The sequence below is a fragment of the Aegilops tauschii genome, chromosome 3 (assembly GCF_002575655.3).
Source record: "Aegilops tauschii subsp. strangulata cultivar AL8/78 chromosome 3, Aet v6.0, whole genome shotgun sequence".
NCBI classification, from domain to species: domain Eukaryota; kingdom Viridiplantae; phylum Streptophyta; class Magnoliopsida; order Poales; family Poaceae; genus Aegilops; species Aegilops tauschii.
In genome coordinates, this window is record NC_053037.3 from 569,997,999 (window position 1) to 570,069,822 (window position 71,824).

Below are 71,824 nucleotides of genomic sequence, written 5' to 3' on the forward strand. Positions count from 1 at the left end.
CCACTTTACGCCTTTTCCACCACAAATACCAGGTGGAAATGTCAATTATTTCATGCAATTCTGAATACCCATAATACACAAATCATGTTCTGTCAGAAGAAGTAAATATTCCAGAATTGCCTCACCAACACAATCTACTGTACATGATTTATTAACAATGTCATCCATTCCCAGCCTTCTCCAAACCTCCCTGGCTTTATTGTAGAGGAACAAAAAATGTTTTGTATCTTCTGGGCCAGAAGAGCAAGTAGGACAATGGGGTGAGACTTTCATATGACTATTGGCAATATGAAACTACTAATCATGCTAGGATAGATGTAAAGGAAATATAAGGCGACAAGAATAGGCAATGCAAAGTAAAAGGTAAAACTAGCTAAGAGGAGAACCACAACTTAATCGATACTCTAGTGCAAGAATAAGGGAGAACACAGGCAATAGGATGTATAAGAATGTTCAATGAGGTTTTGCTTGATTGATGGACCAGTAGCCAGGTACTAATCAGTCCTTGCTAGTTGCCCACATCTTCGGATCCTAACCGAGATGAAACAGAAACACTAGAAAAGGCAAACAATCCATTTTACTACTACGACAAAGATATGAGCATGATCATGGTATGCAATGCATTTCATGGAAAAGGTGATGTTTCAAATGGCTCAGTGCATATTAGCAATAAGTTAAGTGAAGTTTGAACTGCAACTAAAATGCAATTCTATAACGATCCACATTTAAATAATACGCATTTTAAATGGAGGTAAATAATTTATATAAAGCAATTCTATAAAAATCCAGACTTAAAAGAAAGCTTTAATTCTTGTTCGAACCTAAATAGAATTTTAATGGTTGTTATCATTCATCAGAATGGCATATTTGGAATCTACACATTTTCCTGGTAAATTGTAATGTATTATATGTACTTTTTTTGCTTATTTATGAATTAGTTATGAATTTTTGAAGTTCAATTATTTTATGAAATTTAATGAAATCATTTTAATTATATATAAAACAGAGCACCTTTTATTACTCAGGATCGTGCTAACCACAAAGGCTAACTGGTAGGGTCATGCCCAGTCAATACTTGACTGGATAGGGTGTGTGGGTTTGCCATACCTGTCATTGGATAACCTAATTAATTAACCTAACTAATTAAATGGGGCCCAACAGTCAGTGACCCACTTAGCCCAAACTAAGCATCGACCAGACACCTAACCCTACAAACCCGTCGGTGTTTAAAAGATGGCGGCCATGCCATGTGGCGGTGGCACACGAAGACAGTCCTCCGAGCATCCTTTTGGCACGGGGCTTCGGCCTACGGGCTTTTGGGGGAGTGTCGCGTCGGCTGGAGGTGGTAGGAGTGAGCGGGGATGAAGCAACGCCAGAAGCGCGATCTAGTGGCGGTTGTAGGCGGCACTCAGCGGGAGGTGGCTATGGGGTCAAAAGTGAGCAATAAGAGAGGCCAGGCGACACCTTTGGAGCTTCAGGAGCACGTCAGTGCCTCGACTTGGCTTGAGGTGCACTACCATGCGACAGATGAAGCATCGGTGATGGCATGGCCACGGTGCATGGTGTGGCTATCTTGATCCCGAGAACGAGTCGAGAAAGAGAGAGGAAATGGAGGAGAGATCACTGTGATGCTCGTGGATGGTTCGGGGTGGTTGGGGGGAGACAAGAAGTGAAGAATTTGACAACGCAGCGGACATTGGATCCGAGGAGGAAGGGGATACAGCGTCGTATTGGCACGATTCATCGCATAGGGAGGATGATCGGTGGACGGCGGAGCTACGAGGCATCCTAGCTGGATGGGGGATGTCTGGTGGCCGCGTGCACACATGACGGCGGCCGGTGTTTGGATGTCGATTCGTGGCAACGAGAGAGAGCTAGGCGAGGGAGAGGCGGCTGTCAGGGGGAGAAGAGGCGGGGGCGCAACCCTAGCACGACGGCGATTTATTTCATAGGAGCGGCATATGATGGCCATCGAGCGGAGCCATTGGCGATGTGGCACTCCGGGTGAGCTGCCGTACGGGATGTATATGCTGGTGAGCAACGAAGGGGGCAATTGGGCTGGGCTGGGCCTGCTTGTGAGTTGCGACTACTGCTATCGGGCGTCAGTTTCCTCCTAGATGCCTACTACAGTACTACTACATGGACGATCCAGATAAGAGACAGAGGTGAGAGTGTTGTTAGACATTTTTATTTTTATTATTATGATTATTATTTGTTTGCATATGTTTTTTGATTTAAAAGAAGGTTCGAAATACATCCAAATATACTCAAAATGTTCATATAACCTTACTAGTCCAAGACAAAGCCATATAAAATATTTTCAGCATTTTTAGCTTATATTTCAATGTCTAGCAATATAAAGCTCATTTGATTTTTATTTAGGGTTTGAACTATAAGTATGTCATGGGCAATCCCAAAGAGCAAGGAATATTTCTCATAGCTTCCTAATAATATTGGAAGGCTGGATATAGGGTTTCAAGAGATTCCACCAGGTGAAATTGGAATTTGAATTAGGGTTAGATGATTTAAACCATTTCAACCCATGTGATATCTTCGGGCGAGTCCATATACACTTATATGAAGTTCATGTCAAAATCTTAGGGTTGAGAAGGGCATTTTGGGGTTTATTACAAAAGTGTAAGGGTTTAGCCCGTTTAAAAGATGAGGGTTAGAATTATCCTCATTTTCAAATTAAAAATCAATTAAACATGATGCTTACTATGCACAATCAATTCCCAATTAACACTGCTGATCCGGGGCTGTTACAATGAATGGAGTAGATCCCTGTCTCTATGCTTCTTCTTCCTCCTCGAGTCTCTTTTTGTACCTACTCCCTCCTAGCCAGGCTACCATGAACCCTAGATCCCCTGCTATTATAGTTGGCCGAGCTAGGTACGATGCGTTCCCGCTTCCCTATCCTCTTGATCGTGCTAGTAAACCTCGTTGAAGGTTGCGAATTGCCCTTAGGCTTGATCAGCGTAAATCTGGAACTGGCGTGGCTGATTCAGAGAGGAGGCCGCGGCGGTGGCGCCCAAGCCTAGTGCACAATCTCGGCAATGGAGGCGTTTGAAGAGAGTGATTTCATCCCGGGTGGAACACCTGACGGGTTGTCCCCACGCCCGTATTATTCTTCTGAAAACATGTGTTTTCTTCCATGCAATTGGACAATGAGGTATGCTTTCCCTTTCATCCCAAGAGTGTACTCATGCTCTGCTCTTGTTGTGTTCAGTGCATGCCGAAAATGCCTGCTATTCGGTAAATATAATCACTTATAAGCAGCAACCCCTTATAAGAGTTTAGGATAGCAGCTTGGAAGGACGCCATGGAGGTGATCACGCTGAAGCATATCAGATCAAAACACAAACGCAGAGCAAAGCCTCAATTCTAGTTTGAACTTTGAAGTACATTCACAGCAAAGAGTTGTATTGCGCTCTTGCGTAAACCATTTTGATTCCACCACGAAGCTATTCCAGCAAAACCACTTGCAACAATTGTTTGACAAGGAAGAAAGCATTTGCAAGCCGCACCTCCTGCCCCCTCTGATCCTCTCTGCCAGCACAGCTGAGCTCATCTTTCACTATGCATAGCTAAAGTCTAACAAACAAACCGTGCGCGATAACGTCCTCCAGGGCACTCCTAACTCAGCGCGGTGCGGCGAACCTGCGCAACGACACATGCCCACAAACATCTTATCCAATTCGATCCGTTACTCCCGCCAGCAATCCAGCCACATAAGACTCACTTGACTTGGCACAAACAACGTCATCATGCCATACCACATCCAGAAAGCGTACCACAGATAGTCCTAACTCACTGCCGCATTGCGAGCCTGTGCAACGACGGCTGATGCATACCAAGGTATTCATGCCAACTACAACAACTTCACAGCAGAATTTAAAGTTGCAGTTGGACAAACCAGAAAGACCATATATACTACTCCCTCCGTTCTGAACTAAAACCACGACACTTCTTTTGCAATGGAGGGAGTATTAGAAGCCCTGCGCACATTTGACTGCAGGGTACACAAAATGACTGCAAGGTAAAATGAAAAATTATTGGTACAAACATTCTATCCAATTCAATAGGTTACTCCCACCAGCAATCCAGCCACATAATACTTGACTTGGCACTAACAACCTCATCATGTAACACCACATACAGAAAGCATGCCAATAGTAATGCTGGTTTTTTAGTTGAAGACCCCAGAAATCAACCACATTGAGAAAGCATACCACAGCTTGCCAAGAGAAATGCGGTTTTTCGGTTGCTGCCAGATCCAACAACACCAAGTCTAGCTAGGTAACAACTACTCCCTCCATTCCAAAATAGATGACTCAACTTTATACTAACTTTAGTACAAAGTTGGGTCATCTATTTTGGAACGGAGGGAGTAGGCTGTAAGCAAGGTGATGTTAACAAACTTACAGAGATCCTTTCTACTAGTGCCCGAGGAGGTCAAAAGGGTCAGCAAACCCAAAGTCGGAAGCTATCTTGTTGCTGTAAACAGGACCTCCCGGGTTAGTGCGCCCGCTCTTGAAGAGCTGTACTTGGCAAGCCTTGTTGTTCCATTTCACGCTTGCTAGAGGCTTCAGCTTGGCCCTCACATTATCATCTCCAGAGGAGAAGCATTCTTTGGCCACCAGAACCACCATATGCTCCAGCACCCGACCGGTCTCTGCGATGAACTTGAGGAAAGCAACCTCGCTTCTCAACCCATGGAACTCGTAGAAGAACACCTTCTTCATGCTCTGCACCACACAATTGATGGGACCGCCCTCCTGCCAGAACTTGAGATTGATCTTGCCAGTGGACTCTTCAGATATGGGAGGGGACTGCAGATGAAACGGTAGCATACACAGTTCAGGTTAATCTGATTAATAGTTCTGACCATGCTAGTATAAGATAGTATTAATCTGATTCATAGTTCTGACCATGCTAGTACTCCCTCCGTCCGGAAATACTTGTCGGAGGAATGGATGTATCTAGATGTATTTTAGTTTTAGATGCATCCATTTATATCCATTTCTGCGACATGTATTTCCGGACGAAGGGAGTATAAGATAGTATTGCAAAATTGCCAATGCAACAACTCTAAGTAGATAAGTTAACCAATTTTACATAAACATGGAGCGTCTCCAGGTTGGGGAAACAGCGGAGAAAGCCGGGCACTTTCTTGACAGCATTGCGGACACCGAACTGCACCTCCATGGACAAAATCTGGACACTAGGGAGAATGTTCTCCTTGCTACCAGCCTGAAATGAACAGAGAAACCAAGTCATACTATCATATATTGGCATTACAAATAGACACAGCACACAGAGATTAGGTGCACGGCCAATTAAATTAGCCCAAGGACCGATAATACTATAGAGAAACTAATTCAGATCATATATTGACATAGCAGGTATAAACAATCGAGCTGCATACCACGACGACGGTGTTGCTAATCCCCAACTCTTGCTCTCCTGGCTGAATGTATCCTAGCACACGCAGGTTTGGTGCACGCCCAATCTTGATCCTGGAACAGCCGTTCATGGTGGAGTGGTTGTCGTCGTTCCTCTTCCTGAAGGACTTGAGCTTGCCAGGGGGGGCAATTTCCCAAAAGAAGAGCCTCTCCAGGGTAGGGGCATCCACCACGTCGATGTACTCCAATAAGGCATGGCCAAGCTGAACGCAGCGCAGTCTCTGGCTGATGAGGCGGAGGCGCACTCCGGTCTGGCTTCCCATGAGGACGAGGAACTCCAGGACGGGGCATCTTTCAAGCATGAATGCCAGATCACGGTCCTCCATGACAGTCATGCATAGGCCAAGCTCCTTGAGGTTGGGGAATCTGGCGCCGCGCGGCACGGCGGCGGTGTCCGGGAGCCTCCAGAGGCCAAGATAGAGGCGGGTGAGGGAGGCGCAGCCGAAGAGCGTGGCGGGGAGGCGCAGGTCAATCGGCCAAGGGCGGTTGACAAAGACGAGTTCTTGGACCCCCTTGGCGACGAGGATGTCGAGCCAGCGCGACATCTCGCCCCGGTGCTCCTCCATGGTGCTGCGGGTGAGGTGGACGCAGCGGAAGGGCCCGGATGCGCCGCGAGGATGCGGGACACCGCGGCGGTGACGGCACGGGGAGAGGGAATGCCGATGGGGAGCTGCCCGGCCGCGCCGCCGTCCGGAAGCAGATGGCCGTCGACGAGAGAGAGGGGCGCCGAGCGCCAAAGGGGGCGCCAGCGCGAGGCGAGAGCGGAGGTGCGCGCGGCGTCCTTGGCGGGGAGGCGGGAGATGATGTCGCGGAGGATCATACGGGGGAGGCGGCTGATGCGGTCGACGCCGTCGGGGACCAACGGCAAGCCGGAGAGCGAGTGGGCAGCGGCGGGGGAGACCGGCGGGTGCGGGAGGTAGTCGTACAGGAAGTAGAGCAGATAGTTTGAGCCAAGGCTGAGCGTCGCAGGGTCCCGGCCGTCACGCTCCATGCTGGTTAGCATATCGCTCATGGGAGTGCCGATGATAAACTGCGGTTCGCCCATGGCCGCCGGTGGAGGGTGGCGGCGAGGGTTTCGGTTTGGGAAGAAACGAGGAATGGTGGCGGAGTGAGTGTGTGGTGGTGGGCAGAGCATGTCGCTAGCTGGAGCCAGGTCCATCAAACTATAGCTGGCCAAACGGGCCGGGCCAACCAGGCCAGCACGCGAGCACGACGGCACGGCACGGGCCAAGGCACGCGGGCACGGCCCGTTTAGCCCGTGCCTGGGCCTGGAGGCTGCGCATGCGGGTCGGCACGGCACGGCCTGTTTATTTTATTTTATTTTTTCAGATTTTTTTATATATATGCATACGTATAATATAGCCCAATAGGCCTAAAAATCAGCCCAACAGATTGACAATGTGCAGCCCAGCGTGCTAAACGGACCAACGTGCCGGCCCGTTTACTAAATAGGTTGTGCCTGGGCCTGGAGGCGCAGCACGTGGGTCGGCACGGCATGACCCGTTTGGCCAGCTCTGCATCAAACTGCTTCGGCTCAATAAAGAATTTCAAATACCCTTAAAAAAAGAATTTCAATCTTCTAAAGAAAATAATACAAATACTCAACACTAACTCTTTTTGCAATGGAAATACTTAATACTCCCTCCTTTCCGATTTATAGGGCTCAAATTTAAAATCTCATCAACCAAGGCATATGCTGAGTGAAGGAATGTAGCTCGTACTCCCTCTGTTCCGTATTATTTGTCGTTGGGCATTCACAGTTCAACTTCTGTCACGTTCATTCTCTTTTTGACTTTCCAACTTTACCCCTCCTTCGCCGCTGTCGCCGCAGCTCCCACTCACTCGCTCGCTGTCTCCCTCTCCCTTTCCTCGTCGCCGCCCTCTCCCTCTCTTCTCTGTCGCCGCAGCTCCGCCGCAGCTATGCCGGCCGCAGCTCCTTCGCCCCACCCCGTACGCCCTCCTGCACGACCTCGCCGCGCTCGAGCTCGCGGCCCTATCCGCCCGCGCCGCCGCCTCCCTGGGGGGCGCAGCCGGCCTGCCGCAAGTACACCTACGCCGCCGCCTCCCGGGGGCCGCAAGGTGAAGTGGACGGCCGAGGAGAAGGCTCGCGGCGAGGGCCGGGCGCTCAACTGCGAGGCAGAGCTCGCCTCCCCCAACGACGGCGGCTTCGACCTGGGAGGCCTAGTCCGAGCCGGCGCCGCCGGCAAGGCCAAGACCAAGTGAGGCGCCGAGGAAGCCAGCGACGATGACAAGAAGAAGCCGGCGAGGAAGTGCATCCAGATCGAGGAGATCCCGCCGGCTGTGACGTCCAGATCAAGGTATACTCAGCAGAAAAGATGAGATTTTTTAGGTGTTTGGCCCCGATCTGAATGAAATGTGGGATTTCCAGTACCCCAGTAGCATACTCCAGTACTGTACTCCGGTAGCTTAAATGGAACTTGACTGTTTTGGGTTTTCCAGTAGCTTAATGATCTCTGCATCACCACAAAAGTGCAGATACAAAGCCAGATGATTTGCTTAATGATCTCTAGAGTATATTGAACTTTTCGTGAGTAAGCCAGATGATTTGCTTTTGCTATCTTGTTAGGTGAGTAAACTGGCTTTAAATGAAAGTCAGTGTTCTTGAACTACTCCAGTTAGCTTGCTCCAACAACTTGACTGTGTATGTACTGGAGTAAGTCAGTGTTCAGTAAATGGCTGCTCCAACAACTTGACTGTGTATATACTGGACTATTTAAATGAAAGGGGAGTATAAATACTGTTTAGTTAAAACCAAGATTCAGTATCTTGAACTACTCCAGTTAGCTTGCTGATGCTTTCAGCAATCTTGGTGTTTAAATTTGACTTGGTGCAGTAATCTTGGAGCTTAGTGTTCCAGTTAATTTAACACTTGCAGTAGTATGGCACTTGCAGTAGTATGGCACTTGCAGTAGTGTGGGACAGCAGTAGTTTAGTGCAAGTTTCAGTTAATTAGCTGGATTAAACAAGATGCTTGGTGATCTGCAGGAGTAGGACAAGCAAATCTGCTTGAATATTTGTTTACTGAAAGTAAATGAACATTTTACTGCTAGTGTACTGATAGTGCAATCTAGCTATTGTACTGATATTTCTGTTTCTTTGAACATTTTACTGTCAATAAAAATGATGTACTGCTAGTGTACTGCTGCTTTCAGTTAATTCAAATTAGCTAAAACCTTTTACTGTCAAATAGTGCTAATGTTTACTCTATGAAATAAACTACTCCATGTCAAATAAACCTTGCTAGGTGAATCTTGTTTGCATTAGGAGTAGTTGCTGGAAATTTACTGAATTTTGTTTCCAGTAGATGCACTGTATTTCACAGAAAGAGTACTCGAGTACATGGAGTTGATGCACTGAATTTTACTGAATTTTGTTGATGCACTGAGATGGTCTCTGCATCACCACAAAAGTGCAGATACAAAGCCAGATTGCAGTAACTTAAATTGGAACTTTACTGTTTTGGAATTTCCAGTAGCTTAACATTATTGTTATGTGCTTTGCTGAATTTAACTGGAGTAAATCAGTGTAAACCAAAGATTGCTGGAGTATGTATTGGCAAAAGGCAAGAGGCTCAAGATCTTGTTCAGTTAATTAGGAGTAGTGTACTACTGCTGTGGTTTCTCCATCTGGAGTACAACTCCTCTTCTCTTCTCTTCTTCAGTTAATTAGGAGTAGTTTTAGAGGTAACTAACTGAAACTTTTTATCATGTTGACAACAGTAGCATGTGGACCTATCATGGTGATTTCATATCAAAATAGAGGAGTACTCCTGTTCATTTGGAGAACTCATACAACAATCGATATGCATCAAACTTGGGATCAACAGTAGCATGTGGCCTTATCATTCTGGTTTTTGGATGATTTAGTTAATCAAATTCCTCAATTGAGAAAAACCTGGACTTGTCGTTCCGGTCTTGGGATCAACAGTAGCATATGGACTTATCATTCTTGTTTCTGGATGATTTAGTTAATCAATTTGACATCAATTGACCTGGTTTTTGGATCAATTGCAGATTCTCTGCGCTGTCCGGGATGAGAAGAGGAGCAGCAAGAATCAAGCCCAATACAGAGAGGAGAGGAGCAGCAGAAGTGGACAGCACAACGGCTGACCTCGAGCTCTTGATTGGAGTGGGGGGAGGCGGCCGGCGAGGGATCTGTGGCCAGCAGGGAAGGATCTGAAGCTGCGGCGGAGCAGGCAGCCGGCGAGGGAGCTGCGGATCGCGGCCGGGAAGGGCGGCCGGCGAGGGAGCTGCGGACCGCGGCCGGGAAGGGCGGCCGGCGAGGGAGCTGCGGACCGCCGCGGGGAAGGGCGGCCGGCGTGGCAGCTTCGGACCGCGGCGGGGAAGGACGCCAGAGTTGCGGACGGCAGAGGAGCCCGGCGGAAGGGAGGAGTGACGGCGGAGAAGCCTGGCGGAGGGGAGGAGCGACGTAGGAAGACGCCTCCTGATCGATTTCAAATCGGGGGTACTTCCGTAATTTCACATCATTTCACCTGGTCGGAACAGAACCTCCAGCGACAAATAATATGGAACAGAGGGAGTACTTTACAAAACTACCCAAACTAAATTGATGCATTAATTGAGATTAATTGCAGTGCATGCATGCTTGACCACTAGATGAGTACATGCATTGGTGAGTTTCTCTTTAATTCTTGCATGCAAAGATTTAATGCGCCTTGAAATCTTAAAAAAAGATGTAGATGAGTCCTATAAATCGGAAAAATGAAAAAATTGAGATGAGCCTTATAAACCAGAAAGGAGGAAGTACCAACTTTGAAGCTCACCATTGAAAATATTCTGGAGAAAACAGGAGTTCTTTTGGCTTCGGCGTGGACATGCCAATTGCCCTGCGGCACGAAGAACGTAACACATATTTTTTTTCATCACTCTATGGCGAAAGCACACAAGAAGCATGGTGATATCAAGAAGTTACGTTATATACGGGGGTTTGATAGAAAGGTATGCATGATTTCAAAAACTGGATTTCAAAAACTGCATTTTGTTGAGAGACTCTTAAGGCTATGTACATGGTAATACATGTATTGAATGACTTTGTTTGCGGAGTAAATATATGATCTCATATTAAGATATTTTTGTTTTTGCTATGAACACAATACTTGAGTATAATTACAAAGATAAAAAATGCAAATTATGTGATCTACTTTTTACTAAACATAGTAATATGACTTAAGTTATCTCATGTGACTTGTATAAATATTTATGTATAAAACACACTCAGAGTAGGATTTCCAATATAAAGACCCTTTGATGGTTATGTACGGATTGCCATTTTGATCTACTTATTTTGTATTATCTGCATCTCTTGTCGTAAATCAATCGTCATACCTGCATTGTTAAGATATTTGAACAAATAATGAATGACCATTGTGTAGTAGCTTTGTTTACTTCCCCCGCAGAAAGAAAAGTAGCTTTGTTTATTTGACAGTGAGTAATAGAGCTCCAATATCAACAATGACAACAAAACAAATCATGGTTTTCTGAGCAAAAGATTACCAATTCATTTTTTTAAAGAGAGCACCAATTCATCACTGGGCTGAAAAGAGCATGAGAACTTGCACATGGATAAGCACCGAGATCCAAATTATCCACATAGTTAAAAATGACAATCATATACAAGCAAATAATTCATAATCGTCGAATGTATTCTTTTGACATACTTTCAGTTCCAATTAAGTGGAATTTCTTTCATATGAAGCTACCAAGTGCAAAAAGCAGTGCAGAATATCCATGAAAAGAATGCCTTAATTCATTGGAACTAGTAAGAATATGATATAATATTGATCACACATACCCCTCAAGTAAACTAAATGTCTCATACTTCCAAGCACATTGCCCTCTATGATCTGCATTGATTTTTTTCCGACAAAGAGTGGATTTTATTATCTCAAAATGAAGCAGCAAAGGGATACAAACACAGTGAGCACACACCCCGCCTCTGCATAGCTACGATGCCATAGCCGACAACAATGCACACAAATAAAAATCGCACCGACAACTAGCAAAGTCAAACAAGACCGAAGCTATGCCTTGGTGGAGTAAAAGGAAAAAGCTCTGAAGTGATCAAAACAATGATAAACAATCTACGACATCAACCATATCAGCACCAACCATCTTCTGACATCAGATGTGATGTCGTCACCACTTTCTGCAATCCCAGTAGCTACACATACATAGCACGGTCTTGACGTGAGGTGCCATGCAAATGAAGACCGTGCTTGCACAAGCAGACAGTCAAGCCACGACAAAGGCCGGTTACCACCAAGAACTCCGAACAATGAAGGTCGTCGTCGCACTTTGCAACCGAGATCGACGGAGGAAGCTCATTGACACCGTCAGATCCCAATTTGGGATGCTCCGACAGTCTAGCACCATCCTCATGCTTGGTCGTTCTCGTCCGTGGTGGCAGAATCAGACAGCAAAACAAAATCGTCATTACCGCTGGATGTGAAGATTCCAATCCCGGTCCCATCTCGGCAATCACAAAGCAGTGTAGAACCACGCCTTCGCCTACAAGGCCGAGCGGTGACCCGCCGTACTAGGACGTAGCAGGCTGGCGTTGTCGCCCAAGTACCTGCAAAATAGGATTTTGGCCATCGGTGTCTCGGTACAATAGACTATTAGCCAAGCCATAATCCACCGTCACCGCTGCACATCCGTACCCTCTGCCTCGAGCCGCCGTCCATAGATCTCACTTCAGAGCAACGCTGAACAAGCTACCTCTAGCACCGGCGATTGACTCAGCTCCAAGATAATGCCTCCAAGAAGGTCAATGGCGAGAAAATCGCCGCCATTGTCTGTCCCAAGAGGGGAGCAAGGGTTTCCCCGGAGCAAAGACCATGAAGGGAGGAGAGGAGCAATTTTACAACGCCTTCAACAACGATTACGGCGCCTAGAGGCATCATCGTCGCCGCTCATGGCATGAAGCAGAGACAGGGTTTCCCCAGCTCCCCTCACGTCCTTCTCGTCGCATCAACCACCATGAACAAAGGCAACATGCCCAGCACACCGACGGGGAGGCCAGGCCGCCGGAGCAAGGCCCAACAACCCATGACGCCATCTCGTTCGCCCAACGTCCGTCCCGTCGGCCCCGCCCGGCATGGTAGCGGACGACGCACAACCGAGCACCAGCAACCGCGCCCCACCACCTTCGCCAAGCTCCGCCGCCGCATGGCTAGACGCCAGGCACACGCACGCCCGGAGCACCGCCGGGTCCTGCCGAGACCTGCCGCCACAGACCCAGGGGAGCCGAGAGGAGAGGCCCCGCCGCCGCCGTCGGCCGTCGGCGTCTTCCGGGAAGGAAGAGGGCCGTAGGCGGCGCGCTAGGGTTTGTCGAACGCCCCGAGTCGCCCTGGATAGAGGCGACGCGGGGGAACGGTTACTGTCGATAGTGTCATTACTATCAATGAGAAAACAACATGGTACATATTACTATCATGATATTTTCCTTACTAGAAAGTGTCGGGGTCTAGACTGTATGAAGACTTGGTATCTAGATTTTTGCCACTTCCTTCATGTGGCTTTGCAGAATGGCGACATTCTAGATTGCATCCGTAAACCATCAAGAAGACTAGAAGAGCAAATGTCTAGAAATCACACATTCAAACAACACTTTCAGGCTCATGGCAAAGCAAGCGGGTTTTTTCATCAACTCATTGTCTATTACAGTAGCTAACTGACAGCAATCAATCATCATCTGTGCTTCCAAATACACCACAACGGAAGTCATTTTTTTGTCCCATCTGAGGAGAACAACAAGCATAAAGGAGAAGTCATTTTTTTGGTACAGGATCAAGATTTCACACCACGCCTGTCACGGCAACCGAAATTCTTGGTGACCTGTCTTGTCTTCAATCTTGTTTGTTTCCACTAAATTCAGGTTCATAAAAATCCCTTTCCAAAAAACTTCAAACATTTGTTCTTCTTGATAACCACTAGAAAAGGGTATTAAATGACAGGGGAGGCACAAAGGTACACTGCACGACAAAATGCACAGATGAATATATGAGGATAAAATGAAATTTGTTGGGAAACTTGTGCATTGCTGCAATGCAGATCAATGTTGATCCTCACACCTGAATTTACAGACCATCCATTGCAATTGCATGAAGAGACAATATGCCCATATGTTGGGGTTTTCTGATTCAGCATTCATGCAAATTACACGAGGAGACAATTAAAAGCAGAGCACACAAACTACGATATCTATAGAGGATACAAAAGAGTGTCACTTGAAGAACATGCATACCAGAGTGTCATTTCCGCTGGTTTGACGCAAGGATGGCAATGAGCTCGTACAAAACAGAGGGGTATGTCGTTGCTATATGCCCCCATCCATCAGTTGCCATTAGTGCCTGCAAACGCGAGGGAGATAGGACTTGGATAAACTTCAAGCACGCCGCCTTCAATCCATGGCAGTGGTGCTGCTCGGCTAGAGCAAGAGTGGACGCCACCGAGCTCACACCTACATGCTCACACAACTGCTTTTCACAGATGAACTTGAGCCGCTGGAGATTGTATCTGTCTGCCGCCACAAACAAATCCTGCAGCCATTGCAGAAGAATTTCATCCTCTACCGCCTCTTCTTGTGTTTGTTCCACAACCTCTGACGTTTTATTCTCCAGTACTTCCTCTACTTGTCCTTGTTCCACAACTCCTGGCATTTCATCCTCCTCCATGCTGTTCTTCTCCATCTCAGGACACGAGTCTGTGTAGATGAAGCAAAGCAAAGCCCTGAACACTTTTGCTTCCATATCTGTGATCTGTATGACGCTGGGCATAGCGGTGCCAAAGAGCTGCGCCATGAACACTTCAGACCTGGCAGCGAGCACACACCGGTGTGCAGCGAACGTCTCGCCGCCGACCTCGAATGTCACATCAGCACCCACCTTATTCTGAAGGAGGTTGCTAAAATGTTGGTGTATGTCAGGCAGAAGAACCTCGGTGCCGGTGCTGGTGCCGGAGCCGGTGGCGTCTGGGGTGTTGTCCTTGCACACCACAATATCACACCGGATGGTGAAACAATCAGACTTTAGACTGGCCGATCGCTCAAGGGCATCTCTTCTCATGAACTTGTCGCAACCCCAACAAGGATCACATCTGCGGAAGTCACGGGTTTTACGAGTCGCACGAATGTACGTCGGCATCTGCTTCTCGACGTCGTCGACGAGGCTGAAACTGAACTTGGCCTCCACACCCTCTTCGACATCTTCGTCGTAGAGGCGGGTAATATCGAGCGAAATGAAGTCGGCACAGTTGGGGTTTGCGCCATTAGGATAGTACTCGATGGAATACTCATGGCCTCCCACCCTGAACAATTCAGTGCACCAGCTCTCGCCGTTGGGCAGCTCCTTTTTGATACCAGAGTAGCCCTTGACCACGAGCAGGTGGTACACGCTGCTCGCGCCAGCACCGGCGCCGACGCCCGACGTTACGCAAGAGCACGGCTTGTCGCCGTCGAGGACGGATACACCGGCGAACGTCGACATGACAAACCTGCGACCACACCGAAAATCTGTCAACTCAGTCACCATTCACGATTCCTAGTTTCAGACTTGGGGCTCTGGATCGAGGAGCTGGGGAGGGAACCTGGGCTTGCACCGGAGGCCTCACGGAGTCGCCACCGCACCAAGACGACGCTGCCGCTGCGCCACCCCAGAAACAGAGTTTGCGGCAAGCTCCGACGCAGCTCCTCCCCGGAAACAGAGCTTTGCGGCGAGCTGCTCACCGCCCGCTGCCCCACCCAGCGACGCACGTGGCCGGCGGGAGACGCCGTCGCTCCACTCGCTGCGCCGCCGACGCCGCCGTCGGTCCTGCGCGGAAAGGTAGAGAGTTTGCGCCGTGGCTGCTCCGTGCGTGCGCTGGGCCTGCCTGGCGCTAGGGTTCAATATTGACCTACTACACGTTATTGGGCTTTACTGGGCGTTATTAGGCTCACAACACTGTTTTGGGCAACGCCTGAAATTTAAATCGAGCTGAATTTTTTGAGTTAAAAATCAACTATTTCAAAAGTAAATTTGTGTGAATGAAAATCAAAATTATGAATTTGAATTAAAAAAACAAAACCATGGTTGACATTTTGACAAGTTTTAAGAATTTTTCTGAACCTACAAATTCATATTGAGGTGTGGGGTAGAATTTTTTTAATACATGTGAAACATTTTCAGATACACGTTCAAATTTTTTTTAAACATGATGTACTGTTTTTTGAAATACATGTTGAACAAGTTGTTAAATACACGTTGAACATTTTTCAACACATGACGAACATATTTTTTCAAAATATCAATCAACAGAATTTTTTAAATGTATGAAGATTCTTAAATGTTACAAAAAAAATTGAACGGTGCAAACATTCTTTTGAACTTGGTTTTTTGACACTACATAAGTATTTTATCAAATCTACATCTCGCCGCCATCAAGAGAAAGTCATGCCTCTCTGCGTGCCGTGCGCCAAGGAAGCCATCATGAGTGGCTTTTTTTTCTAAGAAAAGATTGGGCTAGTTTTTCTTTTTAGCAAAAAAACGGGTGGCCAGTTTTTCTATTCACTAGAGGGTAACACGCGCTTTGCTGCGCCCACTATTATGTCAATTAACATTTCATGCATATCGTAGGTCGAGCAAATGCATATCCCCGTGGATGCTATTGGGTTGGCCATGTAGTCCGATCCTTCCGGTTTTGGAAAGGTTTCATTCGATATTTTTTCTTTTTTTTCTCGACTTTTCTCATATATTTTTTCATGTTCCACTTTATATTTTTTATTTAGCGAATATATTCAAAATGAATAATATTTTTTGAGATTCAGGAACAATAATTTAAATTATTGAACAATTTTTAAAATTCATAAATTTTTTCTGCAAAATTGTGAACATTTGTTTAACGATCCATGATGATTTTTCATATTCGTGAACATGTTTTAGATTTAAAAACATGTTTTAATCCCCGTATATTGTTCAAAAGTTGTGACATTTCTAAAAAATCATGAACAACTATAAAACTTGTGAACATTTTTTAGAACCAATGAAATTTTTTCTGATATTCATGAAGAAGTTTTACATTAAGAACATTATTTAAATTCGTAAATATTTTTAAAAATCAGTGTTTTTTAAGTTGACAAATAAAATAAATTTATGAGTGTTTTTAAAGTTTTTGAAAAATACTTTAGTAGAATGTCAGTTCGGATATTTTCATGTGGGACCTATGATCCAACTGGACCCTTAAAGACAGGGTCCACTTCCGAGGACAAAACTTTGGAGCTCTTATAGGCTTCTATTCATAGGGAGCTTAGTAATTGTAACTTGTAAGGATTGGGTTTCATGAAGAGATTCTTTTTTCAAGACCACTTGTGAAGAGATTCTGTTAAGGACACGGCATGGCATGGGTCATGATGGGTGTGCTTGGCTAGCTGCAACTCCAACTCCTCCACTCTGTTCCTTGCTCTCTTTGCCTCAACAAGATTTATTCAGCAAGGTTTACCTTCTGTTTCTCTTTGGACAACTGCATTTGCATATGCTTGTTTCATCGGCTCACAACGACGCGACGCGCGCGAGTGCCCTGGCTATGCGGGTAGCATAGCGAGATTTATATGTTCAATTCACATTTATGGAACGTTGGGTGCATAGGGAGGAAAATTTGGCGATGATGGAGCCAGGGGGTGCATAGGGAGGAAGGAAATCTTATGGAGAGACCAGTGGAAACACCAAAATCATGGTGGGCCCCCTTGAGGATGGTAGTAGCATCGGAGTAAGAGTGAGCCAGACCAAGCCGGAGGGAACCCCGGGAGGGACAGGATTGCAAATAGTCCATCCCAGGAGATAAAGTTGAAGGCCTTAGAAAAGTCGAGGTTGAAGATGATAGTTGTTTTTTTCGATAGTGGCAACAGGAGATGATATCCACCGCATAGATAAAAGTTTTCTGCGATGTTTCGACCAGAGATGAAGCCGGTTTGATCTGCATGAACCAGAAGAAGGATGAGGGGTTTTAGTCTGGCGTAGGGAAGCTTGTCAAGCGCTTTCGAGTGGCAATTCTGGAGGGAGATGGGTCTGAAAGCATCAACAAAGGTGGCAATTTCTTTTTTGAGACTAGGATCATGTGAGCTCTGTTGAAGCGTTCAACTGAGACTTTGAGGTCGTGGAAGAAGGCAAGGACAAAGCGTTTGACAGAGTGCTAGAACTTGCGGTAGAAGGACGGGCGAAACCATCAAGGCCTGGCTAACGTTAGGGTTCATCTGAAGAAAGTAGTTCCGAATTTCCTGGTCGGTGAAAGGGTCAGCAAGGTGGTTGAGTTGAGCGGGAGGGGCTGGGTAGAGGTTAGCAAGAGAGAACCGCCATGTCGGGGTCTTGGTCTTGTAATTCTTGCCTTCTACTATAGAATTAGGGTACGTAATTTGCATACTCTAAAAAAAAGGACAAATGGTTAAGTTGGAGGGAGTCTCCCCCTCTTCACCGGCGTCCGCCACTATAGGCACTGAACCTGAACCTGAGTTAAGAAGCATCTTACATTAAATTTTAGAAGCACCTTACACAGAGGGCCGCGGAGGGAATCACGCTCAAGCATTTCAGATCAAAACACAAACGCAGAATGAAAGCCTCAATTTAGTTTGAAGTACATTCAGAGCATAGAGTTGTATCACACGCTGTTATATAAATCATCCAGATTGTTCCCTGAAGCAATTACATCAAACCATTTGTGATAGTTTAAGCTAGGCAAAAGAACATCTGGAAGCAGCAACTTCCTGCCAGCACACCTACTAACTGAACTGTTCTTTCACCATGCATGGCTAACAGTCTAACAAACAAACAGTGTGCAGTAACATCCTCAAGGGCACTCCTAACTCACTGCGGCGCTATTCGCAACCAAAAAAAAAAAAAAAAACTCACTGCGGCGTGGCGAGCCTGTGGAACGATGCACACCGCCAACGGCTAATGCATACCAACAGCAACTTGACAGCATAAATGAAATTGTAGTTGGGACTAACCAGAAAGACCAGACTCCAACCAGACTTAAAGATGGAACACAATTGACTGCAATGTAAAAAGGAAAATAAAGTGAAGATGGAACAAACTTGAAGAAATTATTGGTACCACGTCTTGGCACAAACAACCACATCATGTAACACCACATCCAGAAAGCATGCCACAGCTTGCCAAGAGAAATGCTGCCAAGTCCAAGAACACCAAGTCTAGCTGAGTAACAAGTAGTCTTGCAGCACCAGAGGCACTGGCATAGTGCTACTAATTAACTTACAGAGATCCTTTCTGCATCTAGTGGTACTCGAGGAGGTCAAAAGGGTCAGCAAACCCAAAATCAGAAGCTATCTTGTTGCTGTAAATAGGACTTCCAGGTTCAGTGTGCGGGCTCTTGGAGAACTCTACTTTGCAAGCTTTGCTGCTCCAATTCGCGCTCGTTAGAGGCTTCAGCTTGGCCACCACAACAACCATCTGCTCCAGCACCCGACCTCTCTCCGCGATGAACTTGAGGAAAGCGACCTCGCTTCTCGACCCTTGGAACTCGTAGAAGAACACCTTCTTCATGCTCTGCACCACGCATTTCATGGGACCAGCGTCCTGCCAGAACTTTAGATTGACCTTGCCAGTGGACTCTTCAGATATGCGGCAGGACTGCAGATGAAATCAATCAGTGCATACATTAGTTCAGGTATCTTATCTATGACTATGAGCAACAACAACTAAGGCTTTAGTCTCAGACAAGTTCAGGATAGATCTATGTTATCTATGAGCAGGCCAGCAGATTTTTCATTTTTGATTAATCTGATTCACAATTCTGACCATGCTAGATAAGCAATTAGTTTTTTTTTTGAGAAAAGATACAAAGTCAGTTCTGACTATGCTAGATATATCTTAGAGATCTCTATATCTTATAACACAGAAACTAGTATTGCAAAATTGCCAATGCAGCAAGTGTATATCGTTAAGTTAACCAGTTTTACATAGACATGGAGCGTCTCCAGGTTAGGGAAGCATCTGAGAAAGCCAGGCACTTTCTTGACAGCATTGCGGAGGGAACTGCACTTCTATGGCCAAAATCTGGACACTAGGGACAATGCTCTCCTTGGCCCCAGCCTGTAAATAATGCACCCAAGGTCAGATAAACTAATTGAGATCATAGATTGGGAGTATCAGCACAGACACATAGATTGGGAGTACCACGATGACGGTGTTGCTAATCCCCAGCTCTTGATCTCCTGGCTTAAGGTATCCCACCACACGGAGCCTCCGTGACGGAGGTTAGGTGCACGGCCAATTTTGATCCTGGAAGAGCAGTTCATGGCGACCTGTCCCGGAGAGACAATTTGCCACTGAAAGAGCCCTCTCCAGGCGAGGGGCATCCACCACGTCGATGTCCTCCAACATGGTGAATCCCAGCTGAACGCACCGCAGGCTATGGCTGACAAGGCGGAGGCGCACTCCGGTCTGGCTCCCCATGAGGACGAGGAACTTCAGAACGGGGCTTTTTTCAAGCATGAAGGCCACATCATGGTCCTCCATGACATTCATGCAGAGGCCGAGCTCCTTGAGGTTGGGGAATCTGGCGCCGCGCGGTACGGCGGCGGTGTCCGGGAGCCTCCACACGCCGAGATAGAGGCGCAGCCGAAGATCGTGGCAAAGACGAGTTCTTGGACCCCCTTGGCGACGAGGATGTCGAGCCAGCGCGACATCTCGCCCCGGTGCTCCTCCATGGTGCTGCGGGTGAGGTGGACGCAGCGGAAGGGCCCCGGATGCGCCGCGAGGACGCGGGACACCGCGGCGGTGACGGAACGGGGAGAGGGAACGCCGATGGGAACTGCCCGGCCGCGCCGCCGTCCGGAAGCAGGTGGCTGCCGACAAGAGAGAGGGGCGCCAGCGCGAGGAGAGGGCGGCGGTGCGCGCGGCGTCCTTGGCGGGGAGGCGGGAGACGATTTCTCGGAGGACTGCATCGGGGAGGCGGCTGATGCAGTCGACGCCGTCGGGGAGCAACGGCAAGCCGGAGGGCAAGAGGGTGGCGGTGGGGGAGACCGGCGGGTGCGGGAGGTAGTCGTACACGAAGTAAAGCAGATAGTTTGTGCCGAGGTCCAGCTTCTGAGGGTCCTCGCCGTCTAGCTCCATGCCGGTGAGCATCTCGGAGATGGAGGTGCCGAGGATAAATTGCGGGTCGGCCATGGCCGGCGGCGGAGGGTGACGGCGAGGGTTTCGGTTTGCGGAAGAGCAAGAAATGATTTGAGGAATGAAGGAGTGGTGTCGTATGGGCCGGCCCATGCTCTCGTGGGTCAGGTATTTGTCCTTCTCTGTATGTTCCCATTAACTAGTATTCCCTCCGTAAAAAAATATAAGAGTGTTTAGATCACTAAAAGAGTTATCTAAACATTTATACAGGGAGTATTTTGCTAAAAAAATGCCGGTATTTGCAGCTCTCAAAAATAAATTAACAAGTACTCCCTCCATCTGGATTTAGTGATGATCTAAACGCACTCATATTTCTTTACAGAGAGACTATATTTTTAGCTCCCAGCAAGTATTTTCTGCTTCTTGCTCTTTATATAAACACAAGCAAAGGAGCTCGCACACTCGCGAGGATGACATTTGAATGGTTTCTTATTATTGGTTTACCTTTTGAAATATTATATAATGTATTTGGTAGAAATAATTGGAATTCATATTATTTATTCCCGCCAATAAAAAGAGGTGATATGTTTAGTTTGGCCTATCACATGCTCATTTAGAAAAATCCCTTTAACTTTTTTCGTTTCTCCCCTTTTCTTTCATAGGCCATCTTCGATTCTAAAGCCCTTCTTCTCCCACACGAAGAGTCTTTTCTTTCTTATACGCACCTCCGCTTTTAAAATCGTACGTCTCCCATATGAAGAGAAAGAAAAACATCCCACACAGTCATGTGTCTCCCACACGAACACGAGTGGAAACTGGAAAACACAAGTTATTGCCTGCTGAGCGCCTCCGCTCGGCTGCAGATCGTGGTTCGTGGAAACCAAATGTCACCTGCGTGAGCCATCACCACCAGCCACGAGCGCGTACAGAAACATGAACATGTCAATGGTAATTGCAGCCTAGCTGTGGGATCCTACCACGTGCACTCCTAGACCGCCGATCTGCTAGACTGGTTGGTGATCTCGAGTTGTCATGGGGGTGCTTGGCGAGGCCATCGGATTACACTAGTAGAAAAATGGTCAAATGTGAAGCACATTAGTGCCGGTTTGATTTTGAGCCGGCACTAATGTGTCCATTAGTGCCGGTTTTAACGGCTAGACGGGAGGAGCTCTTTAGTACTGGTTCGTGACGGACGAACCTTTAGCACCGGTTCGTGCCACGAACCGGTACTAATGAGGCTGTGGCCCCACGAGCACCTTTAGTACTGGCTCGTGGCATGAATCGGTACTAGAGTTTCTTACTAAGCTGTTTTTTAGTCCCACCTCGCGAAGAGAGAGGCACTAGGAGCGGTTTATAAGCTCTGAGTGCAGAAACGATGAAGAAGAGGCGCAATGCTCACCTTCACGTTGCTTAGCTTCAAGTCTTGAGGAATAGGGTAGACTGCATGGAGCTATGTGCAGTGCAGTCTACACTATTCCGAAAGGCTTGAAGCTAATTAACGAGCATTGCGCCTCTTTTTTATTTTTAATAACTTATTACAACTCCGGACTTCTTGTGTTACGGCAAAAACTGGTTGCACTTCGTGTACAAACTGGACAATACGGCAAAAACTGGATGCACTTCGTGTACAAACTGGACAATCTCTTTCGAAGTATCAGGGCCGATTTCGGACGAAAACTCATCTGTTACATCGGCACTTCATTTTTTTAAACTTATTACAACTCCAGACTATTTTTGCGTTCATTACGCAGCATTCAAAGCGACGTCATCCATTTTCAACACTTTCTGACATCATTTGCTGTTTTTCAGTCATTTACCGATTTGTTTTCAAAGTTAAATGACCGTGAAATTAAAAATCGCTACAAAATGAACTCTGAAAATGTTGAAACTTGGCATGGTATAATCATTTTACCCACATAGCATGTGCAAGAGAGTGGAGTGGGTTACGGCAAACACTGTATGCACTTCGTGTACAAACTGGACAATCTCTTTCGGAGTATCAGGGCTTCGGACGAGAACTCATCTGTTACACCGGCACTTCATGTTTTTTAAACTTAATTAAACTCCAGACTATTTTAGCATTCAGTACACACCATTCAAAGCGACGTCATCAATTTCCAACACGTTCTGACATCATTTGCTGTTTTTCAGTCATTTACCGATTTGTTTAGAGAGCTAAATGACCGTGAAATTGAAAATCGCTACAAAATGAACTCTGAAAATGTTGAAACTTGGCATGGTATCATCATTTCACCCACATAGCATTGTGCAAGAGAGTAGAGAGGGTTACGGCAAAAACTGGCCGTACTTCGTGTACAAACTAGACAATCTCTTTCGGAGTATCAGGGCTTCGGACGAGAACTCATCTGTTACACGGACACTTCAATGTTTTTTAAACTTATTTGAACTTCAACCTATTTTTGCGTTCAGTATGCATCATTCAAAGCGACGTCATCAATTTCCAACACGTTCTGACATCATTTGCTGTTTTTAGTCATTTACCGATTTGTTTAGAGAGCTAAATGACGATGAAATTGAAAATCACTACAAAATAAAGTCTGAAAATGTTGGAACTTGGCATGGTATCATCAGGGTTTCGAACGAGAACTCATCTGTTACACGGGCACTTCAATGTTTTTTAAACTTATTTGAACTCCAGCCTATTTTTGCGTTTAGTATGCATCATAATAAAATAGAAAATAAATAAAACAGAAAAGACAAAAACTATATTAAAAAATTACTCAAAAATAAATAGCATAAAATAAATAATGCAGAAAAGAAAAAACTATATTTTTTTTATATTCACAAAGAAACTAAATACAGCAAAAAAACTACTCAAAAATAAATATAAGAAAATTATATAAAAAATTATTGGGGCGCTGCCCAGTGGGCCTGCCAGACCTAGGGTTTGCAAATACAGGCCCAGAAGGGCCAGCAGGCTCACAGGGCAGCGCGCCGAAGTGAAGGAAATATGCCCTAGAGGCAATAATAAAGTTATTATTTATTTCCTTATATCATGATAAATGTTTATTATTCATGCTAGAATTGTATTAACCGGAAACATGATACATGTGTGAATACATAGACAAACAGAGTGTCACTAGTATGCCTCTACTTGACTAGCTCGTTGATCAAAGATGGTTATGTTTCCTAGCCATAGACATGAGTTGTCATTTGATTAACGGGATCATATCATTAGGAGAATGATGTGATTGACTTGACCCATTCCGTTAGCTTAGCACACGATCGTCTAGTATTCTGCTATTGCTTTCTTCATGATTTATACATGTTCCTATGACTATGAGATTATGCAACTCCCGTTTACCGGAGGAACACTTTGTGTGCTACCAAACGTCACAACGTAACTGGGTGATTATAAAGGTGCTCTACAGGTGCTTCCAAAGGTACTTGTTGGGTTGGCGTATTTCGAGATTAGGATTTGTCACTCCGATTGTCGGAGAGGTATCTCTGGGCCCACTCAGTAATGCACATCACTATAAGCCTTGCAAGCATTGTAACTAATGAGTTAGTTGCGGGATGATGTATTACGGAACGAGTAAAGAGACTTGCCGGTAACGAGATTGAACTAGGTATTGAGATACCGACGATCGAATCTCGGGCAAGTAACATACCGATGACAAAGGGAACAACGTATGTTGTTATGCGGTTTGACCGATAAAAATCTTCGTAGAATATGTGGGAGCCAATATGAGCATCCAGGTTCCGCTATTGGTTATTGACCGGAGACGTGTCTCGGTCATGTCTACATAGTTCTCGAACCCGTAGGGTCCGCACGCTTAAAGTTAGATGACGGTTATATTATGAGTTTATGTGTTTTGATGTACCGAAGGAGTTCGGAGTCCCGGATGAGATCAGGGACATGACGAGGAGTCTCGAAATGGCCGAGACGTAAAGATCGATATATTGGACGACTATATTCGGACTTCGGAAAGGTTCCGAGTGATTCGGGTATTTATCGGAGTACCGGAGAGTTACGGGAATTCGCCGGGGAGAAGTATTGGGCCTTATTGGGCCATACGGGAATAGAGGAGAGAGGCCAAAAGGAAGGAGGCGCGCACCCCCCCCCCCCTCTGGTCCGAATTGGACAAGGGGTGCAGCCCCCTTTTCCTTCTCCCTCTCCCCCTCTTTCCTTCTCTCCTACTCCAACAAGGAAAGGGGGAGTCCTACTCCCGGTGGGAGTAGGACTCCCCCCTTGGTGCGCCCTCCTCCTTGGCCGGCCGCCTTCCCCCTTGCTCCTTTATATACGGGGGCAGGGGGCACCCCAAAGACACACAATTGATGATTGATCTCTTAGCCGTGTGCGGTGCCCCCCTCCACCATATTACACCTCGATAATATCGTAGCGGTGCTTAGGCGAAGCCCTGCGTCGGTAGAACATCATCATCGTCACCACGCCGTCGTGCTGACGAAACTCTCCCTCAACACTCGGCTGGATCGGAGTTCGAGGGACGTCATCGAGCTGAACGTGTGCTGAACTTGGAGGTGCCGTGCGTTCGGTACTTGATCGGTCAGATCGTGAAGACGTACGACTACATCAACCGCGTTGTGTTAACGCTTCCGCTTTCGGTCTACGAGGGTACGTAGACAACACTCTCCCCTCTCGTTGCTATACATCACCATGATCTTGCGTGTGCGTAGGAATTTTTTTGAAATTAGTATGTTCCCCAACAGATGGCCATATCATATCACTTATATTGATTGCATGTGATGTTTATCTTTTATGCATCTTATCTTGCTTTGATTGACGGTAGCATTATAAGATGATCCTTCACTAAATTATCAAAGTATAAGTGTTCTCCCTGAGTATGCACCGTTGCGAAAGTTCTTCGTGCTGAGACACCACGTGATGATCGGGTGTGATAGGCTCTACGTTCAAATACAATGGGTGCAAAATAGTTGCACATGCGGAATACTCAGGTTAAACTTGACGAGCCTAGCATATAACAGATATGGCCTCGGAACACGGAGACCGAAAGGTCGAGCGTGAATCATATAGTAGATATGATCAACATAGTGATGTTCACCATTGAAACTACTCCATCTCACGTGATGATCGGACATGGTTTAGTTGATATGGATCACGTGATCACTTAGAGGATTAGAGAGATGTCTATATAAGTGGGAGTTCTTAAGTAATATGATTAATTGAACTTGAATTTATCATGAACTTAGTACCTGATAGTATCTTGCTTGTCTATGTTAATTGTAGATAGATGGCCCGTGCTGTTGTTCCGTTGAATTTTAATGCGTTCCTTGAGAAAGCAAAGTTGAAAGATGATGGTAGCAATTACACGGACTGGGTCCGTAACTTGAGGATTATCCTCATTGCTGCACAGAAGAATTACGTCCTGGAAGCACCGCTGGGTGCCAGGCCTGCTGCAGGAGCAACACCAGATGTTATGAACGTCTGGCAGAGCAAAGCTGATGACTACTCGATAGTTCAGTGTGCCATGCTTTACGGCTTAGAACCGGGTCTTCAACGACGTTTTGAACGTCATGGAGCATATGAGATGTTCCAGGAGTTGAAGTTAATATTTCAAGCAAATGCCCGGATTGAGAGATATGAAGTCTCCAATAAGTTCTATAGCTGCAAGATGGAAGAGAATAGTTCTGTCAGTGAGCATATACTCAAAATGTCTGGGTATAATAATCACTTGATTCAACTGGGAGTTAATCTTCCGGATGATTGCGTCATTGACAGAATTCTTCAATCACTGCCACCAAGCTACAAGAGCTTCGTGATGAACTATAATATGCAAGGGATGGTTAAGGCGATTCCCGAGCTCTTCGCAATGCTAAAGGCTGCGGAGGTAGAAATCAAAAAGGAGCATCAAGTGTTGATGGTCAATAAGACCACTAGTTTCAAGAAAAAGGGTAAAGGGAAGAAGAAGGGGAACTTCAAGAAGAACAGCAAACAAGTTGCTGCTCAGGAGAAGAAACCCAAGTCTGTACCTAAGCCTGAGACTGAGTGCTTCTACTGCAAGCAGACTGGTCACTGGAAGCGTAACTGCCCCAAGTATTTGGCAGATAAGAAGGATGGCAAGGTGAACAAAGGTATATGTGATATACATGTTATTGATGTGTACCTTACTAATGCTCGCAGTAGCACCTGGGTATTTGATACTGGTTCTGTTGCTAATATTTGCAACTCGAAACAGGGGCTACGGATTAAGCGAAGATTGGCTAAGGACGAGGTGACGATGCGCATGGGAAATGGTTCCAAAGTCGATGTGATCGCGGTCGGCACGCTACCTCTACATCTACCTTTGGGATTAGTTTTAGACCTAAATAATTGTTATTTGGTGCCAGCGTTAAGCATGAACATTATATCTGGATCTTGTTTGATGCGAGACGGTTATTCATTTAAATCAGAGAATAATGGTTGTTCTATTTATATGAGTAATATCTTTTATGGTCATGCACCCTTGAAGAGTGGTCTATTTTTGTTGAATCTCGATAGTAGTGATACACATATTCATAATATTGAAGCCAAAAGATGCAGAGTTGATAATGATAGTGCAACTTATTTGTGGCACTGCCGTTTAGGTCATATCGGTGTAAAGCGCATGAAGAAACTCCATACTGATGGACTTTTGGAACCACTTGATTATGAATCACTTGGTACTTGCGAACCGTGCCTCATGGGCAAGATGACTAAAACATCGTTTTCCAGAACTATGGAGAGAGCAATAGATTTGTTGGAAATCATACATACAGATGTATGTGGTCCGATGAATATTGAGGCTCGTGGCGGATATCGTTATTTTCTCACCTTCACAGATGATTTGAGCAGATATGGGTATATCTACTTAATGAAACATAAGTCTGAAACATTTGAAAAGTTCAAAGAATTTCAGAGTGAAGTTGAAAATCATCGTAACAAGAAAATAAAATTTCTACGATCTGATCGTGGAGGAGAATATTTGAGTTATGAGTTTGGTCTTCATTTGAAACAATGCGGAATAGTTTCGCAACTCACGCCACCCGGAACACCACAACGTAATGGTGTGTCCGAACGTCGTAATCATACTTTACTAGATATGGTGCGATCTATGATGTCTCTTACTGATTTATCGCTATCGTTTTGGGGTTATGCTTTAGAGACGGCTGCATTCACGTTAAATAGGGCACCATCAAAATCCGTTGAGACGACGCCTTATGAACTGTGGTTTGGCAAAAAACCAAAGTTGTCGTTTCTTAAAGTTTGGGGCTGCGATGCTTATGTGAAAAACTTCAACCTGATAAGCTCGAACCCAAATCAGAGAAATGCGTCTTCATAGGATACCCAAAGGAAACTATTGGGTACACCTTCTATCACAGATCCGAAGGCAAAACTTTTGTTGCTAAATTCGGAAATTTTCTGGAGAAGGAGTTTCTCTCGAAAGAAGTGAGTGGGAGGAAAGTAGAACTTGATGAGGTAACTGTACCTGCTCCCTTATTGGAAAGTAGTTCATCACAGAAACCAGTTTCTATGACACCTACGCCAATTAGTGAGGAAGTTAATGATGATGATCATGAAACTTCAGATCAAGTTATTACTGAACCTCGTAGATCAACCAGAGTAAGATCCGCACCAGAGTGGTACGGTAATCCTGTTCTGGAGGTTATGTTACTAGACCATGACGAATCTACGAACTATGAAGAAGCGATGGTGAGCCCAGATTCCGCAAAATGGCTTGAGGCCATGAAATCCGAGATGGGATCCATGTATGAGAACAAAGTATGGACTTTGGTTGACTTGCCCGATGATCGGCAAGCCATTGAAAATAAATGGATCTTCAAGAAGAAGACTGACGCTGACGGTAATGTTACTGTCTATAAAGCTCGACTTGTTGCGAAAGGTTTTCGACAAGTTCAAGGGATTGACTACGATGAGACCTTCTCACCCGTAGCGATGCTTAAGTCTGTCCGAATCATGTTAGCAATTGCCGCATTTTATGATTATGAAATTTGGCAAATGGATGTCAAAACTGCATTCCTGAATGGATTTCTGGAAGAAGAGTTGTATATGATGCAACCGGAAGGTTTTGTCGATCCAAAGGAAGCTAACAAAGTGTGCAAGCTCCAGCGATCCATTTATGGACTGGTGCAAGCCTCTCGGAGTTGGAATAAACGCTTTGATAGTGTGATCAAAGCATTTGGTTTTATACAGACTTTTGGAGAAGCCTGTATTTACAAGAAAGTGAGTGGGAGCTCTGTAGCATTTCTGATATTATATGTGGATGACATATTGCTGATTGGAAATGATATAGAATTTCTGGATAGCATAAAGGGATACTTGAATAAGAGTTTTTCAATGAAAGACCTCGGTGAAGCTGCGTATATATTGGGCATCAAGATTTATAGAGATAGATCAAGACGCTTAATTGGACTTTCACAAAGCACATACCTTGACAAAGTTTTGAAAAAGTTCAAAATGGATCAAGCAAAGAAAGGGTTCTTGCCTGTGTTACAAGGTGTGAAATTGAGTAAGACTCAATGCCCGACCACTGCAGAAGATAAAGAGAAGATGAAAGATGTTCCCTATGCTTCAGCCATAGGCTCTATCATGTATGCAATGCTGTGTACCAGACCTGATGTAAGCCTTGCTATAAGTCTAGCAGGAAGGTACCAAAGTAATCCAGGAGTGGATCACTGGACAGCGGTCAAGAACATCCTGAAATACCTGAAAAGGACTAAGGATATGTTTCTCGTTTATGGAGGTGACAAAGAGCTCATCGTAAATGGTTCGTCGATGCAAGCTTTGATACTGATCCGGACGATTCTAAATCGCAAACCGGATACGTGTTTACATTGAACGGTGGAGCTGTCAGTTGGTGCAGTTCTAAACAAAGCGTCGTGGCGGGATCTACGTGTGAAGCGGAGTACATAGCTGCTTCGGAAGCAGCAAATGAAGGAGTCTGGATGAAGGAGTTCATATTCGATCTAGGTGTCATACCTAGTGCATCGGGTCCAATGAAAATCTTTTGTGACAATACTGGTGCAATTGCCTTAGCAAAGGAATCCAGATTTCACAAGAGAACCAAGCACATCAAAAGACACTTCAATTCCATCCGGGATTTATTCCAAGTGGGAGACATAGAAATTTGCAAGATACATACGGATCTGAATGTTGTAGACCCGTTGACTAAGCCTCTTCCACGAGCAAAACATGATCAGCACCAAGGCTCCATGGGTGTAAGAATCATTACTGTGTAATCTAGATTATTGACTCTAGTGCAAGTGGGAGACTGAAGGAAATATGCCCTAGAGGCAATAATATAGTTATTTTTATTTCCTTATTTCATGATAAATGTTTATTATTCATGCTAGAATTGTATTAACCGGAAACATAATACTTGTGTGAATACATAGACAAACAGAGTGTCACTAGTATGCCTCTACTTGACTAGCTCGTTGATCATAGATGGTTATGTTTCCTAGACAAACAGAGTGTCACTAGTATGCCTCTACTTGAGTTGTCATTTGATTAACGGGATCACATTATTAGGAGAATGATGTGATTGACTTGACCCATTCCGTTAGCTTAGCACTTGATCGTTTAGTATGTTGCCATTGCTTTCTTCATGACTTATACATGTTCCTATGACTATGAGATTATGCAACTCCCAATTACCGGAGGAACACTTTGTGTGCTACCAAACGTCACAACGTAACTGGGTGATTATAAAGGTGCTCTACAGGTGTCTCCGAAGGTACTTGTTGGGTTGGCGTATTTCGAGATTAGGATTTGTCACTCCGATTGTCGGAGAGGTATCTCTGGGCCCTCTCGGTAATGCACATCACTTAAGCCTTGCAAGCATTGCAACTAAAGAGTTTGTTGCAAGATGATGTATTACGGAACGAGTAAAGAGACTTGCCGGTAACGAGATTGAACTAGGTATTGAGATACCGACGATCGAATCTCGGGCAAGTAACATACCGATGACAAAGGGAACAACGTATGTTGTTATGCGGTCTGACCGATAAAGATCTTCGTAGAATATGTGGGAGCCAATATGAGCATCCAGGTTCCGCTATTGGTTATTGACCGGAGACATGTCTCGGTCATGTCTACATAGTTCTCGAACCCGTAGGGTCTGCACGCTTAACGTTACGATGACAGTTATATTATGAGTTTATATGTTTTGATGTACCGAAGGTTGTTCGGAGTCCCGGATGTGATCACGGACATGACGAGGAGTCTCGAAATGGCCGAGACATAAAAATTGATATATTGGACGACTATATTCGGACACCGAAAATGTTCCGGGTGATTTCGGAGAAAACCGGAGTGCCGGAGGGTTACCGGAACCCCCCCGGGAGAAGTAATGGGCCTTATGGGCCTTAGTGGAGAGAGAGAGAGGGGCAGCCAGGAGGGGCCGCGCGCCCCTCCCCCTCTGGTCCGAATTGGACTAGGAGAGGGGGGCGGCGCCCCCCTTTCCTTCTCCCTCTCCCCCTTCCTTTCCCCCCTCCTAGTAGGAGTAGGAAAGAGGGGAGTCCTACTCCTACTAGGAGGAGGACTCCTCCTCCTGGCGCGCCAACAAGGGCCGGCCGGCCTCCCCCTTGCTCCTTTATATACGGGGGCAGGGGGGCACCCCATAGACACAACAATTGATCTATTTGATCTCTTAGCCGTGTGCGGTGCCCCCCTCCACCATATTACACCTCGATAATATCGTAGCGGTGCTTAGGCAAAGCCCTGCGTCGGTAGAACATCATCATCGTCACCACGCCGTCGTGCTGACGAAACCCTCCCTCAACACTCGGCTGGATCGGAGTTCGAGGGACGTCATCGAGCTGAACGTGTGCTGAACTCGGAGGTGCCGTGCGTTCGGTACTTGATCGGTCGGATCGTGAAGACGTACGACTACATCAACCGCGTTGTGTTAACGCTTCCGCTTTCGGTCTACGAGGGTACGTGGACAACACTCTCCCCTCTCGTTGCTATGCATCACCATGATCTTGCGTGTGCGTAGGAATTTTTTTGAAATTACTACGTTCCCCAACACGAAGTTAGGCCCAGAAGCCTGCTATATAGAGAAGTTCAAAGGAGCAGCCGCGGCTGGGTTTATAAACCAGTGCGGCTGCCCTTCGCTCGGCGAGGTGGGACTAAACATTGTGCACCGCCAGTGGCAGCGCACAACCATTAGTACCGGTTGGTGGCTCCAACCGGTACTAATGAGTGGGCCTTTAGTACCGGTTGGAGCCACAAACCGGTACTAAAGGGGCAGTTTCCCGCCCCTTGGCCTGGCGAAAATTGGCCTTTAATATCGGTTGGTGGCACCAACCGGTACTAAAGGCCCCTCCTATATATATGCCACTTACGAAAAATTCAGTTTCATCGACCACCACTTCTTCTCCAACTACTTCGCGCGACATCGCCGCCGCCGCCGCACCGTCGCCCATCGCGCGCCGCCCTCGCAGGCCCCGCCGCCCGTTGTCGCCGTCACCGCCGTCGCCCCCGCCGGCCGTCGTCGCCGTCACCCCGTCGCCCCCGCCGTCCGTCGCCTCCGCCCCGTACTACGTCGCCGTCTCGATCGCGCCGTCGCCCCCGGCCCGCCGCTCGTCGTCGCGCCGTCCCCGTCACATCGCCGTCTCGCGCCGCCGCCCCCCGCTCGTACACACACACACATATACACACACATACACACACATATTGTTTTTACTTATTTTCTGTTTTCTGTTGTTTAGATTAATGTTAGATAAATTACGTAGATAAGAATGTTAGAATGTTAATGTTAGATGAAATTATATGGAAAAGATGTTAAATATTAATGTCAATTTTAGATGAATTAGCTAGATATTAATTAGGTATATATATGAGATTTGAACTAGTTGAATTAATATAACTAGTTTATTTTTAGTATGAAAATTAATAGAACAAGTTTATTTTTAGTAAGAAAATTTAGGTATATGAGATTATTTGAACTAGTTGAATTAATATAACTAGTTTATTTTTAGTAAATGCTTAGTTGAACTAGTTGAATTAATAAAACTAGTTTATTTTTAGTAAGAAAATTTAGGTATATGAGATTTGATGATCTAATTAAAATATTACTATATATAGCTACTTTATATATATATTTTAGTAAGAAAATTAATAGAACTAGTTTATTTTTAGTAAATTCTTAGTTGAATTAATAGAACTAGTTTATTTTTAGTAAGAAAATTTAGATATCTGAGATTTGATGATCTAATTAAAATATTACTATATAGAACTAGCTACTTTATTTTAGTAAGAAAATTAATAGAACAAGTTTATTTTTATTAAATGCTTAGTTGAATTAATAGAACTAGTTGAACTAATAGATGTAGTTGAATTAGTTGAATTAATAGAACTAGTAAGTGTTTAATGTTTCACCTATATGAACATAGGAAATGTCGTCTGACGACGAAAAAGATTTTCATTAGTGCGAATACTGTGAAGACCAGCGCGGCCTGTGCGACAGAAATTCCTTGTTGATGATAGGCGCTTCAGCATCAAGCTGGATGAGACCTTCGAAGTGGATACAGTAAGTCACAACGACAAGTCTTTTTTCGTAATTAAGCATGACTTATATATGCTTCATATGCTTCAACTTATAATTTTAAATTTTCACTATTCTACTAGCGCATCCCTTGCCATGCAAGAATTTTTGTCTTGGATAAGATAGGTTTCAGTGCTATGGAAACTATGGAGGTAAAGAGAGTTTACCTGAAGACCGAGCATGGTTATACTTTCAACGTCAAATTATACAATGCAGACACGTACACCTATTTTGAATGCAAAATTTGGCAAGCACTATGCAAGGCTTATGCATTTGAGCCTGATATGGTTATCACCTTTGATATTCGTCCGGAAGATGATATTGAAGGTAATAGAGACATCTGAGTCGATGTGCAGACGCCTCCAGTTCTACCATTATGTGAGTTTCTCAACCATATTTATGTCTTTGATATTGTTCATTCAAAAATAGTTGACAACTAATTTCTATTGACAGCTTATTTCCATTCAAGCAAACATGTCCGGCGCTTGGTAGACAGGACCTACTACTGTCCCGGAGCTGAACTAAACTGCGAGGAGATAAGTCATTATGTTTCATGGCTTGAGGATCTTCATACTGTTAAGACAAATTTTCTTCCTGCACTTAGAAATGTTAGTACTCAAAACGTGCGACCAATAGTGATCGTATTGAACTACGGTCACATCTATTTACGAAAGATGGTAAGATTTTTACTATTTGTCCTCAGTGCATCTTTTGCATACATTATTTTTTTGCTAAACTTTCATTGCTAAGTATATAAATTACTATACGATGTTCTTCAACAGGGACTCCCGATGACAGTTGTGCCTCAGTGGATCGAGACTAAAGGTCACATGTCAATGGTTAGCTTACGACCAAGATATCCTACATTGCACATGAGTGCATTCAGGATTTCTAAAAGCGATAAATGCTTAATAGTGAAAGATTGGAGCAAAATTGTTAACGATCCCAGCAGAGAAGTACTAGAGGGCAGCAATGAGAAGCGCAGCCCACGATTAGGAGACAGGGTCATCTGCATGCTCCAGTATGATGAATCAGGAGAGCTATACATGTTCTATGCTATTTTACCTGAGAGAGAGCAGCAGGAGTGATTTAGCTACTTCATGCTCTTAGTACTTTTGTCCTCTCATGTCCGTGTTCTTCGTCCTGAACTTAATCTCAAAGGATGATTTGCTTTTGTGGTGTTATGAACGCTTATAATATGATGACCATGTTGAACTCGATGATATCTTTGCTTCTGGTACAAGTGAATGTTTTTCTTTAAGCTAGTGTTGGTGCTGATTAGATAGCGGTAATGACTATGATGATTAAACAGTGGTAATGACGACTATGATGATTTTTAGCTAGCTAATTTACTGTTGTTGATGATATGATGCAAGAGTTTTTATATTAATATGATGATGATGAGTTATTATATCATTTATAAAAGAAACCGCAGATTAGTTTCAGCTGGATGGATCCTAGCTAAGTGATCAAGTATATGCCATATTCATATTATACTTGATCACTTAATTAAGTGATCAAGTATAATATGGATATGGCATATACTTGATCACTTAGCTAGGATCCACATGCATCCAGTCGAAACTAATCTGCGGTACTTTCATCTAATGATTTAACAACTAAAATAATCACTAAATTAAATTGAAAACACAAAATTAAAGGAAAAATAAAAATAATACCAAAACATACCCAAACATTTAGTACCGGTTGGTGTTACCAACCGGTACTAATGTCCTGCACGCACCGGGCCTGGCTCGTGCCACGTGGTGGCACTTTAGCGCCGGTTCGTGATGAACCAGTACTAAAGGGGGGGGGGGGGCTTTAGTCTCCACTCTTTAGTGCCGGTTGCAGAACCGGCACTAAAGGCCCTTACGAACCGGCGCTAAAGCCCGGTTCTGCACTAGTGTTATATGGTGTGTGTTGATGTGTGGTCATTGGACATCATGAAGCTAGTAGGTGTAGCGACATCTATCGTTAGGAAGTTGTCTTTGAATTGATCCATGTATTTATAATTTTTATCAATATATGTTGAATAATATGATAAAGATGGTTGTGTAAATCGTTCAACGCAGTGGTCGGGGCTCATTCTCATTTTCAAAATATCTTCACAAGATCAGAAGTTTTTTCAAAAAAAACCGGTCTATCAAGTGGCTTTGTACACTAGTTGTGAGTGCATCTACAACACGATTTAGCAAATCCACCCCCGCCCCTAAACGTCTGCGGACGTGCCTGACCACCGTTTTGAGTCTTAATTTGTCCTCTATTCAGTCATACTCTTTATTTCACCCGCACATAATATCAAGTTGCTATTTCTCTAACACCCAACAAATGATCGCCAGTTAAATAAAAGGGTCCAAAGTAAATCGCTGCCAATTCGTGTTCGTGAAGGAACGTGAAGTTTCGGAACCGACCCGACCCCTCCTCTATACTATATCACGTCCCCTGATCGGCTCTGCGGGGATCGACTTGGATTGGAGCGTCGGTACGAAAGCGGGAAGCATTGGAGCGATTTCCATATCCTGCCTCGATCTCGATGTAAGCATCTCTCTCTCTCTCTCTCTCGCCGGCATTGTCACCAGTCGCGGCCGCCGTTGATACGTATTGTATTGTCATCATTAGTCGCCGCCGGCGTGTCCATGGACCTGACCATGGATGGCGTTGCGTTGGAGGACTGTGTGTGTATGTATCCTGATGACAAGCGGGCCATACCATACCGTCGACCTCCTTCCATCTCGCTTCTCCTCCGTTCCCCTCCCCTCCTCTCCCCGGAAAAGAAACCCTAACCCCCTTCTTCCGCCATGGCCACCGACCGCGGACGGGGGCGACGCTCCCGGCGACAGCCTCGGGTGCCCGTGCAACGCGTCCGCACCCCGATTACGGAACGAGCAAGCGGGTCGACGTACGAGTCTCCGCGCGCCCGTGCCCCCACCTGCTCATTCGATGGCCGCCTTCCGCTCGCCGCGGCTACCGGACAAGTCCTGGTATGAACGCCGCCGCCGCGCGTCGTTCCATTATCAATCGCTTTAGGATTCTGATATGTGCGTCGGATTTATGCCCGTAGATGATTCCCAGTTTTCTAGTCTAGAAATAACGTATTTTATCTGGAAAACACACACGCAAGTCTGCATTGATGTGGATTGTTCATCTCCTAACAGCCTGCTTCACTGCAGCTCTGGTAGGATGAGCATCAAAAGCCGACTGCAACATTGGAGGAATCGCCATCATCATGGACCTGGTTCCCTCGTTATCCAATTTGTTTCAGAAACAGCTCAGCCAACTGCCGTATGGCCACCCAGCCTCCTCCTCTTGTTATATATCATCATCATGTTTTGTCCAAATGAAATTGTTTCACTTGTCAATGGGGGCTCGTTGCTTCGATCGTTTGTCGTTGGAGATTTGGGACAGCAAGGGTTTCTGTACAGGGATGGTTGGTTTGGTACTCTTCCTGCTTCCTCGCAAATAAAATTTTGCATCCAATTGGCTTCGACCCAATATTTGGCAAACCAATCACCAGACTTGCCAAATTTTGGCTTTCCCAATACTGGCCGGCAGCGCAAAAGTTAGCAACAACTAACCAATCCAGCCCGTATTTCACACCGATTTCAGGCCTCTTATCAACCTTTTGCCACGATGATACCATGGATTATTCATTCACCGCCTAAGATAATTTTGTTTTGCTCATCCAGACTACTTGTTCCACTTCAGGTCTCAGGAGCATGCAGCTGAGTCTGCATCCGGACAAACGCCGCAGCAGCCGGACGCCTCGTCATCAAACAGCTTGGTTGATGTTACAACATTGAAGGGATTGTCCATCACTGCCACGTCCCCGTCCTCTCGGCGCGACACCATTTGGGTCCGATACCAGTGTGATTGGGGGCTCACATTTTACACCAGGATCGATCTTCGTGGATATTTCCACACGTATCCTCATGTGGGCGGGCCATTTCAGAGCTTAGACCAAGTTAACAATGCCATTGATCGCTATCTTCATGACCGTCGGGATACAATAATGTAAACTTTCTCAACTCTTTTCTTTGCGTGCACACTTGCAAGTTCCAATTAATGTTTTTTCCTTCTATGTTTTAAGCCCCAAAGGTGATTACAGTTTTCGCATAATTAATCAGGAGAAGAACGAATGAACCCAAGTTAGATTATAGTAAATTTGGTACTTTCATGCATACAGGAAAAAAAATGAAGCACCGAACTGCCTTAATTTTTAAGTTCCTGTTCTGGGACCATTCAAGTTAAGGAGACATTTTAACTGTATTTGTGAGAGAGTTGCTGAAGTAGTGCGTAAAATTATATAGATGCTATGCTACCACTTTGTAATTTTGTATGTAGGTCTGTTTCGTTTCCGTTGATTAATGTCATGAGCTACGCCAGAAGACACGTGTGAGCTGTTTGATCCTTGTTAACCAATCCTACATGCATACTATTTGTCCCTAACCCTATTTCTGGATGATAACCTGATCTAAACTAGGTGCAAGGAGCGACCTGAGTTCTATGAAGTGGGTAAGGCTAGTGTAGAGAGGGGTATACGAGACTCTCTTTTCTGGCCTGATGGCTCAAAGAAGATGTACGTGAAATCGGAACCGGTTGATGAAAGCCGTTGTTGGATGCTCCAGCTGGTTCAAGCTTCGTTGGACAAGTATAACGAGGATCACAATCTTTTCAAGGTTTGCTCTTTGTCCCTCCTTCCTGTCCTTACTCTTTATCATGCTACCTGGAGTGCTTTGTGTTACACTGTCCTATCCGTTCATGTAATAACTAGTCGCTGACGGGATCCATTCTTCTTATCTCAGGATCTTGCGCTTGAAGTTAAAGATGTTGTGTGCTATGAAGTGATATATGAAGGCAACTGCCGCTACTACCATATTAATTTCACTACAAGGACCAAAGGAGCAAAGACCACCAACAATCTGTTCTTTGCTGAAGTCACACGTATGCCAGGAGAAGACGGAAATTTGGTGGTCAGCTGTACCTGCATGGTTGATCATTTTGATAACGGTATTTTGTACTCTTATCAAGTGTTGCTGAAATACAGTTTAAACGTTTTTGCCTTTAGTATATGATCCCTTAATTGACCTGTTTGTTTGTGACTCGTAGCATTTTATCCAATATCCTTGAGCTTTGCATTGTAATATCTCAAACTAGTTCATGCACATCCATGTGCAATATCTCAAACTAGTTCATGCACATCCATGTGTATTATTACCTTCACTTAATCAGCTAGCATTATTTAATGGTCCTTATCTCCTCTCTTTCTTTAAACGAAGGTCACTGCTACGGCTGTGAAAGTAATATGAAGCACCCCAATGCTGATGCATACAGTGGTGGTCACTCTAAGGTTTGCAGCTTGGAGGGAGAATGTCTTGGACCGAATATAGCCATCGCAGAAACTATGGATGACGTAAGTGTGATGTTTTTATTTCCTGGCAAGCTAGCATTTTGACATTTTCTGTTGCTGTATTCCATTTTAATTGAATGAACGTCTTCTACAGTGGAAAGCTGAGGAAGGCAGGGTAAGACAAATGTTCAAGGTAAAGACGCATCATCTTGTGTGGTAGGTATATAATAACATGATGTTTTTTAGTTGGTTGATCAATTCCTGCTTGTTCATTTGTTTCCATCAGGGCCTTGGTGATCCAACTGTTGTGGCGCGACTCATGGAACCACCCAAGTTGAACTTCGGAGCAACCAAGGCCACCGATGAGGAAGTAGAGTGTTTTATGAATTCGATCATGGAACCATACGATCCTAACCTTTGCACCACTTATGGCATCCTCGATGCTAGCGCCGCAGAAAGATTTAGAGTGGCGCTAATGTAAGACCAAGGATGCTGCCCGGAGTTATGTTGCACTTTCTTGTGACTACATGGTTTCCCATCAGCGAACCTTTCGATACCAAGCTGTTTTGTGTTTCTAAGATGCTCGTAGAAGAAGCTGAATGCTTTTTGGTTTGAAGATTGACATATGTACGACTTTTACTATGTGTGTATGGCAGTACTTGTTATTTTTAACCGGACCAGCAGGTGCTCTGCCTTTTTAAATTTAAGAAAGGTGGAAAGCTAGTAGGAAAAGCCAAAAGTTAAAGAAGAAAAGAACCAGTGCAAGCATTGTCTGCCTGGCTGTACAATTCAAAAAATTCCTATTTCTCCCATGCCTCATCAAAGAGGCTGATCTCATCGTTTATCTTCGAGCACAGCTGCACTTGGTTCATTTGTTGGTTTTTGAGAACTCTTCTATTTCGCTCATTCCAGAGGCTCACCGTCAGTGCCTTCTCCTTTTTTTTTTTCCTGAGAGGCAAAATCGCCTCCCACCAGGTTGAGCGCAGCGCCTCCTGGCTTGCCAGTGTTCTCGTGTGCTGGTATGAAGTCCACACCTGCTTGGCGAAGGGGCAACCGAAGATCAGGTGGTTGGCAGACTCGAGCACCTGATCACAAGTAGAGCAAGTATCCTGATGATCCAAGCCTCTCACAAGCAGTCGATCCACTGTCCAAAGTCTATTCTGCAGCAGCGTCCAGACAAAGAATTTGATCTTAGCCTCAACTCTGAACTTCCAAGCAGCTGCAAGGGTGGCATTGGAATCTGGGTGCAGAATTGAGTGTTGTAAGCAGATTTTGCCGAGTAACCGCCGTTTGCAGTGGGCGTCCAGGCGATCGTATCCGTCTCCGAGGAAAGCTGGATGGCCTGAATGCTCGTCCACAAGGCAACGAATGAGACCAGAAGATCAGCAGAGTTGATTTGCTGCAGCCCTCTCATCCAACTGCCATTAGTGATAGCATCGGCCACGGTCGTGCTCTTGGCTCTCGAGAGATGAAACAGATTTGGGTAGCAATCCTTAGGGGTCGTGCCATCCAACCATCTACGCATGACGCGTTGAAGGAGAGAACACCGACCAGATGGACATATATATACAACGACTCACCAAAACTTGATGTTTGCTCCTTTGATTTTCAAGCAAAAAGAAGGCTTAAGATGCTTATAATCCCGAAGAGGCAGAAAAAAGAAGTAAGACGCCATTTTAGTCTAGTGTTGCATTGTTTGTCTATCACCGATTGTAAGGCTAAGTTGATCTTGTAAGTGTTAATGCTCTTGGCCATTTCAGGCGGATCCATTTCATAAGAATCCTTAACAAGTGTGATTAAAACACAAGACACGAATGCACTGCAACTTCTAACTCTAGCAGAATAGAATGTTAATCAGAGGCAAGAGGATTTACAGTAAACAACGTGCATTCATGCGAAATCTAATTCAAGCAGTTAGAATACTTTGTGGTCACTCCTAGATTTCCCAGTCTACAAAAGGGAAAATGTTAGGCCCTGTTTGGAATGGGTGTAAGTTTTTACACCTGTATTTATTTTACAGGTGTAAATTGCGGGTCACCTCTTGATTCATGCCTGGAATGAAAACGACGGGAGGAGGTCTGTACTGTAAACCGGCCCGCTGCCAGTCACCTTCCCCAGATGTGGATGCGGCGGCTCGACCCGCTGCCGACCTCGCCAACACGGTTGACAAAACTAACTTCGTCGGCCTTACCGAATTGCAAGCAAAGGAGCTCGCTGCTTAGATTGCCTCCGGCGCTTAGGTGGTACAGCTCTCTCGACGAGTACTGGAGAAGGATCAGGCGGAATTCCATAAGATGAGAAGGTCTTTCACGGAAAAGGTGACACCAGGATTATACAGTTAGCCGTTAGTGAGTGAACTTTCTCATGATTTATAATGCTTATGTTCAGTGGTGCAACGTCTGAACCTGAATAAACAAAATACTCGTCGATGTAGCTAAAGATGCACATATACAGGAAGATCATCACTTTTTCCCGGATCGTGCCGTAATGTGTATCATTCAATATCCATGTGAGATATTTCAATTGTTGAGGTCAATGCAAAATGATCTCTCATGCATTGTGCATCTATGATCTATCTGTGCATACTTATCTCGTGTCCCCACATTCGTGTTGAAACATGAATTGGATGAAAGCAAAGAAGAAGCACAAGAGGGTGATAACGCATGCGGCACATTAAAGTTATGATGACTAATTGCTCATAACTTTTATCAGTGGCGTATGTGGAAAACGTTTTTGTAATGTACTTGCACTTTAGAGTTTATCATGCTCTATGCACCTCATTTTGTTCATGCTCATGCTTATGTGTGTATTACCATTCATTGATGCAAACCTTCTATATAAACCCATGAGAGATTTCATTTGCTACTTGATTGCATGTTAAGATAGGTAGCTAGTACCAACTAATTTTCTGCTTAGTTATTCTATTCCATGTTGTTGTTTGTTTGTACTACAACATTCCCAATGTTGATGTGAGAAGTTGGAGGAAACCAAAATGCAAGCAAGCCAGTGGGATTCTCCAACTAGCGCACAACCAACTCAGTAGCGTTGCCCTCAGGGCCGGCTCTGGCCCAGGGCAAGAGGGAGATCGTGAACCCAACCAACAACATTACTCCAGATCTCTATGCTCTTTGGCAGAAGGATCCTAAGATAGCACTCATCAGACGAGATCGACGGGGCAACGTTCCATTGAGCTACGATCAAATCAAGTATGTCACTCTGGACCCTTGGCCAACAACGACATCCCCAGCAACATGCCAGGTTCCAAGGACGATGCGGATCCTGCTGGGCTTTTGCGGCGGCAGGGGCAGTGGAGGGCCTCAATATGATCAAGAATAACAAGCTGTTGCCGCTATCCGTGCAGGACAACAAAGGGCTGCAAAAGTGGCAACGCTAGGCGGGCGTTCGAGTACATCATCGACACTGATGGGATTTCCTCATGGGAGGACAACCCACATCTGGGCAGGGTGGCTACGGCCACGATGCAAACAAAATGGTTGTTATTGGGGGTTATGAGCGGGCCCCCCATACAATGAAACCGCCCTAATGCAGGTTGTGGCATCGCAACTGGTGGTGGTGGGGGTTGACCTGGCGCTGCTCGGCAGCAGCCAATGCAGACTTGGTTTTGTCGGACACCCGCAACTTCTGGTCCATCTCCCTGGCCTTGTCATTGCCCAAAGTAATTTGCCCAATCTTCTTGTCAATGGCGGGCACCAGCAATGGATGTAAAACAGCCATGCTTCTATTGGAAGATTCTTCCTAGCCGATGGCGTATTTGCCCTCCTTAGACAACATCTTCCGCCGTGTTTTCTCCACCAACTGGGACTCTCACCACTCATCCTATATAGAGCATAACGTACATAACATAATATCGTGTTGCCTATGTACGTACTGCTAGAATAAGGTAGTCAGTACACTAGTGGGCACAACCCAAGATCCGAGATTATTTGTTTGATGCTGATAGTGCTGCAAAACTTATAATGCAGTACGCCAACAAAATAAGTTAATCAAATAGACACTACCGACAACAAACCTCCAGGAGAATGTCTCATTGTCATTTTGACGTTTTGTCAACTAGAACTAGGTGTGATATCCATTGCAACTATTATTTCATGCATGGTTTTACAAAACAAGAAGATGCACAAGTACAGTTTAAGTAAAACTGAAGAAAAACACAAATGACCAGACCCAGATACATGATGCAGACCATCATATGTGACAAGTTCAATAAAGCACAACACCACTAAACCAACAACACACCAAAAAATGTACTCCAAGTATCGTGGTTTTAATGAACTAAAACCATGACACTTATTTTGAAACGGAGGGAGTAAGTAGTAAAAACACAAAATCAGGATATCACATACCAGTGGAGCAAAGACGGTAGGGGTCAGATGATGTTCAGGAGCAGGTTTATGATAACAGAGAGATTAAGCATTGAACCCTGTTAAAACAAAATGTCAATTCTGAGATCATTTTTCTAGGAGAAGAAAACAGTATGACATGGCAGTTAGTACTCTAAGAAAATGCGAACTTGTTTTTGTAAACGCCTTCCTTTTACTTCCTTGTTCTGGCAAGCGCCTTTAATGCAAGTTGCAAGGAGTTGACGATCACCATCAAAAGGGGATTATAGATTTGAAAGCAAAGGAGCATGACCAGAACATTAGGAGATACAAAGCATCTCCAAATATACACACTTCCATTGACAAGACAAGTTTAGAAAGCGCCCAAAAGATGGCAAATAGCTTCGGCCATCTCCCATTCAGTAGAACAAGTAATCTTTGTCAGCTTCTTTCAAGACTTCAAACGTTGCGCTGAAAGGCAATGATGATTCAAGCATGAGATACGTTGAATTCCATCTTGTAGGCACATCAAGAGAAGGATGGTTTTTACAAGCAAGTCCAACCCACGCAGTCATCCCATCGAATTTCTCCCTTCTACCTTGACAACTCTTGATATATATACTTCACTGATTCTCTGATTCTATCAACAACCAACGCCATCGCATCGAGTCCATCTTGCTGATATGACCGTATATGTAAATTAACTACGATGGTCGCTGATGATATAACGACGTTCACGTCTACTATTCAACATGCTACATAAGTTGTCAAAGATGAAGATATACTAAGAAAGATGGGCGTTGTTCATCCAAACAAAGAAGACAGCGGAAAGGAATACAAATTGGAACTAGTAAAAGAAAAAGAAGTGCGTGCATGTGATTTCTTTGGTAATGACGGTTTGCATGCAACCATATTAGGATTTTTTTGCATGGTAATACGTGTCTCATTCATATCATAAAGATCAAAGTACAAGTCACGTAAGGACCGACATGATAAAATTGAAAAGATAGCATAACATCTCTGAGCTTGACACCAACGTCCATCACCTGCCTCCGGCATCACCACAGCAGCCACCGAAGAAAAAAATGGCGGATCACCTCCTCACCCGAGCTCAACGCGCCTCCATCGCTGATATGCAGCTTTGCGGACCTCCAAAGTGGCTCACCAAAAGTGAAGCCCTTGCCGTTGAATGAATCAGACCGGGGCAACACCCCGGACACGCCATCGAACTCCAGATCTGGCACCCCACCATGACCAAGACGCCGAAGGAGGAAACCATACGTGCCATCCACAAACCACGAACCCAACACACGTTTCGTCTTCCAGATGTCGTCGATGCAGACCACAATCTGCATCCGCTCCTGGACTACCTCCCAATCTCCGCGCCGACGCTGGAGCAAGACTTTGGGACTCTAGTTTTCATGGAAGAAAGTAAAATACGCATGCGAGGTATGGAAATTAGTGTTTGTTTCAGATACAAGAAGAGGAAGAAATCATGTTGAGTATTTCTTTGGGCGGTTACGGCCACCTGAACGACCAAAAGCTATACATACAAGGAAGTTTATCACGTGGAAGATCATGAGTTTAAAAGAGTCTGGATGGGGGCCACCACGTTTTAACAGATAAAGGAGCAAACAAATAAAAGAGTCAAACTTTACTTTCGTCGATCTTTGCATGCTTGGCAAGTTAGTTTAAATCTAGAAAGAATCAAGATTTTAGGAGGCACATGTCCTCAGGTAACTTCTATAAATAGCTAGGTATGGTCCATGTAATAGGCAGGTTATATTTTATATGAAATAGACACGATGTGTTTTTCAGGGTAGACACCCCTATCAAGTTTTGGAGGAATCTTTGAAAAACCTCCATGTTGCGATTTCTTTGTAGAAATTATTTTGCGCGTGAGTACCATCGCCGAGATGGGTTTTCTCGTGCTGGACCGTAGGGTTCAATCCCTCTACTTCGCGTACATCACGTGTGCGGGTGAGAGGTTTCTACTGCTAGAGGTGGAGTGTCGTGAAAGATGGGCCGCAAAAACAGATCGGATCTCGCCATCGAGGTTCGGTCTTTATCACTTGCACCACAAGATTTGTACGCACGCAACACATATAACATGTAGTGTTTTCCACCGTGATGGTCAAAGATACCTATCTACCAAATTCTTCCTCAAGTGGCCAACCATCGAGCTATTAACTGGTCCATTGTCGAGGGTAAAGTTGAAGGTTTTGTCTTCAATGTTCCAATCTCTCAAGCTCTTTTACCATATCAAATATGTTAGGGCATTGTGAGGGGTTTTCAAGAGCCAAAATCTGATTATTTTGTTTTGTAAAGTCCAAGAATCATTAATAAAGTGGGCGGTTATGCATAAATGACCCAGTTTCTGACTGGACGTCCAAATGTCGCCCGTTAACGATATTTGAGAGCTTAGATTGCTAAAGAATGCTTGAATTTCTTTTTTGTGTCTTTCATATGAATAAATGAAATCCAATTTAATTATTATCCTTGATACCACATTGAACCATGGATTCTATGTCTTAACAAAGGACTTAAAGCCACGGTACTCAGTAAAAAGGAAAGGTAATTTAATGTAGCACAATCAACTTTATCCGTGTTCTACGTGGACGCCCAGGGTCAAACTTCCACTCTAGATCAATTGCACTATCAGTTAGTATCTTGGCAGCCATACCGTCCATCTTAGTTTTCTCCTCACATACGTCCATGTGTTTACAAATATGACTTGCCCCGGTGAGTGCAACGACATTGTGCAAGCATTACATAAACATATATATTGGTTCTACCTCATTGTCAAAGGGCAAAGATCCAGGTGATGTTGGTCTAGTTTTTGTTTGTTTGTTTGAGACAACTGATGGTCTAGTTGAAACATCTCTCTGGGGAACAATTTGTTTTAGGACCCTCTCTGGGAAACAAATAAACAATAAACAATAAGCTTGAGAGAGACAGAGCCAATCTGACAGACGTGAGCGACGCATTCATGGGCCGGCCCATATGAGCGAGCGCTTCTCTCTCATAGCAAATCACGACGGCGGACACCACAGACCACACCCACTCCTCCAGAAAAAAAAAAACCACTCCTCCATTCCCCACTTCCTCCCCAAACCAAACCCTCGCCGTCGGCCCCCTCCCCCTCCACCGGCGGCCATGGACGAACCGCAGGTCATCATCGGCACCCCCAGGAGCGATATGCTCGCCAGCATTGAGCGCAACGGCCGACACCCTGACACGCTGGATCTCGGCTCCAACATGATGCTCTACATGGTCTACCGCTACCTCCCGGCCCCGCCCGTCTCCCCCACCGCCACCCTCTCGCTCGCCGGCGCGTCCTGGGTCCCCGACGGCGTCGACCGCATCAGCCTCCTCCCGGATGTGCTCCTCCGCGACATCATCTCCCGCCTCCCCGCCAAGGACGCCGCGCGCACCGCCGCCCTCGCCTCGCGCTGGCGCCCGCTCTGGCGGTCGGCGCCCCTTTCTCTTGTCGACAGCCATCTGCTTCCGGACGGCGGCGCGTCCGGCCCGTTCATCATCGGCTCTCCCTCTCCCCGCGCCGTCACCGCCGCGGTGTCCAGCGCCCTCGCTGCGCACCCGGGGCCTTTCCGCTGCGTCCACCTCACCTGCAGCACCATGGACGAGCACCGAGGCGAGATGGCGCGCTGGATCGACACCCTCGTCGCCAAGGGGGTCCAAGAACTCGTCTTTGTGAACCGCCCTTGGCCGATTGACCTGCGCCTCCCCGCCGCCCTCTTCAGCTGCGCCTCCCTCACCCGCCTCTACCTCGGCGTCTGGAGGCTCCCGGACACCGCCGCCGTGCCGCGCGGTGTCAGCTTCCCCAACCTCCGGGAGCTCGGCCTCTGCTGGAATGTCATGGAGGACCGTGACCTCGCCTTCATGCTTGAAAGAAGCCCCGTCCTTGAGTTCCTGGTCATCATGGCCAGCCAGACCGGAGTGCGCGTTCGCCTCGTCAGCCGCAGCCTGCGCTGCGTTCAGCTCGGCCATACCTTCTTGGAGAACATCGACGTGGTGGAAGCCCCTCACCTGGAGAGGCTCTTCCAGTGGCAAACTGTTGCCGCGGCCGGTAGCCGCGTCATGGCAAACCGCTCTTTCAGAATCAAGATTGGGAATGCACCTAAGCTGCGTGTGCTGGGATATCTTAAGCCAGGAGAGCAAGAGCTGGTCGTCGTGGTACAGATCTCAATCTGCAAGTGTATGTGTGTCAGTTAATAATGCCAATGTATGTTCTGAATTAGTTTCTCTTTCCTTGGTTGCATTGCAGGCTGGGAGCAAGGAGAACATTGTCCCTAGTGTACAGATTTTGGCCATGGAGGTGCAATTTGGTGTCCGCAATGCTATCAAGAAAGTGCCAGGTTTTCTGCGCTGTTTCCCCAACCTGGAGACGCTCCATGTCCAGGTAAAATTTGTTAACTACATACATTTGCTGCATCGGTAATTTTGCAGTGCTAGTGTCCATGTTATCTAGAATGAACTGACCACAGATATAGAAATGACCTGCTGGCCTGCTATCATGGGTTGGCTACGGCGTCGCAAAGATCTTTCCCCCTTTAGTGATAGAAACAGAGTTTGAAACTGTAGTTGTCATTTCCTTAGTATTCAGTACATGGTACATATAGAGCTTTGTACCGAAGTTACAGGAGTCGACCGTGTGCACGATCGTGAGTAATGCGCTACATACAGGCAAAGACCAAGTCACAGGATAACTGAACATGACATTGTTTTTTGACAAAGAACTGAACATGACATGAATAATGTACACATGGATTCGGGGAACAATGGTTGCAACCGGCAGTATTTTTATCTGGTACTAATGGTTCTAAATACACGTCTGCACCACTTACCATATCAGCCACGCAGCAAAACAGGGTTGTCACACTTGGATAGCCTATTAGCAAGTGTACTCTGTTTTGTATCGCGTCTTTACCGTCTTAGCAGAATCATAGTGCATCCGGTGGAGGGTTCAAAGTAAGTGTAGTCTGTCTGGTAATTTTGCAATACCAGTGTCCATGTTATATAGCAATGTCAGAACTGTGAATCAGATTATTAATCATAAGATTGCTTGGCCTGCTGCTGCTATTGCTACTGCTGCATGATATGTCCTCATAGAAAAAATCCCTGAACTACTGTATGCGGCTGATCGATTTCATCTGCAGTCCCCCCGCATACGTGAGGAGTCCACCAGCAAGGTCAATCTCAAGTTCTGGCAGGAGGGCGGTCCCATCAAATGCATCCTGCAGAGCATCAAGAGGTTGTTCTTCTACGAGTTCCGAGGGTCGAGAAGCGAGCTTACTTTCCTCAAGTTCATCGCGGAGAGAGGTCGGGTGCTGGAGCAGATGGTGGTTGTGGTGGCCAGCGAGTGTTTCTCCTCGGGGGATAACGTGAATGCCAAGCTGAAGCCTCTGGCCGATGCGAAATGGAGCAGAAAAGCCTGCAAACTAGAGCTCTTCAGGAGCCCGCTCACAAATGTTTCTGGTCCTCTTCACAACCACGAACTAGCTGCTGATTTTGGGTTTGCTGACCCTTTTGATCTCAAGTACTACTCCAAAGCAGAAAGGATCTCTGTAAGTTGATTAGCAGCTCTTGTACAAGACTGCTGTTACCCAGCTAGACTTTGTGTAAAGTGAAGGATCTTTGTGCAAGGACCTACTTGGCAAGCTGTGGAATGCGTGTTTCTGCAAAGTGAAGTTTTGTGTGGGATGTGGCTGGACGCATAACACATCAAATTAGAGCGTCTTCACCTTTATTTTAGTTATCTAGTGCTAATGATCTTTGTGGTATTTATCTAGTGCTGATTTTTGTGTGGGATGTGACTATCTAGTGCTAATGATCTTTCTGGTTTATCGAACTGGCCATGAATTAATCTGCTATCCATTAGGTTGGTCTCAGCTCAAAAGAGTACTGTACTAATTAATCACCACAAATATGCTCTTGGTTTTGATTTTCACAAACTTTTACTACATGTTTCTTTTATAAAGTATTACTGATTACTGCAATTGGACAGAGATCTGGGAAACCTTCACAAAACAGGACCAATATCATTACCAGAAATGTAGTTCTACTAGCATCACGAGTTAAGCATGGAACCGTCATATTCAGTACCGAACCAGATGTAGGTGACCAGGTCATTCACGCTGGAAATGTCAAGCCAGCAAGTGCACTACGAATTGCAATTTTATTATGGTCTTTCTGGTTTGTCCAACTGCAATTAAAATATGTTGTGCACTTGCTGTTGTTAGTGTCATGAATTAATCTGCTATCCATTAGGTTGGTCTCAGCTCTAAACAGTACTAATTAATTACCACAATTATGGTCTTTTGTTTAGATTTTTACAAACTTTTACATGGTTCTTTTGCAAAGTACTTCATTACTGATTAGAGTTATTTACCCAAAACCACCACAGTTTAGTCTAGGGTAGCAACTTAGTACCAGATTCCAGCCAGGGCACAAAAAACCACCGGAACTGCGCCTAACCTGTAACGCAGAGCATTGATTGTCTGATAAGCTCACGCAAACAACAAAACTGACAAGTTGGGCCCACTTGTCGGGCTGACGTGGCAAGGACTAAATGCAAAAAATAGATTAACCAATTGTGGTGGCAAATGAGCTGGCAGAGGAGGCGTGGGTCCCATGTGTCATCCACCCTTCTCCTTCTTCCTCCTCCCATCTCTCTCTCCCCCCGACGCCACCTCCTGGAGCTCTGTCGTACGGGCGCACCGCCGGTGGTAGGGCACTGACCGCAGGCAAGCATGGAGGCCTGGCGCGGACAGGGGAGGACTACCCGCAGCAAGCACCTCGACAGCGATCTCGCTCTGGGCACGGGCAACCTCGCGTCTTCGCCGCCATCCCCGGCGGATCCATGGGCATCCTTCTGTCCAGGCGCGACAACCCCTGCTAGCGCTCGAAGGAGAGGTGGACGAGCTGCCACTGCTCCCCCACCCCCTGGACGCCACCTCCCGGAGCTTGGACGCGTTCGTGCGGCCGAGGTCAGCCATGGCCGACGACCAAGGTCAGCGCGGGACGAGCTGCTGCCGGATCTCGCGGGAGTGGTGCTGGGCGCGTGTAGGTGCGTGCATGCTCGTGGAGTGGAGCGCGCGTGTAGGTGCGTGCGTGCTCGTGCTCGGCTGCCATGGCCATGGAGCTCTCAGCTTGCACGGGCACTGAGAGCTTGGGCTTCCACGCCAACGGGAGCGGCGTCGGGCTACGAGGCCTCACCCCCCCCCCCACCACCACGGTGCTCGCCGATGTGGGCCGCCCACAAGATGCTCGATGTAATGTCGCATAGAAAAAAAGGGATGAAGATGATCATGTAGTCACAGACATGGGGGCTCGGCGTCTCATTTGCCACTTCAGCTGGTCAAAGCTTGTTTTGTGCTTGGTCTTTGCCACATCAGCTCTGACGGGCGGGGCCCACCTGTCGGTTTTGCTGTTTCCGTGACTAAATTCAAGCGTCAATGCACCGTGTTACGCATTAGGCGCATTTCCGGGTTTTTTTGTGCCCTGCCTTCAATGCAGTACCAAGTTGTTACCCTAGCCCCAATTGTGATGGTTTTGGGTAAATAACTCTACCGATTACCGCAATTTCACGAGATCTGGGAAACCTTCGCAAAACAAGAGAAGTTGTACTAGTATCAGAAGTTGAGCATGGAACCACCGTGTTCAGAAAAAATGTAGGTGACCAGGTCATTCACGCTTTGTTCGTACTTCTGAAGTATTAATGGCTAGAAGCCCATCGTCGGAGCAGCCAACTGCACCTTACGGAGGTCGGCTCGGTGGTGGTGCTAGGTAGGCGCTGTTGTGAGATGATCTAGGGACGAGGTGGTGTCAGGGTTTTACATGGTTATTAACGGTCGGCAAAACTATCCAAAAAAACGAGAACAAGGTTGAACACAGCGGGTCATTAACCTCGTCGATGGGCAAAAGAAAGGAATAGTAACACTCATCAATGGATACTCCACAGTCAAGGGCGGAGCTACGTAGAGCTAGCCGTTGTCACTGGCATCGGGTCCAATTTGCACTTGCTTAATGTAATCCATTGATTTAGTGTGTAGTTCATTTAATTGTTTGACATGTAGCCATGTGTTCTTCCATGTGAACACCTGATAATTTCCATTTTGGGTTCGCCCTGTCCCTAGTTCCTCCACCACGGCCGCTGGCTCCTCCTCCGCAGCGGCCACCAGCTCCTCCTCCGTCGTGGCTGCGGCCGTCTTCTCGCTCACAGCCAGCGCCAAATCCAATGTAGCCTCAGCTCATTAATCTTTGTCATGTCGTTAACCCCTCAACAAAGCAGAGTCCTTATGTGGGTGCCAAAGACAACTCCTTCATCGGCTCCGTCTGGGAGCCAAAGGATTCTTTCGCCACCATTGTCCCCACTCGGCCCCAGCACGGACCACCACCACCCAGGCAATCAATACCTTCAACAATGTAGGATTTACTTCCGCTATATTGAACGATCCACTCCCACGTTGACTGCAAAGACATCTCCAAACATTATGGTCATATCTAGTATATTTTCACGGTGAAAGGATCGATATAGTTGACTAGAGGAGGGGGGGGGGGCGAATAGGCAACTAACAATTTTTAGCTTTTCTTTACCAATTTAAACTTTGCATCAAAGTAGGTTGTCTAGATATGCAACTAAGTGAGCAACCTATATGATGCAATGACAACAAGCACACAAGCAAGCAAGGGATTTAACACAAGTAAGCTTGCAAAAGTAAAGGGACGAGATAACCAAGAGTGGAGCCGGTGAAGACGAGGATGTGTTACCGAAGTTCCTTCCTTTTGAGGGGAAGTACGTCTTCGTTGGAGCAGTGTGGAGGCACAATGCTCCCCAAGAAGCCACTAGGGCCACCGTATTCTCCTCACGCCCTCACACAATGCGAGATGCCGTGATTCCACTATTGCTGCCCTTGAAGGCGGCGACCAGACCTTTACAAACAAGGTTGGGGCAATCTCCACAACTTAATTGGAGGCTCCCAACGACACCACAAAGCTTCACCACAATGGACTATGGCTCCGCGGTGACCTCAATCGTCTAGGGTGCTCAAACACCCAAGAGTAACAAGATCCGCTAGGGATAAGTGGGGGGGGGGAATCAAATTTCTCTTGGTGGAAGTGTAGATCGGGGCCTTCTCAACCAATCCCGAGCAAATCAACAAGTTTGATTGGCTAGGGAGAGAGATCGGGCGGAAATGGAGCTTGGAGCAACAATGGAGCTTATGGGGGAAGAGGTAGGTCAACTTTGGGGAAGAAGACCTCCTTATATAGTGGGGGGAACAATCCAACCGTTACCCCCCAAAACAGCCCCGCAGAGGGCGGTACTACCGCAAGAGGCAGCGGTACTACCGCTCCCCCGGGCGGTACTACCCTGAAGAAAGGAGGGCAAGGAGAGAGACGGACTCGAGCGGTACTGCCGCGGTGGTAGGGCAGTACTACCGCTCATGAGAGGCACTGCCGCTCTACTGCCGCTGCAAAGTACCGCACAATCCGACACGAGAAAAGACCCCTCGAGTCGACGCGGTAGGGGCCTGGTACCGCAGCGGTACTACAGCTGAGGACCCACCGGCGTTACTACCGCTGCGGAGCGGTACTGCCGCCTGTGACCCCTAAGCGGTACTACCGCTGGGTACCGCGGTACTACCGCTGGGACCAGACACAGCCCAAAGAAAGGGAAAGAGATCTCCAAAGAAGCGGAAAGACTCAGAGGGTGTAAAGAGGATGTGTACGTGTTGATTCCACTCTAGCCTTACCAAAACGGACCCCCTCTTGATAGTACGGTGACTCCTACGAAACTAGTCCACCAAAAAGAAGCGAAAGAGCTACACCGTCTTGAATGACACTCCGAGGGGAAAGAAATCATCTCGTGCCAAAGGATGAATCTCTGAAATGCTCAAAGCACACGATTAGTCTGCAAACATGTTGTCATCAATCACCAAAACTACATCTAGAGAGATATGCCTTAACAATCTTCCCCTTTTTGGTGGACTGATGACAACCAAGGATTTGCACAAGGATATATCATGAAAGTAAAGATGCTTAGAACTACAAAATATAGACGGGCTCCCCCTGAATGTGTGCACCTAGTTAGTAGTGCCTTTGGAATGTAGGACACACACATTAGGATCAACACTCCCCCTGTATTTTATAGTCCAACAACCAAGCATAGGATACATGAGAGCAGGTAATATAACAGGATGGACAAGCAACTCATAAGATACCAAAGTACTAGAAAGACATAGACAAAGATAAGGTTGCATATATCTTACACCATATGTCTGGAACTTAGGTCTCACTGGCACACAACCAAACAAAGCAAATGGCGAGAAAACACAACGACACTACAGAGAAAATGATGAAACGACGACACCATAAAGCACAAATCCCTAAGCTCTCTCCCCCTTTGGCATCGAGACACCAAAAGGGCAAAGAGCGACGCTACGGCTCCAGGTGAAGGAAAACTGAGGAGCTCTCTCATCACATCCTGGCAGGGTCATCTGCACTGCCATCCTCAGTCGGAAACTGCTCGGTGTCGGAATCGGTCCACGGACAGTGCTGCTGAATCCACTCCTCTTCCTCAATGATCTGGCCCTCAGACCCACTGACAACGGTCGCACCCAGCTGACGCATGAGCTCCTTGTGACGCCCCCTGGCCTTCTTCTCAGCCACATGAGTCATGTACTGACCACGAGACTCCATGCAGAAGAGCTTCTTCATCTTGCGTTTGATCTTCTTTGCCCAAGAGGGCTCTGTCCCAGAAGGCTCATAATCCTCATCGTCATCATCGGTCTCAGCCCCGTCCTCGGTCTCCATGTTAGCAGCAGAAGATGGACCCCCGGATTTAGGGGCTGGGGTGCCCCAACTGTCCTTCTTCCTCAGACGCTTGATCTCATGAGAAACCAATTCTCTAGTTTCCAGCATCACCTGGGGATAGACACGTGCCCAGGCCTTCTTAATGAGCAGCATGATGAACGGACCATAGATCGGGCACTTGCGCTCAGAAATGGCAGTGAGAAGTTCAGACCACATAACATGAGAAAGGTCCAGGGACTCGCTAGTGTTTGCTTCCTTCTCATGCTGGCAGAAGAGAAGCATATCCACGAGATAGGAGTGGGCCATATCCAGATTCCCGATGCGAGGAAAGAGGGTCTCTCGAAAGACATGATGAAGGATGTCCAGGTAGGTAGACAGCTCACAGGTTTCCTTCTTAGTCACAGGGTGAACCTTCACAGTGCAGTAGGGCCAGAGGGCTTGCTTGTGAGTGGAGTTGACATTGCAGTGAGGGCGAAAGCCGACAGGAGTCTCAAGCCCGTGATCTTCCACCTCAAGTAACTCCATGAAGGCCTTCCACTTGACAGACAGTAACTTGCCATTTGTCATCCAGGTCAGAGTCCTTTCTTCATCAGTGCCAAGATGGACAGTAGCATAGAATTGAGCCACCAAATCTGCGTCAAAATCCTTGTTGAACTGCATGATTCTGAGAATGTTGAGCTGAGCACACATATGAAGAGCTTCACCAAAGTACTCAGGATCCTTTTCCATGGCATCCGTGTCGATGGAGCGAACATCAACATAAAGATTCTTCTTGGACTTGATCACATCAAAGTAGATAGCAAACTGAAAGCGGTTCCAGAACGGGCGGTTGACCAAATTGGGTTCTTGGTCTTCCGCGTAGGGGTTGCGTTGACGCCTTTCCCAAAACTCCTTGGCAGACAGCTCAGTCACAGTCTTGCCCCTTGGCTTCGGTCTGTTGGAAGGCTTCTTCTGGAGTTGAGGCGGAGGTGCCGCACTAGAGGAAGCACCTACTGACTCAGAGGTGCGGTAGCGCTTTGATGTTGCACGACCGGGGTTGACACGGCGGACTTGCTGCTCAGGACGTTCATCACCTGGAACCAAACACAAGAACAGAAGAGCCAACACGAAAGAAAGAGCATAAGCCTCCAAACAAAACAACATGGATCAAACAGTGGTAGGAAAATGATGGAATCGGGCAAGCAACGGTAGTACCGCTGGCCATAGGCGGCAGTACCGCACGAGCGGTAGTACCGCTCCAGTGGGAGCGGTAGTACCGCTCAAGGCTGGGAAGCGGCGGTTCCTACTGCCGTGGTCAGATCCGGCACTACCGGACTGCCAAATTCAAAAATACTCCTACCAAAACTTAATCCACACAGTCTAGACGCCTTCTCCAAACTACTCAAGCCGGGATTTAGCCAAAAATCGAGAGATGCAACCACTATTGCCCCAAAAACGCTAGATCTGAGAACTAGACAAAAAGAGAGAAGGAACGAGGGCAATACCGGCATCCATGGCAAGAGGACGAGGTGGGGATTGACTCCACCAAAGGGAATGGAGAGGGATGGCCCGGAGACGGCGGCCCGCCGGAGCCCTCCCGCGGCGAGGCGACGCTGAAGAGAGGAAGAGGGACGAGGGGGCGGTGCGAAAGGGTATGGGGGAGGAGAAACCTCCCCCTGCCCCGACATAACCCCCTGGTCCCGCCCCCCAACGGTAGTACCGCTCGGGTGGGCGGTAGTACCGCTTGTCAACATAAGCGGTAGTACCGCGCACCACCAGCGGTAGTACCGCCCAGCAAGACCCAAAGACTAGACACCAAATGACTAGCTCAAAAGAAGGGAAAAACAAAAAGGCAAGAAGAGGAGACTAAGACAAGGCAGAGAGAAAGAAAGGCAAGAGACCACGAGGACCAACCACAAGACACAGCCTCTCGAAGGAGAGGGCGGTGGCCGCAGCCACCTATGTTTGAGTCAATTGGTATGGCACCGCGAAGAATTATCCTTGGGCCCATGACCAAAACTCGTCTTTGAAGCACAAGTATCATAAAAAATGGCTAATGTGAAAGAGTTGATCAATTTATGCATAATAAGGGGAGGGAGAGTTCATTAAGAGAACAACACTCCCCCTATGTCCATGCCTACACCTAAACAAGATAACAAGTTGAGTATGGTGGGGAGTGCAAGTGTTCAAGCAACATTGCTCGAATCAATGATATTTAGCTCATGCCTTAACTCGCGAAATCTTGCTTCATCCAACGGCTTCGTGAAAATATCTGCAAGGTTATCATGAGTGTTGACATAGTTGAGCTCGATCTCCCCTCGCCTAATATGATCCCGGATGAAGTGATACCGAATCTCAATATGCTTCGTCTTGAAGTGTTGCACCGGGTTGAGAGAAATCTTGATGGCACTTTCATTGTCACACCAAAGAGGCACTTTGTCACAAATGACACCGTAATCATTTAAAGTTTGCCTCATCCATAAGAGTTGTGCACAACAACTGCCGGTCGCCACATACTCCGCTTCGGTGGACGAGAGAGACACACAACTTTGCTTTTTAGAAGACCAACTTACCAAAGAGCAACCAAGGAATTGGCACCCTCCGGAAGTGGACTTCCTATCCACTTTGTCTCCCGCCCAATCGGAGTCCGAGTACCCTACAAGCTTGAAGTTTGCTCCTCTTGGGTACCATAAGCCAAAGTTTGGGGTATGAGCCAAATATCGAAAGATTCGCTTGACCGCCACAAAGTGGCTTTCCTTAGGTGCGGCTTAAAAACGTGCACAAATTCCCACACTCAACATGATATCCGGTCTAGATGCACAAAGGTAAAGTAAGGAACCAATCATGGAGCGATATACCTTTTGATCCACCGCTTTACCATTGGGATCGATGTCAAGTTGGCACTTGGTGGGCATTGGAGTGGACGCCGGCTTGAAATCACTTAGCTTGAATCTCTTGAGCATGTCTTGAGTGTATTTGGCTTGGTTGATGAAGGTTCCTTCTCTTCTTTGCTTTACTTCGAAACCGAGAAAGAACTTCAACTCTCCCATGGAAGACATCTTGAACTTTGAGGTCATGAGTGCGGCAAATTCCTCATTGAAAGCTTTGTTAGGGGAACCAAAGATAATGTCATCAACATATAGTTGGCACACAAACAACTCCCCTTTGACCTTCTTAGTAAAAAGAGTGGGGTCGATTAGCCCTACTTCAAACCCACAATCTTGTAACAACTCGGTAAGGTGGTCATACCACGCACGTGGGGCTTGTTTAAGGCCATAGAGTGCCTTATTGAGTTGATACACATGATCGGGAAAGTAGGGATCCTCGAACCCGGGGGGTTGCTTGACATAAACCAACTCATTAATAGGACCATTAAGAAAAGCACTCTTCACATCCATTTGTTGCAACTTAAAGTTGTGATGAGAAGCATAAGCAATCAACAAACGAATAGATTCAAGGCGAGCAACGGGAGCAAATGTTTCACCCTAGTCGATACCCTCGACTTGGGAGTAGCCTTGTGCCACCAATCGTGCCTTGTTGCGGATGATGGTCCGATGAGCATCTTGCTTGTTCTTGAATATCCACTTGGTTCCAATGACATTGTGGTTCCCCGTTGGCCTTGGCACTAATCTCCACACCTTGTTGTACTCGAAGTTGTTGAGTTCTTCATGCATGGCATTAAGCCAATCCGGATCTTCGAGAGCTTCATATACCTTTTGGGGTTCCACACAAGAGACAAACACGTGATGTTCACAATAGTTTGCCAATTGTCTACGAGTGCTTACCCCCTTTTGAATGCTTCCAAGCACATTCTTCATGAGATGACCCTTGGTGGAGAGCTTGGAATCAATCTTGGCGGAACGACGCTCCAATTCCTCCTCGGTGGAGAGTTGAGGAGCGGTCACTTGATCATCTTGAGCACCGTCTTGAGCTTGTTCTTGATCTTCAACTTGCTCGGGGGAGAGAACTTGACCTTGGGCATCACTTGGTGTGTCACCACCGTCTTGAGCATGATCTTGCCCTTGGTCTTGTTCATCAGGTTGAGGGCCTTCACTTTGTTCTTCGGAAGCGTGTGGGCCTTGGGTTGGTGATGGCTCCACTTGAGTGGAGCATTGTCCTTATCCTTCGGCCACAAGGGGTTCCTCAATGGGTAGGATAAAACCAACACCCATTCTTCTTATGGCTTGAGGAGGAATTTCATCACCTACATCACAAGTGCCACTTTGCTCCACTTGGGAGCCGTTATTCTCATCAAACTCCATGTTACACGTCTCCTCAATAAGTCTCGTGGATTTATTGAGGACACGGTAAGCATGAGAGTTTGTAGCATAACCAACAAATATGCCCTCATAAGCTCTAGCCTCAAATTTAGACAACCGAACACCTTTCTTGAGAATGAAACACTTACACCCGAACACCCGAAAGTACTTGAGGTTGGGCTTGTTACCGGTGAGTATCTCATATGGAGTCTTGTTCAAGCCCTTGCGGAGGTAGAGCCGATTGGATGCATGACACGCGGTGTTGATGGCTTCGGCCCAAAAGTTGTATGGAGACTTGAACTCCGCCATCATGGTCCTTGCGGCATCCATCAACGTCCGGTTCTTCCTCTCCGCAACACCGTTTTGTTGAGGGGTGTAGGGTGCGGAATATTGATGCTTGATCCCCTCATCACTAAGAAACTCATCCAAGGTGTAGTTCTTGAACTCGGTGCCGTTGTCACTTCTTATTGTCAAGATCTTTGCATTGTGTTGACGTTGGGCTTCATTTGCAAAGTCAATGACGGTTTGTTGGGTCTCACTCTTCCTCTTGAAGAAATACACCCAAGTGTATCTTGAATAGTCATCCACAATCATCAAGCAATACTTTCTACCCCCAAGACTATCAAAGGATGGAGGCCCAAAGAGATCCAAATGAAGGAGCTCCAAAGGCCTCTTCGAGTAAATGAGAGTCGTGGGAGGGTGAGCCTTCTCATGAAGCTTTCCTTTGATACAAGCACTGCAAGCACGATCTTTAGCAAAACTAACGTTCGTTAGTCCACGGACATGGTCCCCCTTGAGAAGACTTTGCAAAGATCTCATATTGACATGGGCTAAACGGCGATGCCAAAGCCATCCCACGTCAACTTTAGCCATTAGGCATGTCGCGGTCTTAGTGGGTCGCTCCGAAAAGTTAATCACATAGAGACCGTTCTCGACATGCCCAACAAAGGCTACTTTAAGAGTCTTGCTCCACAAGAGGGCCACGATATCAATATCAAAGAAGGTGGCAAAACCCATGATTGCAAGTTGACGAACAGAAAGTAAGTTGTATGCAAGGGACTCAACAAGCATGACTTTCTCGATCGTGAGATCATGAGAAATGACAACTTTGCCAAGTCCCAATACCTTAGAAGACGAGGCATCACCCCACTCGACATTGGTGGGCATAGATGGAATCTTGTGCACGTCCACCACCAAGTCCTTGCTTCCGGTCATATGATTTGTAGCTCCACTATCGAGCAACCATGATCCCCCACCGGAAGCAAACTCCTACAAGAGATCAATGCTTGGTTTTAGGTACCCATTTTGTAATGGGTCCTTTGATGTTAGTAACAAGGGTCTTAGGAACCCAAATAGACCATTCAATATACTCATGAGGAGAACCAACAAATTTTGCATAAACATGCCCATCACTAGCACATCATAGCACATAAGAAGGATTAAAGTCGCCGGCTTTGTTGGAAGGGGTGGCATTGCCCTTCTTGACACCGCCACCCTTCGCATTGTTCTTCTTCTCCTCGGAAGCACCCTCTCCCTCCTTCACAAAAGTTTTCTTGAGAGGAGGAGGTCGTTTGGTCTTGTCATTCTTCTTCTTGTTCTTGGGCTTGGGTGCGAACCCAATCCCCTCCTTGGCCACAACTTCCTTTTGATTGCTCAAAAGGTCGTTGAGGTTCTTCTCACCTTGTATGCATGACACAAGGCCTTTCTCAAGTTGCTCCTTCAACTTAGCATTCTCCTCAACAAGATGCACATGCTCACAACAAGGGTTAGTAGCATTTGCATTATCAATTAACACCATATGAGGAAAGGTGGCTTTCTCCTTAGTTAGCTTCACTTGGAGTTGATCATGAGACTCCTTGAGGCTAGCATGAACACCCTTCAAGACTTTGTGAGCCTTGTCGAGAATGTCAAACTCCTCTTTGAGTCTAGCAAGATCAACCCCAAGCTTTGCCTTCTCGGAGTTTAGCACACGAGACACAACAAGAGCATGATCAAGATCTTTATTTAACTTATCATGATCATCGTTGTATGACTCCTCAAGAGCCCAACGAAGGCCACGCTCTTCGTCAAGAGCATTGGAAAGATCCGAAATCTCATCGGCATAGTCACGACTATGCCCCTCCATCTTAGAGATGGTATCTTTGTGAGCCTCGATCATGTCATTGGCTTCACCAAGTTGTTCCAAGAGAGCAACAAAGTGCTTCTTGGATTTACCCTTGAGTTTACCCATAAAGGTCTCAAACTCATTTTCCTCCACATTTGTCCCCTCATGTTCATCAATGCTATCCATCGAAGAGGGATGATTAATGATGGTAGTTTTGATGTTGGGGGTTACCTTGTTGGTGGCTTTAGCCATAAGGCACTTGGCGGTGATGTTCTCATTGGGTGAGTCGAAGAGAGACATCCGTGGAGTCATCGCAATGGCAACGGAGGCCATGACAACGGACTCACCATCTTCATCATCGTCATCATCCTCATTGTACTCTTCTTGTACCACCAATGCCTTGGGAGGAGTCTTCTTGGTGAAGTTGCTCTTGTTGGGGAACGACTTGGCCTTCTCCTTTCAGATGAGCTTGCCACCATTGTCTTCCCTCTTCTCATAAGAGCACTCCGCAACAAAGTGGCTCACATTGCCACAATTGAAGCAAGTCCTCACTCGTTGCTTGCCCTTTGCGCCACTTGAAAAGTTCTTGTTGAAGTTTGGCCTTGTGTTCTTCTTGCTCCAAAATTGCCTCAAAGCAAGAGCCATGTGTTCATGATACGCATACTTCGTATCTTCGAGGTTGCTCTCCTCTTATTCCTCTTCATCCTCTTCCTCCATACTAACCTTGGCCTTTAGAGCAAGGTTGGGCTTCTTTACTCTTTGAGAGCGAAGAACCGCATTGTCGGCGGTCTTGTCCAAGATGCTCATAGCAACGAACTCATCCAACACTTCACTTGAGGACAAGGTGTGGAAGTCCGGCCTTTGACGAATGACGGAGGACATGGCTTTGTGGTAGGGCATCATTGCCTTGAGGAATTTGCGCTTGATCCAATTGTCATCCGTGTCCTTACTTCCATGATCTCGGAGAGAGACCGCGAGTTTGGTTACTCTCCGAAAAGCTCACGAGGTTCTTCATCTTCTTTCATTGCAAACTCAACGGCTTCATCTTGCACCACTTCATAGTTGGAGCGTTGAATGCTTGCGCTTCCCCGATAGAGGGAAACAACTTGGAGCCAAGCATCTTTGGCCACGGTGTAAGGCCGGAGATGAGGAAGATCTTCGGGTGGGATTGCTTCTTGGATGATGAAGAGAGCATTCTCATTGAATTGATGATCCACAACTTCTCTAGGAGTGAAGTTACTTCGGTCATGCGGATAGAAACCTTCTTCAATGATTCTCCAAAGGTTAGTGTTCACATGATTTAAATGACGCTTAAAACGATAGACCCAAGAATCAAAATCTACATTCTTCTCAATCTTAGGGGCCGGGCCGGCATGATTCAAATGAGTGGAAGGGAGCGGTCCACCATAGACAAGTGGAGGTTCCACATGGGCAAAGATGCCGGTGCCATTTTTACCACTAGAAGAAGGAGCTTTCTCGCTAGTAGCTTCCCCCTTGTCGGAGGCAGCATCCGTCACCTTGTTGGCGGGATCACCCACTTTCAACGGTGCGGTGGAAAGTTTAAGCCCTTCTAAGAATTTATTAAACATGCTTTCGACCTCGGTAGTCATGGAGGTTTTCAATGTGTCCAACGCCACATTGAATTCCTCACGAGAGACCGCGGTTCCCCCATCTCCCATAGACGAGACCGGATTCACACCGGAGTGCTCCTCCACACCGTCTACGACGTCAACCATACTCTTCGGACGGTAAAGTCCTTAATAAAGAGACGAGGCTCTGATACCAATTGAAAGGATTGATATAGTTGACTAGAGGGGGGGGGGGTGAATAGGCAACTAACAATTTTTAGCTTTTCTTTACCAATTTAAACTTTGCATCAAAGTAGGTTGTCTAGATATGCAACTAAGTGAGCAACCTATATGATGCAATGACAACAAGCACACAAGCAAGCAAGGGATTTAACACAAGTAAGCTTGCGAAAGTAAAGGGACGAGATAACCAAGAGTGGAGCCGGTGAAGACGAGGATGTGTTACCGAAGTTCCTTCCTTTTGAGGGGAAGTACGTCTCCGTTGGAGCAGTGTGGAGGCACAATGCTCCCCAAGAAGCCACTAGGGCCACCGTATTCTCCTCACGCCCTCACACAATGCGAGATGCCGTGATTCCACTATTGATGCCCTTGAAGGTGGCGACCGGACCTTTACAAATAAGGTTGGGGCAATCTCCACAACTTAATTGGAGGCTCCCAATGACACCACAAAGCTTCACCACAATGGACTATGGCTCCGCGGTGACCTCAACCGTCTAGGGTGCTCAAACACCCAAGAGTAACAAGATCCGCTAGGGATAAGTGGGGGGAATCAAATTTCTCTTGGTGAAAGTGTAGATCGGGGCCTTCTCAACCAATCCCGAGCAAATCAACAAGTTTGATTGGCTAGGGAGAGAGATCGGGCGGAAATGGAGCTTGGAGCAAAAATGGAGCTTATGGGGGAAGAGGTAGGTCAACTTTGGGGAAGAAGACCTCCTTATATAGTGGGGGGAACAATCCAACCGTTACCCCCCAAAACAGCCCCGCAGAGGGCGGTACTACCGCAGGAGGCAGCGGTACTACCGCTGAGAACAGCGGTACTACCGCTCCCCCGAGCGGTACTACCGTGAAGAAAGGAGGGCAAGAAGAGAGACGGACCCGAGCGGTACTGCCGCGGTGGTAGGGCGGTACTACCGCTCATGAGCGGTACTACCGCTCATGAGCGGCACTGCCGCTCTACTGCCGCTGCAAAGTACCGCACAATCCGACACGAGAAAAGACCCCTCGAGTCGACGCGGTAGGGGCCTGGTACCGCAGCGGTACTACTGCTGAGGACCCACTGGCGGTACTACCGCTGCGGAGCGGTACTGCCGCCTGTGACCCCTAAGCGGTACTACCGCTGGGTACCGCGGTACTACCCTGGGACCAGACACAGCCCAAAGAAAGGGAAAGAGATCTCCAAAGAAGCGGAAAGACTCAGAAGGTGTAAAGAGGATGTGTACGTGTTGATTCCACCCTAGCCTTACCAAAACGGACCCCCTCTTGATAGTACGGTGACTCCTACGAAACTAGTCCACCAAAAAGAAGCGAAAGAGCTACACCGTCTTGAATGACACTCCGAGGGGAAAGAATCGTCTCGTGCCAAAGGATGAATCTCTGAAATGCTCAAAGCACACGATTAGTCCGCAAACATGTTGTCATCAATCACCAAAACTACATCTAGAGAGATATGCCTTAACACACGGGCACCGGCAAACAGACAAAGTCATGGATCAAATGGCATTGTAGCATCGTCCTCATCATTTTCAGGAAGACGACACTTTCCATTTTCGTAATTTATTATTTGATAACCTATGAGTTTCTTTCCTTATTAGGAGTTAATTTATACAAAACTTTTATACTTATAAACTCCGTTCTAATCATACTGTAATTCAAACGAGTATATTATTTATATTTGTTATCATATTAAACAACAAAACACTGTTGTCAAGTATTAATTATATTATTGTTTGTTTTAGATGTGTAATGTATATAATTTAAAATGCACCTACATTTTGGTGAATTTAAGATACATTTTATATAGATATTAACTCTTAACAAGATCTTGAGATTGTATACCCTAACTGCAAAACTCAAATGGTAAAAGTGCATGACTCCTTAAACTTATTTTTAACATCTACATGAACTACATAAGGTGTGTGTGTGTGTGTGTGTGTGTGTGTGTGTGTGCGTGTATATTTGTGTGTATGTGTACTCATGTATATATTTTAATATCTTTAAATATCTTGGAAGAGATCTCTAAACGTGTGGTCTAACTGATGTACAACTGGTGATTTATAATGTGCGATTACGTAAACAAATTTATAGAACATCTAGGGTATAAATTGAAACGTTGGCATGATTCTTTACTTGATTTTTCATGGTCAAATGTGCATTGCAAGTTGCAGTGGGTTCAGCAATAATTTGATAATTTGTGCATGCTCAGTATGGGTACTAAAGTAGTGACATTAATAGTAATCACTCACGAAAATAAAAATGCCATGATTTTTACCAATTATGCATATACAAGATTTGATTATTTCATTCAATCACCTCAAATGTGTTTGCTACCATCTGATGTTTACAAAACGCCCATGTCAGTTTCTCAAATAAAAAAAGCCATTAACAAAATTAAACATGATAATCTAGTTAACCTTGCTTCAATACAACTCATGGGGCGCCGATCAAAGAGAAACTGGCAGTCTAACAAATCTCATTATCACTGATAGAATTGTTTTGGTCATGGCTGCTACATGCTACCGTTCGGTGGTTTGGACTTGATCGTGCAAACTGAGCCTTTCTAAGATATCCAATAGCCTCTTGGGCGTATTAGACAATAGTATTGTATTTAATTACTACTCCATCTGTCCCAAAATGTAAGACGTCGTCGAAAAACGCCTTACATTGAGTAGTATATAATTTAGTATTTGTGACCGTCATTTTCTCATGGCTCTGTTTTACCGGTCTATTGCCCGGCCCTGCAAGAAGGGGCCGGGTGTTGGGACTTCATGTGAAAAACCATCCACTCCAACTTCATGTGAAAAACCCTTTGATTTTCTTGTGCATAACTAAATGTACATGCAATCCTAATAATATTGAAGATGGCCTATCACTCCATTCATGTATTTTTCAGTTACGCCCCCTACCCGTCCTTTCTTTTCCAAATATCCAACCAGGACGAGGTTCAAAAACCCTCTAGGCGGCCAAGGGAACGAAAGGGCCAGGTCACCATTTTCTTTCTTTCGGCTCGTCTTTTCCTCTTTTTTTTCTCATTCCCAATTCCTGAAAACAGATCATTTACTCTGTAACTCATGTGCAGCTTTTTCATGCGAATGATGTAATTACCTACTCCGTATTACAGTTTTTTCCAGTGTATCTAAAGGGTCTACCTGACTCGTGAGGATTACTGGTAAAAGAGAGCACGAGGTCATTCGTAAAACTAAATATGTTTTGGCATTTTAGTTCGTATGCGCAGCGAAAATGTGAATTAGCTCGTCACTATTTTGACAGGGACAGAAATCCATCATCATGACTAAAATAGAGCCAAACCACTTAATTACAAAGAGGCGATCGAAAACAGTGCTTGGTCTTTAGCTGACTTTCAAGGAGAAACTGGATGATGCCTGCCAAGGTATTGAAGAAGCAAGAAGAAACGTGGAGAAACTCGAGGCTCTCAGCTGCACCCAGTCGTGAATATGCATGATTCCATCCACGATAATTGTGATAACTAATTAATAGTCTTTCGAGCTGAGAACAACCTAATTCATGCATAATAGTAAACCATCTAACAACCACGACATGCTAATGAAACAGAAGTTGGACAAACCAAGACTGCCCCTGCTGACAATATTTACTTGCAACAAAATGAAAAATAAGGTCAAGACTCGCAGAACAGGCTTTCAAACAAAGAGACTTGAAGTAATTGGCACTGCTACTAACATTTCCATTTAATTCTATCCATTACTCCCTCTCGAAATAGGCTTTCGCCCCGCTTTATAGATAAAGCAATCACACACCAGAATACACGGCCGAACGATACAAAGTGATGGGTAACCCTCATACAATACCGATCCTAAGATGGCCGGGCCACGAACACGCGACACAACCGAAAAGAAGTACAAGAAGAGCTGAAAACACCACCACACTACACCCTACCCACCTACACTCCACAACACCGCCCTCAAGACTCAAGAGGGAGAACGACGCAAGGCGACGCCGATGCCGAGTCCAACCGGACAAGGGTTTTCACCCGGAGCCGGACACGAGAGAAACCCCACAACGACGTCTTCATGAAGATAATAGCGCCCGCAGGCGTCGCCGTTGTTGGTGACCAAGCGCAGAGCTTTCGCTCAGCAACCCACCCGTGCCACACGAGGAGTGAGGAGATCAGCTCCCCAGGTCCGGATCGGGGCGCCACCATCGCCAGAGGCAGGGAGCGCCCGAGGCACCTTCCGCCATAGCCCTCACCGCCCACACGGCCAAGAGACATAGCCACCACTGCCGCAATGGTGCCCGCCAAAGGGTCCATGGCCGCCGGAGGAGGGTAGGAGGAGGAGGGGAATAGCGACTGATGAATGTGTTTTTTTAGACATAGCGACTGATGAATGGTGAGCTTCTTACCTAGGTTTCGGCCGAGATAGTGAGCGGCCGAGATATCTCTTGGGTCCATGAAATAGCTTCTGTCCAATATGGACGACTATTTTTTTTCCTTCAGAAAGATATTTCCTCACGTGATGATTTTTTTCAACAGACTTTTACTATTCCGCGTGAGTATATTTTTGTCCAATGTGGTCCATGTGAAATATATTTCTGAAACTGGTCTGCGGGGTGGAAGCCATTGCTGGAAAACACACTTTGCCGCCGTCCGATCTGGCCGCATGGATCATGGCACAAATCCGAGGGCACATCGGCTATTAAGCAGTTGGCAGTAACTCTCTCTTGGCGAAATCACTGACCAGCTATGCTAGAGAGGTGTTTGTGAACACTTTGCGCTCAAACACCTTTTATTTATTTGAGATAATTTGTTTTTTCATTTGGAAAAAATCCTGAAATTCCCATTTTCTAAAGAATAAAAATCCCTATTTTTAGAGGGCACTTTTTCCAAACTTACCATGTGGATTTTTTATTATGTGTAGCATGGCAATTTCAATGTTTTTTTAATGACCCCATGGCAGTTTTTATTAAGATAATGGCATTTTAATAATTAGTAACTCAACATTGTTTTATTAAGCAGATGATATTTTTATTAGGAAGAGAATGTCATTTTTATTATTAGTAACATGAAAAACTTGTCAAGAGGATGGCATTTTTATGATTAAGAGCGTGACATTTTTATTATTAATAACATGACATTTTTAAAATTAGGAGGATGGCAATTTTATTATTAATAGGCCATAGTTTTATTATTGAGAGCATCACATCTTTATTATTGCTGGCATGAGTTTTTTTATTAGAAACATGATGGCAGTTTTAACTTTAAGAGCGTGGAATTTTGTTATTTTTAATTGCATGGGAATTTTTTTTGGGCTTATCTTATTTTATAGGATGGCCGTTTTATAAAGTAGCACGGCAATTTTCATATTTTCCAGAGCATGCCATTTTTATATGTGCATTTTTGTGTCCATGGAATTTTTTATCTATAGGATCGCCATTTTAAAGTTTAGCATGGGAAAAAATTCAGGATCACTCGTCTTTTATTGTTTTGAGGTTTTAAAGTGGCAATTTTATTAAAAAAAACAGTTTATTGGGCCTTCTGCATCAACGGGGGTCGCCCTGGCCTGCCTCCCTGGCGAATGACAAGGAGCGGTTGTTGGGAGCTGCTCCCCCGTCGAACGAATCGTTTGATGGGAGCACCCTGGCGATCCAACGGCAACTATTCTGCTCCTTCATTCATTTGGCTCTAGAAAGAATTTGGAGGCGTAGCTGATGACATTGGAAAGTGTGCGGGATAAACCTTTTTTTAGAACAAGTGTGCGGGATAAGCTAAGTCGTTTGTTTTTTGTTCCCATAGCAACGCGCAAGGCACAATTGTAGTACTACTTTTTTTTTTGCGGGCAATGTAGTACTACTTTTTATTTATAGAAGGATTTCCCTGATTTCATTTAATTGAAACTTAAGTATGATATCTATCAGGAGGGTCTCACCTGCTAAATATGAGACCTGGTCTCATATAATTTTTTCCCCACCAAAACGCAACAAAGAAATCCGCCCCTCACTATAGCTAGATTGCATCAACACTAACCAGGAGAAGCAGGAAATGAAAAAGACATCAGCATTCAGCAACACATCCAAGTTTTTCGCGGCATCCGGACAAGTGCAAGAAACTAAGATCCAAGCACGCAAAGTACATAAAACTCCTACTCATCAGCCAGAAGACCAAGGGAAGTCTGGATCAGCATCAAGTCATCCACTTGATCCATGGCTTCCATCTCCCCCTTGTAGAGAAAATCTCACCCGTGATTTGCGCCAGGAGCTTTGCACAGTGATGTAGCTCCAGTTTTGCGACCTCCATCACCTGCAAAGAGCTGCAATGATCGATCCAGTAGAAAAATATGATTTATCACTTCGCAAGGTTCGACATTGTAATTTGTTTTGAAAGCAAGCTAAATACTTTTCCAAATCCCGCACATCACACCCCCCCCCCCAAGTGTAAAGTAGTATTTGATCCAATATGCCGCAACTGACAACATTCCAGATAAATCTAACTAAAGGGGAGAGATATTTGAAGGCGCACGCACTTGGCCGTCCACACATTTCCTCGCGATTCGAAAGGGTGGATGGCCCCCCTGCATGCTTTTGGTAGAGATTGCATGCTCCACCAACCCCACTTCACATGCTTTTCTTTTGACTTCCAAATTTAATCTATTATATCATTTGAACCAAAAAGTATAATTCATGTTTTATTTGCATTTTCGTGGTCCCTACAACCAGGGGCTTTGAAACAAGACCACTCTTGAATACATTTTGACAAGCTTTAAAAGTTTACCAATTAAAACGTCATAATCTTAATATTAAGTTTTTTCCCAGCTATACCAAATTCCATATGGACCAGCTTAATTCATAATATTAACTTCTTGTTTAGGGTTTAAGTTCTAGTATTTGAAACTTGGTGGATTTATCCTTCGTCCTTATCAAGTTTTAATATTTGAAACTTGGTGCAATTTTTAAAACTTGTGAAAACATACTCAAGAGTGGTCATCTTTAAATGCTGATGAGTGGATTTTTCACTCATTTTTACGTGTGTTAAAACCAGATATTTTTGGATCTTTCTAAGATAATCACTTCGATTCGCTAATGTCTAATAAATGCAAAGGATACCAAATCCCCTTATTTCTATATTGTTTTGCAGAAATGGACTATTTAGGTGAAAAATCAAGCTATATATGTCTTTTCCACCATGGCCTCCTTCTCGATTAGTTTAATTACTTGTAACTGAGAACATCATGATTAGAAGCATTGTAAGATTTTCAATCATCCCTATTCAAGTATCAATCTTTACAATGTTTATTGCTTGTGTTTTCTTCGAGGCGTGTGAGTAGTTCTCCCAGGCTAACGGCTGAGGCATAGCCACATAGCCCCACGTACGTGCATAAAGGGATTGTTTGTTTACTTTGGGAGAATGCTATTTCTATGTGCTGCGCAACAATTTTGTCTCTTGTTTCTACCTTGATCCCATGAATCGCAGGTGCCCGAGATAATGATGATTGGAACAAGGAGAGGTAAATAGCAGGAAGTAGAGGAAAGCTATGCCAAACGTCGTTGACAATAAGATTATTACGGTAGCCGGAATCAAGTCTCTGGGGTAGATAAGATGCATTCATTAACGACCATGCATTGTCTGGTTATTCATAATACCCGAGGTAACCCATTGGGTCGTATAGGGACTTGGTTGGACAATAGAACCTCAATACGGCCGCAGTAAGTCATGGGGTCATTTGGATGCATCTCTCACAACAATTTCTTGACAAGATATATGTAACAGTGGTTACCACTGTCCTGTTGATTATCTTGATAGAATCCCGAGTGCATGTACACGACTGCAGGTGAAACCTTAAGCATGGTCTATTGATTTATTACTATATTTTAATCACCTCTGTCATTTGGTCCAGGAAACTAAAACATTTTGAGATAACAAGTGCTTGCAAAAATCTTCTTACTAAACATCATCACTTCCTGGATTCGGTAAATCCTAGGATCTCGAGGAAGAAGGCCATATCTACATCCGAAACTGGATCGAAGGTAATCAAAAGCCCTCATCACAAGGAACATGAATATGCAAAAAACAAAACATAAATTGGACTCTCAATTCAAAATATGATAGATTTAAATTTGGAAGTCAAATGAAGAAGCATGGGGGTAAGATAGGTGGAGCCTACAACCTCTGACAAAGGCTTATGCACATGGGGGTCAAACTAATCAGCCGCTTAAGCCATGCAAGGGACCAACCCACTTTCTGAATCACAAGGTAGATGGGTGGTTCACAACTGGACCTAAAAGTGCGAGCCATGGTCCCTACACGCTACGAATCTCGTCTCAACTTTATGATAAGGGGCACTTTTATTATCTAGAATGTAGCATCAAGCGATACAAATCATTTATGACTAACACGCGATCTCTGCATAACTAGGATGCAAACAGCCAATCCCGAAAAGTCTGGCAAAAAGAAAAGAAACTAAACCAATCAAACGGCAACAATAAAGCCTGGTAAACCGACACTATGCCTATGTCAATTTTTTTTTAAAGGGCATACGTCGAAACTGGTGGTGGATCAATCCGGAGGTTAGAATATGTGAAATGGGTTCTTTGTCATCACAGAACAAGCATTGTTGACAATATTGCCCACCTCTTCTAGCAAATACATCTCTGGTCGGAACACTTCATCTCAAAACCAGACAAATGAAAGTTTTCACCATCAAAGTTATCTTTTTTTCTTGCGGGTGACCATCAAAGTTATCTTTGTTTCCAAAGACATCTATAGTGCACAACCTCATAATTTTGAATGGCAGGATACAATGAACTAAGAGAATACTGACCAGAACTAGATAAAAGCCATGAGTTGGTGGTCCTCTTCAATTAAAGGCACCTGAACTATAGCTCTTCTAAACCGTAAGTTATTCAAACATCTCCTAAAAACATAACTAACCATGACATTTTAGTCTAAGGAAATGGAATATAATCTAGGGTAGGAAGTAGCAAGGCTATTGTAAACTATCCAGAATATTCCCAAAATTTGGTTTGCCCATCTCCAATTTTTGTCACACAACAGCTCCAAAAAAAAGTTTCTTCAACTCCATCAGCCTTTGCCAAAAATGTGAGTTACCAGGTTTGGAAACCAATTGCCCCAGAGTTTTGTTCAAAAGGTACTTCTTAGTAAGAATATCTTGCCAAAAACCCTCAGTATTAAAAATGTCAACGAGTGATAATTGTTGAGGAAAAAGAAAAGGAGAACAAGTACATATGTTGCTATATGGATTGAACCACATGCCATCATCTTTGACAAATTTATGAAGTAAAACGATTTGATTAGTGTGCTGATTCTGTATTCCGTGGGAACGCATCTGGCACTCAACTATTATATGTAGTAGCCCAGTAACTCGCACGCAGGCGATTGGTCATGTATGACTTACAAGCAACTTGTATTTAATCATGGTCATTGCTCAGGGAGATCATTTGCCATTTGTGTATTTTGATGCTCCTCTCATCTTGTCGGCTCTTCTCATTCTCTCAGTATACTTGTTGATATCAAAGATTGTACTGGTGCTTCTTCCTCCAAATGATGACTCCAGCGTGTCTAAGTCAAAGATGTCAGCAATTATCTTCAGGCTCTCTGGTTTGTTAGCATACACAAACTTCACTTTCTCTTTCATGTTTGGCTGGACGAAGTTCTTTGCTATCTGCAAATCAAGTAAAGGCAGGGTTCTTAAATCAAATTGGGATATTCACTGATAAAATAGGAAACACACTCTCACAAGCACCGAATAAAATAGCGCGCTATAGCGCCACTAATAGCACGCTATAGCGTATAGAGAATTGTGTCGCTAAATTGATCAGTGTACAATGTCTCCGCTAATAGCACGCTATAGCGCGTTATAGGACGTTAATAGCATATTTTCAGAGGCGGCGCTATTTTGTATAGCGCACTATTTTTTTACCTCGCTCACAAGACTGCAAACACTGGCGAGGATGGAATTTTTGTTTCCATTCCGCTTGAATGCTCATGTGGGGTTTTACCACCACTTGTTTAGAAAATACCAACATGTAAGT

At 45.5% G+C, this 71,824-nt stretch overlaps 4 protein-coding genes, 1 long non-coding RNA gene and 1 pseudogene across 6 annotated transcripts in view; 2 read left to right on the forward strand and 4 right to left on the reverse strand.

Annotated features, from left to right (window-relative positions):
• Positions 1–4,052: 4,052 nt before the first annotated feature.
• Positions 4,053–6,575, reverse strand: LOC109732863 (F-box/LRR-repeat protein 13-like; annotated as a pseudogene).
• A 206-nt stretch (positions 6,576–6,781) lies between these two features.
• LOC120976988 (uncharacterized) lies at positions 6,782–10,098 on the forward strand. Its single transcript, XR_005773779.1, has 2 exons — positions 6,782–7,783; positions 9,500–10,098. It is a non-coding gene; the product is annotated as an uncharacterized lncRNA (long non-coding RNA).
• Positions 10,099–13,514: 3,416 nt separating this feature from the next.
• Positions 13,515–15,353, reverse strand: LOC109732849 (BTB/POZ and MATH domain-containing protein 1-like). Of its 2 annotated transcripts, XM_073511168.1 has the most exons (3): positions 15,092–15,353; positions 13,752–14,998; positions 13,584–13,642 (listed from the first exon to the last, which is right to left on the reverse strand). In XM_073511168.1, exon 2 carries the CDS (start codon positions 14,989–14,991, stop codon positions 13,759–13,761), a length of 1,233 nt encoding a protein of 410 aa, XP_073367269.1. In that variant the 5' UTR covers positions 14,992–14,998; positions 15,092–15,353; the 3' UTR covers positions 13,584–13,642; positions 13,752–13,758. The 2 variants fall into 2 exon arrangements, with proteins under 2 accessions (XP_073367268.1, XP_073367269.1); XM_073511167.1 differs by having other exon boundaries at positions 13,515–14,998.
• A 3,197-nt stretch (positions 15,354–18,550) lies between these two features.
• On the reverse strand, positions 18,551–20,872 carry LOC109732862 (uncharacterized). Its single transcript, XM_045235169.2, has 3 exons — positions 19,669–20,872; positions 19,452–19,584; positions 18,551–19,122 (listed from the first exon to the last, which is right to left on the reverse strand). The coding sequence occupies exon 1, from the start codon at positions 20,755–20,757 to the stop codon at positions 19,750–19,752; it is 1,008 nt and encodes a 335-aa protein (XP_045091104.1). The 5' UTR covers positions 20,758–20,872; the 3' UTR covers positions 18,551–19,122; positions 19,452–19,584; positions 19,669–19,749.
• A 24,997-nt stretch (positions 20,873–45,869) lies between these two features.
• LOC109732848 (probable FBD-associated F-box protein At1g32375) lies at positions 45,870–48,652 on the forward strand. Its single transcript, XM_020292051.4, has 3 exons — positions 45,870–47,015; positions 47,107–47,241; positions 47,999–48,652. The coding sequence occupies exons 1-3, from the start codon at positions 45,978–45,980 to the stop codon at positions 48,413–48,415; spliced, it is 1,590 nt and encodes a 529-aa protein (XP_020147640.1). The 5' UTR covers positions 45,870–45,977; the 3' UTR covers positions 48,416–48,652.
• A 22,161-nt stretch (positions 48,653–70,813) lies between these two features.
• Positions 70,814–71,824, reverse strand: part of LOC109732861 (uncharacterized) — a 9,518-nt gene continuing 8,507 nt past the window's right edge. Inside the window, exon 5 of the mRNA XM_045235171.2 lies at positions 70,814–71,454. Coding sequence (XP_045091106.1) covers positions 71,227–71,454 — 228 coding nt within the window. The 3' untranslated portion in view covers positions 70,814–71,226. The remainder of the gene's footprint in view (positions 71,455–71,824) is intronic.

Coding starts and splice junctions, on each gene's coding strand:
- LOC109732849 (XM_073511167.1), bottom strand. CDS start 14,991: ATGTCGACGTTCGCCGGTGTATCCGTCCTCGACGGCGACAAGCCGTGC.
- LOC109732862 (XM_045235169.2), bottom strand. CDS start 20,757: ATGGGCCGGCCCATACGACACCACTCCTTCATTCCTCAAATCATTTCT.
- LOC109732848 (XM_020292051.4), top strand. CDS start 45,978: ATGGACGAACCGCAGGTCATCATCGGCACCCCCAGGAGCGATATGCTC. Junction 47,016..47,106: donor AGCAAGAGCTGGTCGTCGTG/GTACAGATCTCA, acceptor GTTGCATTGCAG/GCTGGGAGCAAGGAGAACAT. Junction 47,242..47,998: donor TGGAGACGCTCCATGTCCAG/GTAAAATTTGTT, acceptor TTTCATCTGCAG/TCCCCCCGCATACGTGAGGA.